We start from the raw sequence: 72089 nt of genomic DNA, 5'->3' as shown, positions 1-72089 counted from the left end.
TAAGATGTATAATGGGCACACATGTATTGGAAAATTCCCAATAGGTGTAACCATTGCAACAGTAAATATTAGGCCATAGCAATGGTACAAAAATAAACAGGCATGCCCACTCCCAAGACAGGTGCATGTCTAATGGTGCCTAATGACCTAGACACACATAAAGTTAACTTATTTTAATCTAAGATGTCACACCCGTACTGGAAAATTCCCAATATCATCAATTAAGCAGTGCAGATACACATCATCTTCTTCATGATTAGGCTCCTCATGGAGATTCTATTCCGGATGAACGTCTTCTAACACTTGAGAATCATTAATATCCTCTAGTGAAGATGATGAATTGGCAAACGATTGGAGTATTCTTAATGTGCGCTTTTGTTTCGTCCAATAACTTCTGCCAGACCTAACTGCCTTAGGACAGCCACTACTACTACAAGTCAATTATGCTACAGATAAACTGACTAAATTCAGAGGTTGACTGATCTTTACTCTGAGGCTTTTGTTCAGTGTAGGTTTAAGCAAATCAGTGGGAAAAAAAGACTTGAACCATATACTTGAAGTGAAGAATGTGGGTTAAGTATATGGGATATGGTACAGCTAAATTATGGACACATCATTTGATAGATTAAAGTTACTTGTCTTGCAAAAGTTAGGCAGTTACACATTACATTTACAATTTTACTGTATCCATATTAGCTAGCTAACTATTGAATATCACCAGAGAAAAGTTTTGAGTTAGAAGTGCACACATCTAGATGCTAGACTGTGGTAATGTTAGTCCAAAACCAGTAACCTTAAAATAGCAACCTGCACATTTTCATCTCAAGTTAGTTATGCTCCCTTTAATAGATGTTACTTAGCTAACGACTTAGATATTACAAAGTGATCTTAGTCAATTTATACTTTGTAATATGTTTATGCTAAATGTGAGCTAGCGTGGCTAACGCGCTAACCTAAGCTAACATCATAATGGCTATAAACAGAAGTTAACCTTAGGTAAGTGAAAGATTTGACCTATGGTGGCGGTTTAACTTTAAAATACATATTTTTGCATTGAAACAGCGAATTCGCTGATAAGACTTACTTTTGTAAAACGGCTACAAAGTCTACATTAAATAACTTCTAGCTCTTGCTAAATTAGTTTTGTTGGCCAGACAAACAATGTGACCATCGGTAAAATATTCAAACCATTTAGTCTAGGTAGCCTACCCGTTTACTGAGTTTTAAAAAAATCGCAAAATAATTAATGTTAACAAATGTTATGGCTGAGCCGATTGCTTACCTGTCAGTTTGTGAAGTCGACCGTTCCCTCATTAAAAACCATTCACATTTAAACACGGCTCGCGTACATCTTCACTGAGTTGCGGGATCAATCCTGGAATGTTCTCGACCGCGAGGGGCCGCTGATGGCTGATTTTGGGCCATCTCAGCCCCAAAGCTCAGTCATGTTTTCTGGGAAGGTTTATAGCTAGCTAATATTCACACATAAACGTTATTTTATGAAACCCACCAGGGACACCAATGACTTCTGCCACATTTCCTTCACTCTAAATTTTTATTTGTTTGTTTCTACTTAAAAGTCAGTCACATCATAGAGTTCTGGGATCCCCACCACAGCAATAATCAATTTCTCCTCCAGTCTTCTGGTTAAAGCTAGCGATGGACTCACGTAGAAACAACAAACATTGATTCATCAATCAACTAAACTTTACACATTCTAGCAGGACCCTACACCAACCCCTGTGATTGGTCATCGCCCAACTAGCTAGATTCTTTACATCCACTTTTTCACAAGACGACAACCTGGTTTGCTGGTTTTCTCAGGAGTCCCTAAATCATTAAACACGAATTAAAGTGTCATACTTATGTCAAAACACCCCTAAAGTTAGCTTGCTTATAGCGATTTTCCTAAATTAACTTGACAACCGTGCTTCTACACCTGCATTGCTTGCTGTTTGGGGTTTTAGGCTGGGTTTCTGTACAGCACTTTGAGATATCAGCTGATGTACGAAGGGCTAATATGATTTGATTTGATGCCCAAAAAAATATGCATATTCATTTGTCTCTACATTAACTAACATATTTGCACTATTCATTATGACGTTATAATTACTTACATTTGCTTCCATCCTAGTATCTTTGCTGAAGAATGTCTCCAGTGTTGGCAGTGGTGTAAATTAACTAAGTAAAAATACTTTGAAGTACTACTTAACACTAGAACCTTCATAGGCCAACCGCCCCTGACGTTTGATTTTATAAATACATTTAAAAAATCTACCCCTTCCCTGAAAATGTCTATTTTACACTGCTCATATGTCCGAATTTTGAAATCCCAAACAGAAAATTATTTAGAGCCTTTTTACCTATTCCTAACTTAATTCGCTAAGACAATGTGCTGTAGGACGTTGCTACTCAGGCAGGCGCTAATGCGTCTCTCTTTAGTTACTGAAAGAATGGTGTTAGGGTTGCGTAAATTCGAATCTGGTATCAGGATAAATATAACAATGAGTCACCGATTTTATACTATGTATTTTTTATTAGCTAAGTAATAAATGGCAAATGCAACTTTCGTATATACGGGCTCACTGTAATACCACGCAGGGCAGAACAGAGAACAGACAAGATATATGTAAACAGTATTCTTTATACTGTGATAGACAGTTCCAACCCTTCTGTTGGCCTATCACAGTAGAGACTGGGCGTGGTTTAAACTTGCTCAGCCTATTGCAGGCGCTCAGGCGGGTCCCCGCCTCTTGGTGCTTCTGTTGATAGATGTTGCTGTGAAGAACATCCATGCTCATGCTGATACCGTTATCTTGCTCCTGTTATCTAAAAAAAAGACCGCTTGTTCTGCAACCCCATGCTACTCTGTATTTTTCCATCATGAGAAAGACCTATGGCCCTGAAGCTTTTAACAATGTTTGAAGTCAGCTATGTTGCAAAACACATACATACATCCACACAAGCCAACAGCAGATAATATTCAATCATATATATGGTAATGGCTATAATGTAAAACACAGGATCCAACTATGGGCAATAATTGTGCACCTTACTTCACAATTTAAGTTAAATTAGGATTAACTGAATGATAAGGAGGGTGAAAAAGTTGATTTAATTTAGAAAGACAATAGTGTAATGATGAGTTTGTGTTATGCCTACGCTGACAATTTACTAATTTGACCGCATGGCATGCAAGGTTGATACTGTCACGGCTGTTGAAAGGAGAGGACCAAGGTGCAGCCTAGTGAGCGTATATTTTATTTTATTAATCAAAATGACACCGAACAAAAACAAATAGCACTACAAAAACAAACTGTGAAGTTCAAAGGCTATGTGCCCTAAACAAAGTCAACTTCCCACCAAGACAGGTGTAAAAAAAGGGCTACCTAAGTATGGTTCTCAATCAGAGACAACGATAGACAGCTGTCCCTGATTGAGAACCCTACCCAGCCAAAACATAGAAATATAAAAAACAATAGAGTATAGAATACTGTTGATGAATAGGTATATGAGAAACGTGACCAAGTCGAGACGCTGGACAAGGCGGATACGGTATAGTGAAGGCCGTTTATTCAAGAGTAATGATATCTGGCAATTACGTGCACGGCTCCGTTTCGTCAAGTTCTCATGCGAACCATTGGAAAAAAGAAAGAGAGAGGACACATATCGTACAGTTCATTTTATACATTGAAATGACGTAGGTAGATTCTGGTAGTCCTGGCTCCTGGTAGGTTGTTCGTAGATGATAGACAGTCTCCTCCAGCCTGGTGTCAGTATCCCATTGGTTCTCGACAGAGTTCTTTGTCTTTGGAGCCCATCCAGAAGGGGAGGGGCTGCGTGTGTGTAAGTGTGTGCGTTCCTGTCTTGGCAAGTCTGTGTGTCTTTTCAGTGAGTGTGTGTGTGAGAGATATCCTGAATGGCCCTACCATGTTTTACTGTGAAAATACGTTGCTATGTGTTGTCTCAGTTATAGCAATGCAATAGCAGTAAGCTGGTCATTTGCATAGGAAATAGCACTTCATTACAATACCCATCCCAACACACCTTGACTAAACCAAAATACAGACATAAACAGGATCTCTAAGGTAAGGGCGTGACAGATACCATTTTCTTTTAAATGTTACTTTGTAAAAAGAAGCTGTTACAGGAGGACTGTTTTATTTACTGTGATTCTATTACTAATCAAATGTATTGTAAGGGAAACAAAAACATGCTACATGTTGTAGGCCTTTAGAATAAAGCAAAAATATCAGTGACTCTATCCAGCGACAAACAATGCCAGCCCACTGAATGAATGACAAATGGATGGAATGGATGATAATAGTGCAAGTGTGAGGATTTATGTCTATGCTCTATAACCCACTACTATATCACGTAAGATTGAATTGTTTGAACAGCAGTTGTCTGTGTGTGTATGTGTGTGTGTCAAGAACTGAGCAACATGCTGAGACTGCTGCATGTTGCAAAACTGTAGATAACAGCCCAGCAGATGCTTTGTCCTTGTGTTTGTATGTGACAATATTGAGCACATGGTGTGACTTGCTGTATCTTACAAAGTTGTGGTTAATCAGGTATAGGGAGGGGTGTTGATGTTCAAATACAGGAGAACGAGACCAAATCATGGACGCTGGACAGAGTGGATTTCAGTTGTAGCAAAATGGCAGTTTATTGAGTCAAAAGATATCTTGTCCTACAGCTTTAGCGTGCAAGGACCTATTCACATAACTCAGTAGGGAGTCAGGTGAAAAAGGGGCCTATACAGAGGTTACAGTAGTTTTTATACATTGAATAATGTAGGTAGAGTCTTGTCGTGTCGCCTTCTGAATGGTCCCGAAGGGTTGGAGCCGGACCTGCTCTAGCCAGAGCAGGAGCCCCATTGGTGCACAGCAGAGTCTTCTGCTCTGGGCACCCGACCAGTAGAGGGGTATGAAGTGTGTTTGTTTATGCAAGAAGGTATTTGTGTGTCAGGGGATCGTGAGGTAGGGGGAACTGAGAGGGGCAGTTTTATGGCTGGGTGTGTGTGTTCGTGCGATGGAATGTCTGCGTGTGTCCTGGGGTCGTGAGATAAGAGAACTGAGAGGGGCAGTTTATGGTTGGGTATATGTGTTCGTTCCTGTTTGGGCAGGGATACGTGCAATGACTTGAGTCAGGCGGATTAGTTTGGCGCTGTATAATATATGAGCTATGTGTATGAATATATGTATATATATGACAGGGGTAGTCATCACAAGGTTTAACTGAGATAGAAAAATACTGAACAACACAATAGCAGGAACTGAGCAACTGTTATAACTAGGGGGTGATAGCAGAACAGTAAGAAGCTATACATCGATGGAGGGAGAACTCCAAGAAGCGCCAAGAGGCGGGGACCAGCCTGAGCGCCTGCGATAGGCTGAGCAAGTATAAACCACGCTCAGCCTATACTGTGATAGACATAGTTCCAACCAGTCTGTTGGCCTATCACAGTATAAGAACAGCTGTTTACGTACATCCTGTGCACCTTACTTCACAATTTAAGCCCGGCAGATGCTTTGTCCTTGTGTTCGTATGTGACAATATTGAGCACATGGTGTGACTTGCTGTATCTTACAAAGTTGTGGTTAATCAGGTACAGGGAGGGGAGGCTCATCACAAGGTTTGATTAAATTAGAAAATACTGAATAACACAATAACAGATAACGGGACCAGAGTAGTTGCAGTAACTAGGGTGTGATACCAGAACAGTGAGAATCTATACATCGACAGAGGGTGGACTCAGAGAAGCTCCAAGATGCGGGGACCAGCCTGAGCGCCTGCGATAGGCTGAGCAAGTCTAAACCACGCTCAGCCTCTACTGTGATAGACATAGTTCCAACCAGTCTGATGGCCTATCACAGTATATGAACAGCTGTTTTCTTACATCCTGTCAGTTGCCTGTTCTGCCCTGCGTGGTATTACAGTGAGCCCATATATACGAAAGTTGCATTTGCCATTTATTGCTTAGCTAATAAAAGTACATAGAGTACAATCAGTGACTCAGTGTTATAACTTGTTCTGATACCAGATTCGAATTGACTCAACCCTAACAATTTAGTGACCCGGACAGTGATCGGGTAGAAGGACTTCGCTGGAGATTGTCCGGCCGATTGGCCATTGCTGTCATCGGACAGTGTTTCTCACAAAAAGACCGGTCTACTAAAAAGGTAAGCAGATACCTATTGTAATAACTGACATTCTGCATATTGGCGTTATCCAAATTCATTTTGTGAGAACACCTGTTTGATGTAAGTTACTAAATTTAAGAAGGCTGAAGCAAAGCACTGACATGGACTGAGACCAACCTTCCTAATGTTTCCACTGCTCACATGGGTGAAATACCAGTATGGAGAATTACGCTTAACGAGGCCGACACCTCCATTCCTGAGGTTGTCAGAAGAGCCTGATTTCACGGAAGAGAAATGACAGACCACCCGGATACCGAAAACATGCTCTCCAGGGTTCTTGAAAGGCTTTGGACAACTAGCCCGGAAGACGTGGGACTGGTGGGTATGGAACCGGTTGTGATATTGGTTGACGATGACACTCCTACACGCATTCCTATTTACCGGCCTCAATACCCATTGAGTGAGGAAAAGGTGAAAGGGATTGAACCTACCATCGCTGGGTTGTTGAATAGCAAGGTACTGTTCCACACAACGTCACCCTGGAACACGCCGATCTTACCTGTCAAAAAAGGGAGCACGGGAAAGTGGAGGATGGTTCAAGATTCCAGACCTATCAACGATGTCACCGTACCTGATGTGAGGCCCTACCTGGCTCTCCAGAACATCTCACCAGCCCAAGACTGGTTCTCAGTCATTGACTGAGCCAATGCTTTCTTATGCATTCCACTCCATGAAGACTCACAACCTCTGTTTGCTTTTACCTTTCAAAATCAATGCCTTACTTACTCGAGACTGCCACAGGGGTACAGGGACTCCCCGGGAATTTTCAATTCTGTCCTTAAGGAGCACCTGGAAGATCTCCCCTTCCCTGAGGGGGTTACCCTTCTCCAATACGTTGATGACCTGTTGCTAGCGGCACCTACCACTCTGAGACCTGTCTCCAGGCAACTGTTGGATTCTGTATTTTACATTATAGCCATTAGCATATATATGATTAAATATTATCTGATGTTGGTTGTGTGAGGTGTCTGCATTTGTGCACTGGAGCATCATTATGAGATTAAACAACTGCTTGCTACTTGCCTGTTTGTGTGTGACAAGAACTGAGTAACATGGTGTGACCTGCATGTTGCAAAACTGTAGATAACAGCCCAGCAGATGCTTTGTCCTTGTGTTTGTATGTAACAATATTGAGCACATGGTGTGACTTGCTGTATCTTACAAAGTTGTGATAGGGAGGGGTGGTCATCACGAGGTTTAACTGAGATGGAAAAATACTGAACAACACAATAGCAGGAACTGAGCAACTGTTATAACTAGGGGGTGATACCAGAACAGTAAGGATCTATACATCGACGGAGGGAGGACTCCAAGAAGCGCCAAGAGGCGGGACCCGCCTGAGCGCCTACAATAGGCTGAGCAAGTTTAAACCACGCCCAGCCTCTACTGTGATAGGCCAACAGACGGGTTGGAACTATGTCTATCACAGTATAAAGAATACTGTTTACATACATCCTGTCAGTTCTCTGTTCTGCCCTGCGTGGTATTACAGTGAGCCCGTATAAACGAAAGTTGCATTTGCCATTTATTACTTAGCTAATAAAAAATACATAGTATAAAATCGGTGACTCATTGTTATATTTATCCTAATACCAGATTCGAATTTACGCAACCCTAACAGAGCAACTGAACTCCTACTCAAGCACGTGGCAGATAAAGGATATAAGGTCAAATGTGAAAAAGGGCAATGCTGCAGGAGAACTGTACAATTTCTGGGGAGGGTGCTCTCAGGACAAGGACAGGCAGAGTCATCAGCCCAGAGGACTTCTATTCTGGAGCACCCTAAACCCATCAATGTGCAACACTTGCTGTCCTTTCTGGGCCTCACTGGGTACAGCAGGACTCATGTGCCCGAATACTGCTTGAAAGTTCTCAGACAGGCTGGTAACAGGAATCTCACAGCCAAGCTCACTTGGATGCCGAAGCTGCGTTCATAGCACTAAAACAAACCCTTGCCCAAGCAGAGGCCCTATCCCTACCTGACTACACCATTCCATTTAGATTGGATGTTTCTGAACAGGATGGCTATGTCCATTCCATCCTTTATCAGAAACAAAAGGGGGAGAGAAGAGTGTTACATTACTACAGTGCACAACTGGACAACATTGAATGTGGCCAAACTGATTGTGCGAGACACATTGCTGCTCTGTCTAAAGCAATAGGGAAAACAGCTCATATCGTTATGAGACATCCTCTGGAAATCAACACAGATCATGGAGTAACAGCTTTTATTAGCTCAAAATTGTTCATTCTCTCCAGCAAAAGAAAATCAAACATCACAAAAATGATCACAGCAAAACACATTACCTATGTTACAGGTGCAACCAACATGACAGACGGGATGGGACATGGAGAACCGCACATTTGTGAGGACAGGGCAGCAAAACAAGTAAAGGTCAGGATGGACCTCGAGAATGTCCCGTTGGAAGGAACAGCAGAGACGGACGGTTGTTGTTACAAACACCAGGAGAAGGTAACATAGCATCCTATGCAGTGGTGAAGCAAGGAGGAGGGACAGGAACACACGAGGTGATAGAATCAAAGAGATTGGACCCATCTGAGGCCTCAGCCCAGCTGGCTAAACTCAGAGCTCTGGAACTGAGCAAAGGGAAAAGAGTGAACATCTACACAGATTCTGCATACGCACATGGCATTGCACATATAGATGGCCCACAATGGATGAGGAGGGACTACCTGACCAGCTCAAAGAACCCATAAAACACAAACAGGAAGTGCAACGACTAATTGAAGAGATACAGCTGCCAAGGAATGTGGCCATCATGAAATGTAAAGGGCACAGTAAAGAAGGCACCAGTGTGAGACAAGGCAACGACAGGGCAGACCAAGCGGCCAAAGAAGCTGGAGGATATACTGCACAACAGATGGTACAAAGGACAAGAGAAATACAGGAAGAACTAACAATGGATATAGTTAGGCAACTGCAAGAAGCAGTGGATGTATATGAACAGACTGTTTGGAATAGGCATGGAGCCAGAAGAGATCACCAAGGCATCTGGAGGGCACACACTGGAAAGACGGTAGCACCCACCAAGTTACTAAGGTCAATGATACGAGAAGAACACAACAAAGCGCATGGGGGTTGGAAGAGCGTGGCCAAAGCTCTGGAAATATTGTGGTGGCACCCTCATATGCAGGACATGACAAGGGAAGTTTCAGACAGCTGTGACATCTGCCAAGGCTACAACAACAAAATCTCATTGGGAGCGGTAATAGGAAGCTTTCCTGTACCTGATGCACTGTTCCAGGATGTGTGCATTGACTTCACTGACATGGGACAAAACAATCGGGTGGAAGGGAAAAGATACCTGTTGGTAATGGTGGATAGGTTCACCAGGTGGGTGGAAGCTATCCCCACAGCAAGGGAGGATGCACAGGCAGTTATCAAATGGCCTTATACCAAGGTTTGGAGTTCCTCGAATGATCCGGTCCGACAATGGTTCCCACTTCAACAATAAACACCTGAAATAGGTGGAGCAAGCCATTAGGGATTACCCATAAATTTGGGTCAGTATATCACCCTCCATCCCAGGGCCTTATGGAGAGGGCCAATCAGACTCTGAAACCAAAAATAGCTCAAATAATGGCAGGGACCAAGCTAAAATGGATAGATGCGTTACCCCTAGCTTTAATGTCTATGAGAAACTCCCCAGGGTCAGATATTCATCTTACTCCACATGAATTGATGACAGGAAGGAGAATGCCAGGTCCACCCGCTGATAACATAAGTTTGCCTGGTTTAGACATTGCTAAAGTCAGATACACAGACTACATGCAGGCGCTAACCTCTCTTGTCAAAAGACTGTCCGAACAGGTGGTGGAGGTCCGTACTCCTGCTGTTGAGACCACAGACGAGAACAGGGACATCCTGGTTGGTGACTGGGTGAGAGTGAAGGTGCACTCCAGGAAGTGGACACAACCCAGGTGGGAAGGGACCATTCCAAGTCAAGGAAGTATCAAGCCACTCCTTGAGGGTAAGAGAGGTCCATAGAGACATCTGGTACCACCAAGACACCAACCAAGCAGGACACCAGATCAAGTAGGTGAAGCTCTTGGTGAGTTACAGCCATACAATATGGAATGGCACAACCTTCTGTTGGTGACCACACTGGTAGGACTAGTAGCCCATACTACAGGAAGCATAGTTATCACTCTAGAGGAAGGAGAGTCTCAGGTGCTCACTATACAGCACCTTGTAAGATATGAACATGGAGAAATGGGGCAAGGAGGATAGGGGATATCTGTCCGATACACACCCCAGGAGGCTGTAATGTTCTGACGTCCTACGCAAGACAACGACCAATTTATCTGTGTAATGGGAAGTGGTGTCCCTATTGGGACTACATGATAACTAATGTGGGAAAGTTTTGGGAATGGAGGAGAGGTTACCCATATAGTATTGGGGATCTCTCTAAGGTGGGGAGATTCTCAATGATTTGGAAATCTCCTGGAAGGGACATTTGTAAAGGTGATGAAATCCTACTAACCATCAAAACCATTAAACTCTCTGATGCAGGTACTTACACCCTTGGACAGGACAGATCTGGGGCCGACACGATGGGCCTGTTTTTCATTTAGGTGCTGCCAAAACCACAGAGGTCCCAGATGAGCCAGGACCAGACACCCTCTTCCACCCCTCCTAACCCGAGACTGCCACCACCCACCACTGTGCCAAACCCCGTTAAGGTAATTAATGTTAGGGACTTTTCAGATAGCGATCAACTAGGTACTGAGACTGGGCCTAAACCAAACTAGTGGTTTAGCTGATGTATGATGGATATGTGGACCCAATAGAGTTCTAACACCCATTCTTAGAGGGAACTGGCAGGGCACATGTGCTCTGGCCAGTTTAATAATACCACTAACCATCATTGACGTTACTGCTGAACAGCTGCTGGGCTCCGTAACAGAGGGACCTGTGAATAATCCATTCGTGCTTGGGAGGCATAGACGTACTGCTACCTGGACAGCGGATGTGGTGGATATACACACTAACCTGTTGGGGGTACCAGTGGGGGTTCCTCATGAATTCCAAGCCCTGAGTAGAAATGATGGGTTTGGGCATCTGATGCCTATTGAATTCCAAGCCCTGAGTAGAAATGATGGGTTTGGGCATCTGATGCCTATTGTAGGGCCAGCCATAGTGGATGCACAGCAATCTGCATGGATAAATTACATTTATTACAACCAACAGCATACCTCATGTCTCGAGAGGGTCCCCGAGACGACTGCACCCCAATGTTGTTCTCCAAATAGGGGAACGGTTCAGGAGAGCCGAGGTGGACCTGTTCGCGTCACGGGTGAACGCGCAATGTCCCCTATGGTTTTCTCTACAAGCCCAGGACAAACCGCCACTAGGGATAGATGCTTTTGCAAACCAGTGGCCAGAGGTTCTCCTGTACGCATTTCCACAGGTTGAGGGCAGAACTTGAGTTAAGAAACGTAGCAGGACTAAAGGGCTGTGTTCCCATTAGGTCCGGACAATTATTTACAGACAGATTATTTCACTTATAATTCACTGTATCAAAATTCCAGTGGGTCAGAAGTTTACATACACTAAGGCACTGACTGTGCCTTTAAACAGCTTGGAAAATTCCAGAAATTATGTCATGTGTTTAGAAGCTTCTTATAGGCTAATTGACATCATTTGAGTCAATTGGAGGTGTACCTGTGGATGTATTTCAAGGCCTACCTTCAAACTCACTGCCTCTTTGCTTGACATCACGGAAAAACCAAAATAAATAAGCCAAGACCTCAGAAAAAAAATTGTAGACCTCCACAAGTCTGGTTCATCCTTGGGAGTAATTTCCAAACGCCTGAAGGTACCATGTTCATCTGTACAAACAATAGTATGCAAGTATAAACACCATGGGACCACGCAGCCGTCATACCGCTCAGGATGGAGACGCATTCTGTCTCCTAGAGATGAACATACTTTGGTGTGAAAAGTGATAATCAATCGCAGAACAACAGCAAAGGACCTTGTGAAGATGCTGAAGGAAACAGGTGCAAAAGTATCTATATCCATAGTACAACGAGGACTATATCGACATAACCTGAAAGGCCGCTAAGCAAGGAAGAAGACACTGCTCCAAACCCGCCATGACAAAGCCAGACTACGGTTTGCAACTGCACATGGGGACAAAGATCATACATTTTGGAGAAATGTCCTCTGGTCTGATGAAACAAAAATAGAATTGTTTGGCCATAATGACCATCGTTATGTTTGGAGGAAAAGGGGGAGGCTTGCAAGCCGAAGAACATCCTCCCAACCGTGAAGCACGGGGGTGGCAGCAACATGTTGTGGGGGTGCTTTGCTGCAAGGAGGGACTGGTGCACTTCACAAAATAGATGGCATCATGAGGTAGGACAATTATGTGGATATATTGGAGCAACATCTCAAGACATCAGTCAGGAAGTTAAAGCTTGGTCGCAAATGGATCTTCCAAATGGACAATGACCCCAAGCATACTTCCAATTCCAAATTTGTGGGCAGAACTGAAAAAGCGTGTGCGAGCAAGGAGGCCTACAAACCTGACTCAGTTACACCAGCTCTGTCAGGAGGAATGGGCCAAAATTCACCCAACTTATTGTGGGAAGCTTGTGGAAGGCTACCCAAAACATTTGACCCAAGTTAAACAATTTAAAGGCAATGCTACCAAATACTAATTGAGTGTATGTAAACTTCTGACCCACTTGGACTGTGATGAAAGAAATAAAAGCTGAAATAAATCATTCTCTACTATCATTCTGACAATTTACATTCTACATGGAATATTTACTAGGATTACATTTCAGGAATTGGGAAAACTGAGTTTAAATGTATTTGGCTAAGGTGTATGTAAACTTCCGACTTCAACTGTATGTACCCCACACATACAATTATCTGTAAGGTCCCTCAATCAAGCAGTGATTTTCAAACACAAATTACACCACAAACACCAGGGAGGTTTTCCAATGCACCGATTGGTAGAACGGTAAAAAAAAAAAAAAGAAGCAGACATTGAATATTACTTTGAGCGTGGTGAAGTTATTAATTACACTTTTGATGGTGTATCAATACACCTAGTCACTACAAAGATACAGGCTTCCTTCCTAACTTCACCATGAGGCCAATGGTGACTTTAAAACAGTTAAAGAGTTTGATAGGAGAAAATTGAGAATGGATCAACAACATTGTAGTTACACGGAACTAAATGTAATAGAAATTAATCGTAAATAATGTATTGTGTCATTTTGGTGTCACTTTATTGTAAATAAGAATAGAATAACATGATTAAAGATAATCATGAATGAATCGTGAATTATGATGAGTGAGTAAGTTACAGAGGTATAAATATCATACCCCCAGAAAATGCTAACCTCCCCTATTATTGATAATGGTGAGAGGTTAGCATGTCTTGGGGGTATGATCCTCTGTAACTTTCTCACTCATCATTATTCATGATTCATTCATGATAATCCAAAATCATGGTAGCATCCACATTAATGTAGAAGTGTTCGGAAAAATACTAAATTCTTATTTACAATAAAATGACTCCAAAATATTTACCATTCATTACCCTTAAATAAAAGGTGACATTCCTTACAGTCACCCCATATGAAACATTCTATCTCAAATCCAAAATGCTGGAGTATAGAGCCAAAGTAAAAGTTGTAGCTTCACTGTCAAAATAAATACGTAGGGAAGTGTACGTGAGTGAAAAAAAGTACGTCACGTCACACCCTTTTATGGTGACAGGTCACATGGGTACAGTAAGGGTGTGGCATCACTGTAAACATCTTTGACATTAAGCATCTCAATCATATCACGTGAAAGGGAAGGAGTTCCCATAGGTCGTTTGGTGACCCATTACTCTACTCAGATACTCTACTCAGAGAACCAAGGTTACATCCGTAGCCCAGCATTTTCATGTCTGTATTTATTCAAATGGTAAATACAACTGGAGAGTAACTTCAAAATATACTCATAGCATCTCTGAATCTTTATGTGGCATTCCTCCTCCAGACCTGATTGAGGGCTAAAAGGCTCCATAACATCAGCTGCCCAGCTGCTTCCCTTTGTCGCGTTTCCTATTAGGACCAGACGATAAAGCTTCCTGAGCTGAAAGAGTTACAACGGTTAACAGAATGATCTTCAATTGGATTTTGTTTGTTTGTTGATTTTGTTTTTCTTTATTGAAATTGCATGGCACGCACAAGTAATCTCCCGATATCCTGGGGACCTGGATCAATGTTGAATATTGCAGTGCATCCAGTGTGACCATGCTGATTAAGAGGTTATACACCACAGTGTATTTCACAACAGGAGGTTTTAAAACTTAACCAAATATAAGAGATGTTATACCCTCTAAATAATCAGACACTTTATCCACCACATTTATATGTGTACTACATTTAGTGTGTATACTGTATTCGTTTTTTTACATGCACTTTATACATTCGGCGAAGTAGTCGAAACAAGGGCAGATATTTATGACATACGCTACTGAAAAGGATGCTCTAAGCTAGTGTTGAAGATCAAGTCTCCCTTGAGCCGCATGATAGACAGACCAGTCATAATTTTCTGTAGGGTGGGGGGGTCTGAAGTCCGATTCCTCAAGTGATTTATTTTTTTAGACACAGCAGTGGGAATGTCGTCAGGGAAAAATATGAAGAGGGGCAAACGTGGAGGTGTTGAGGCTGGGCTGGGGATGTGAGCCTGGGCCATTGCTGCCCCTGTTGAGGCTGGGCAGGGGGTGTTGGAGCTGGGCCTGGTGCTGCCCCTGTTGAGGCAGGGCTGGGGGTGTTGAAGCTGGGCCTGGTGCTGCCCCTGTTGAGGAAGATATGAGGATGTTGAGGCTGGGCGTGGGACTACCCCTGTTGAAGCTGGGCTGAGGTTATTTAGTCTGGGCCTTTTGAGGCTGAGCTTGGTGTGTGGAGGCTGGTCCAGGTGCTGCCCCTGTTGGGGCGGTGGCCCTGTTAGGCCCTGTGTGCTGGGGCCTCCTGCTCCCATGCCCTGAAGGGTGAAAGGAACCACTTACTGTACATACAGTACACATATATAGCAACACAAGAATATAGATGGCGAGAGTACTTGAACATATAGAAGAGCAGGTAAGCACTCCGGGCTCTGGTCCTCAGCACAGTGGCTTCATTGGACATTGACACTTGGCTGTCATTACAGCAGAACCAGTTTCCACTTGCATTCAAGATGTCACTAATGTAGTGCCCTGTGGCACAAAGAAGACAGACATGAGGTCAAGGGTCAGGCTCTTGTGGGTAATGGAGTGTGTTATAACAGTTAAACAGTTCATTTGGAAGGTATTTTATCTGTTACATGTGTCAAGTTTGGAAATCAGAGATAAAGAAATACACGTGGTATTCAATTAGGCATGCCCCTCCATTCCTTTGGATTAAATTGCGTGAACTCTAAGCATATTGCTTGTCGGGGTGGCACTTTGCTCTGAAGCCTTGCTCGCATAGCCGAAGTAGCTATTGGAGGGTCTAATTATCCCCTACACCAGGGTTCCCCAACTGGCGGCCCGTGGGATGAATTTGGCCCACGGGTGATTTTATTTGGCCCCACCATGTTTTCTGACAAAAAATATATATAATTGTTAAAAGACTGTAAAACACCAGCAAATCAGTTCCAGGTGATTTTCATTTTGGAAATCTGTTCCAAACTATTCCCACGCACAATAAAGAGATATACGTGATTGTACACAAATGTAAGCAAGGTTTGGAAATAGTCAAATATAATATCTGTTTGGGCTTCTTAAGGTCAATTTGCAGTCGACAAATTATTATTATCCCCGGCCTTCACCCTGGATACTTGTTTATATGGCAGAGGCGCACGTGAACGCGCAAATTGAGGGCCGAGGAGAAGGGAGTGATTTGGGATTTAGCCTATGCCATATGTACTGTGCATCTGCATGTGTGTGTTTTAAGGTATTTACTTACCGGAGTTTGCGGAGCCTCCCAAATGAGAGACTACGCCAGTCAGCTGGTAGTAGCCAATCACTGACTTCAATGGCTGCTGCTTCTGTAAGAAAACACATGTGATCATTGGATTCTCATTTCCCCTACAGTCCACCACACTGTCTACAGTCCACTACACTACTCGTCTACTGCAGGTCTACTATATCATGTACTCCTCATAACTATCTCAGTGTTCTGTCATAACTTATATTTCACTGGTTTCACTCTCTAGCTCTCCTCACCACTGAGGCTGTCCACAGCACTTCCCCTGGTTCCTGGTCATTTGAATCTGAGGGGTCAAATATACATATAAAGAGCTGTGAAAACGTGGTCGCTTGTCTGAATTGCTCTGGTCTAAAACAGCTTCCCTACATCACTGAAGATGTCTGAGAAACATTTTAAATTTGCAGCTTCTAGCTTCTCTGTCTGCAGGACCGTTTTGGGAGAGTGTGGCTTGTGTGGTGTTGGAACAAGAAGAGTGTTGTGATGCCATGACCTACCTGAACAGCAGAGGGGGCTATCTTTGGCCTCTCCAGGTGGGTTGGAGACTTGGCTGGCGAGGGTCTGGTGGATGGACACCTGGATATTGGGGATCTGGTTGGTGAGGGCCTGTGGGCTGGCACTGTGCAGGGGTGGCACCGTGTCCCCACAGAAGGTGGAGAGCCTCAGCTCCGAAGGAAACAAAAGAGGAGCCTCCAGCTTCTCCAACCCCCCAGGTCCTCCAAACCTCTTCATATGCAGAACCAGCACATTGCCCAGAGACAGAGAGGAACAGACAATGAAACCAGTCAACAAATAACAGATGAGTGAAATGTGTTCGGTGGTGCTCATCCCTAAGTCCTACAACCTGCTCAGGAAGTAATTACTCCTAAATGCTCAGGACACAATGACCACTCATTTCATTAAATACTGCCAGTTCTATGAGAGGTTATAAAGGGGCAACTCACAGAGGTAGTGTGTGGAACTGCTCCACCTTTGAGGCGTGGAGGCCCTTGCAGCCTGCACTTGTGAATTCAACCTTTTCGCCCTGGGTTAGAAACAAAAGCATTACAAAATGAGTGATACCACTACAATAATAAGATACCGTATTCTGAGACAGTGGGCAGCTTGCCCTGGGTGTTAGTCTCTACACCCAGGGCTAAACCCTACGTGCTGACTTTGAAAGTGAGTGCTAGGCTGCTTAGCAAGGTGCGCTCAGAGCTGAAGTCCAATGAGAGGTGATTGTAGTCCTCTCTGGTGGACGACTCGCGCCCACATCTTCAGAAGCAGAACAAAGAGAAGAAAAATACATCAGGTTTCTGTTTCAGGTCTCTACAATGTTATGCCATGTGTTTTGTAATATCATTTGAAGAAAGATCATGTTACCAGTAGATACATTACAACCAATGGGAGCTCTTACCTGGTACATGTGCACACTGAGACAAGCTGGAACTCCAGCTGGGAAACAGGGCAGGTATAGTTCACCCCGAGTGTCTTCAGTATCATGCCCTCCTCCTTCAGCTGGCACAGCATATTCACAAGTAACTCGTGTGCGTCCTTTGATAAGAAAGAAAAATACCTTGATAAAATCTAATTATTGAGAGAAAATGAACCCTTGCAAAAAGAGTGCATGTTCAGAAGAGAGTAGTGCCTCAGTTACCTGTTGCGTGTCCCCCAGATACTTCAAATCATATCCCGACAAGGAGTACTTGACCTTCCACATGAGGTCTGCTTTTGAGGCCTGGTTTGCGCCACTGTCAAGTAGACCCGAACGGTGCACATCAGACAGACACCTGTAGGGGAGACAGAGAGTAAATTAGCAGCTGACTGGATGGTGTCAACCTACTGGCTTACGGCTGAAGAGGCAGATGAGTATATCCAAATATTTTTCATCTTGCGGCACCCCATCATTAGAAATGATTAATTCGATTCAATATAATTTCACCTTTGAGGACTGACAATGAAGCAAAACAACAAAAATGTGTTGTTTATTCTCCTAAGATAATTGGTTTGGATACTGCTCTCAATTCCAGAGCATTTTAAAAGCTACCAAATGTCCCATACTAATGTGGGATGTTCAGTCAATGACCTGTATGGGTAATATAGTCATTCTACAGTTTCCAAATTGGCCTACAAATATCTACATCATAATCATTGTGTCATTGTTGTTCCTCTGGGTTATGAAGATTCCCGAAAACAAAACAAAAATGGAAATAAATAAATAAATGCAGCGGAATATGAAGTGGTTACGGTTAGGGAAAGGGTTAGCAAAAATGCTTACCTAACCTGCTACGAAAATCACTTTCTATAGAAGTGGCATGAAGAGTGTGTCCCTCCTTGAAGTTATGAACACAAATAATGGGTGGGTGGGGGTGTGTCTACTTTTGTGCCATCCCTTACCTGAGCAGGTTGGAGAAGGGGGAGGAGCTCCAGAGTTGTTCCTGGCGTAGGATTTCCTTTGAGAAGGAAGGCAGGACCAGGAGGCACTGCAGGGTGGCGTTTAGGAAGCAAGTGTTGCCAATGTTAGGCAACCTGTGAAGAAGAACCAGCCATCAGTACACACATAGAGATACAATGTCCTAGAAACATTGAGTGGCCTATGTCATAAACCTTCATAACTCTAGAAAGTGCTGACAATGGCAGCCATCTTGGTCAGGGATAAGTTCTATGTCACTCTATGAGTACACAAAGAAGTGGATGTCATTTAGACCAAGATTACCATAATTCATGGGTTTATAAATATCTAATAAAACGGACATGCTTGATAGTAAGCCCCATCCCCATAGTATATCAGACATTGATCTCTAAACAATAAAGAGCTTATTTTCAATGCATCTGCATTGTGGTTGCATTTGCGGTGTGTTTTGGTTTACCCAAGAAGTTCCATGTTGACCAGGGCCCCCCGTTCTCCTCTGGCCCCCTGGGTCTCCTCTGACCTTCTGGTGGCTGAGCTTGTAAAGCTTCCAAAGCAGAGATAGTATCACTCTACACAGTATCTCTCTTAAATACTACACTGTACTATAAACACAGTCTGAGTAGTTATGAATGTATTGATGTCCATATAAATGCAGTGTACTAAGTAGACCAGGGCAATAGGTTAGTACTCTATTTATCCACTAGATGTGATTAGAAGAGCCTAAAACTGCAGTTTGAGGAAAATAACTTTCTGGGACTGTGTTATCAAGCGTCTCAGAGTAGGAGTTTGATCTAGGATCAGTATTTCCTTTTAGATCATAATAAATCAGATTATTATGGACAGAGGACCTGATCCTAGATTAGCTCTCATACTCTTGATTAACACTGGCCCTGGTCTTGTAGCTCTAAAGCCAACTCTTCAAGGGGACTCTAGGATGGCACTGTACTTTTATTTTTGTTTGAATTACCTGACTGTTGCGCCCTCTTGGCTGGTGTCTCCATGACTGTCCAGAGTGTTGGTAGGAGAGGGAGAACTAGGGCGGGACACCACTGGAGAGGATTTCACTGGGGAAGGGTGTTTGGCAGGTGACCTGGGGAGAGAGGGCTGTTTAACAGGAGAGCAAGGCTGAGAGGAACAGTTAACAGGAGAGGGAGGTGGATAGAGGGAGGAGAGTTGGTCAGAGGGTGAGGGGTCAGAGGTGGCGGACAAATTCCGTTCAGAACGGTCAGTTGGAATTGGAGAGGGGGATGAAGTGCTACTATTCTTATTTCTTGTCTTCTGCTCAACATCAATTGAATTGGCTTTCTGCCGTTTTTTCTGTTGACAAGAATATGTGTTACTGCTAAATAATTTCTCCCCGATCCCTAGCCAATGTAGAAAAAAAAATGTATGTGGGGGGGGTCATATTAATAGGAACAGGTAGGCCTAAATTAGAGGAACTTAGCTATCTATCCTCAACCTCAAATAACAAAGTATAGACAAGTTACATTGAGTGACATTTGCAAAAGCTGAACTTCATATACATTTCATGTACACTTTTTATGTATTCGTCAATCAGAATCTACTTTTACTTCATTCTTCCCACTAGGTCTAAGAGAAAAATACTACTCCAGAATTGAAGAGTTGAGCCGAAGTTGTTAATTGAGCCGAAGAGTTGTTAATTGATTAAATGACCTGATTTCATACCTTTTTGCACCAGCAGAAACAAGCCATGTCGATAACCAATTAAGACTGATACATTTCCACATTACATCATTTTTCAAATTGGCTTTAAGACCATTGTGATGTCATCGGTCAAGTATGACACCACAGTCTGGCAACCCAATCTATAATTGTTTAAAATATAGAGTTCAATTATCAAATATGTTTTATTGAAAGTAGAGTTCTGTAGTATACATACAATATTGTAGATATGCTCCATTGTTTTCTTGTTAATTTTTTTACATACAGTTTTTATATATTGTTTATTTGAACATGCCACCACAATAAATGCATTTTAAGTGCCTTCATCTTCCTTGTTTTTTGATAGCTTCCATGTTGTTTGTGGGTTGGTCATCGGTTTATTGAAATGCTAAATGCTTTTTCTCATATTCCCCAGCAGATGGACAAGGGTTGGTCAAAAGAATGTGAACAGGTTTAGCCTAAACCTCAAATAACAATCCAGATTGGTTAGGGACAGTTTTCCGTATTCAATCTTGCCCTGTGGGCAGCTCTGCCTCAAGGGAAGAATGAATGTGATTGGTTCAATTAAAGCTCAATGGTCAGTGGGCAGAGCTTAAAGTGCCCAGTGAAAGTTAATAACCAATCTGATGGAGCTTAAGAATTTTGAAAAGACTAAATGGCCAAATGTTGCACAATCCAGGTGTGGAAAGCTTCTAGATTTACTCAGAAATACTCACAGCTGTAATCGCTGCCAAATGTGCTTCAACAAAGTATCGACTTAGGGGTGTGAATACTTACAGTATGTAAATTGAATATTTAATTTAATTTTCAATACATTTGCAAACATTTCAAAAAATATGTTTTAACTTTGTCGTTATGGGGTATTTTGTATAATTAGGTGAGAGAAAAAATATATTTACTCAATTCTAAATGCAGGCTGTAACACAACAAAATGTGGAAAAAGTCTAGGGGTGTGAATACTTTCTGAAGGCACTGTATGTGAAGATGAATCCACTAATTAAGTCACTCTGGTTAGGAGCGTCTGCTAAATGACTCAAATGTAAACATAATAGAAATTAATTGTAAATAATGTATTGTGTCACTTTGGAGTCACTTATTGTAAATAAGAATAGAATACCATGATTAAAGATAGTCATGAATGAATCGTGAATAACGATGAGTGAGAAAGTTTGAGGTATAAATATCATACCCCCCCAAAAATGATAACCTCCCCGATGTAAGAATATTTTAAGATAATACACAACACAGAGGACTAGAGGTCAATAGGGAATTAACGATCAATGGAAATAGTTGTTTTTCAGTTCAACATCTGTTTAGAATCTGTGTAGGAATTTCAGTCCTGTACTCATAGCTACATGTGTCAAGTTGTCATTGGTCCAAATCGTCTATACATTGAGCCTGAAACAGTATACTTGTTATTTGCAGGAATGCAATCTGGTGAGGGTCCAAAAAGGTGACACTTTCGTTTTGTTGCGCTGAAACATGCTAAATAAATCCCTGCTAGTGTCACGCCCTGACCTTAGAGATCCTTATCATTCTCCACGTTTGGTTAGGTCAGGGTGTGACTCGGGTGGGGAAGTCTATGTTTTCTGTTTCTTTGTTTTTGGCCGAGTGTGGCCGAATCGTCCTCTCTGATTGGGGATCATACTTAGGCAGCCCTTTTTCCCACCATTAGTTTTTTTTTACTTTGTTATTTTGTTTGGTGTCATCAATAAAGATACGATGTACGCCTACCACGCTGCGCCTTGGTTTCCTTCAACAAATGAGAGCTGTTACAGCTAGGGAGAAGTGCAGGTTTGAACTAATTAAACAGCAAAGAATATGATCTACATGATCATTCTCTGTGTGTTAAATAAAAACTGTTTAATGTGAAACTACAGTAACTCAAAGCTAAAAAAATATATAAAGAAAGCAGTCCAATGTTATTTGTTACCTTGACTTTACTGCAAATGACACTCAAGTCTCAAGAAAAAAAACAATACACTAATATTACAGTTAGCCATGACAGCCTTTATAATGCAACACTTATGAGCACACACATCTAAATATTGCACTTGGGAAAAAAACATCTTAAAAACCCTTGGATGCAATGCTGGTCAAAATTACCCTTCCTAATTAATGTTATTTTTTTGCTGTATTAACCCCCCCCCCCCAAAAAAATGGCATCATCTAATATTCCAGGAAATACTTAAATAATGTGTCTTTAATGTTCTAACATCCTAGTTTTGTTTTTTAATTTCTTATTTTTTCAGCATCACTACCCCGTATGTATTTCCCAAGGAATTCACTGCATTGCGTCGTCAAATTGACCTTTCTTTTTGCTACAAAAATAAAATCCAAGTAATTAATATAATATTTATTAAATATCTTGTTTTTAATGTTCATTAATCACAGTTTTCATTTCTCCTTCTTAACTAATTCAGTAATAGGAGTTTCATTAGGAGGCTCATAAGAATGTTGCCAGATATACAACCAAAATGGTTTTACAGATGCCAATCTGAGGTATCCAATTCAGATGACACAGACCACAGTTGAAGTCAGAAGCTTACATACACCTTAGGCAAATACATTTAAACTCAGTTTTTCACAATTCCTGACATTTAATCCTAGTAAAAATTCCCTGTCTTAGGTCAGTTAGGATAACCACTTTATTATAAGAATGTGAAATGTCAGAATAATAGAGAATGATTTATTTAAGGTTTCATCACATTCCCAGTGGGTCAGAAGTTTACATACACTCAATTAGTATTTGGCAGCATTGCCTTTAAATTGTTTAACTTGGGTCAAACGTTTTGGGTAGCCTTCCACAAGCTTCCCACAATAAGTTGGCTGAATTTTGGCCCATTCCTCCTTACAGAGCTGATGTAACTGAGTCAGGTTTGTAGGCCTCCTTGCTCGCACATGCTTTTTCAGTTCTGTCCACAAATTTGGAATTGGAAGTATGCTTGGGGTCATTGTCCACTTGGAAGACCCATTTGCGGCCCAGCTTTAACTTCCTGACTGATGTCTTGAGATGTTGCTTCAATATATCCACATAATTGTCCTACCTCATGATGCCATCTATTTTGTGAAGTGCACCAGTCCCTCCTCGCAGCAAAACACCCCCACAACAGGATGCTGCCACCCCCGTGCTTCACGGTTGGGATGATGTTCTTCGGCTTGCAAGCCTCCCCCTTTTTCCTCCAAACATAATGATGGTCATTATGGCCAAACATTTCTATTTTTCTTTCATCAGACTAGAGGACATTTCTCCAAAAAGTATGATCTTTGTCCCTATGTGCAGTTGCGAACCGTAGTCTGGATTTTTTATGGCGGTTTTGGAGCAGTGTCTTCTTCCTTGCTGAGCGTCCTTTCAGGTTATGTCAATATAGGACTCATTTTACTGTGGATATAGATACTTTTGCCCATGTTTGCTCCAGCATCTTTACAAGGTATTTTGCTGTTGTTCTGGGATTGATTTGCACTTTTCGCACTAAAGTACGTTCATCTCTAGGAGACACCGCTTATCCTTCCTGAGCGGTATGACGGCTGCGTGGTCCCATGGTGTTAATACTTGCGTACTATTGTTTGTACAGATGAACGTGGTACCTTCGGGCATTTGGACATTGCTCCCAAGGATGAACCAGACTTGTGGAGGTCTACAATTTTTTCTGAGGTCTTGGCTGATTTCTTTAGATTTTCCCATGATGTCAAGCAAAGAGGCACTGAGTTTGAAGGTAGGCCTTGAAATCCATCCACAAGTACAACTCCAATCGACTCAAATTATGTCAATTAGCCTATCAGATGCTTCTAAAGCCATGACATCATTTTCGGGAATTTTCCAAGCTGTTTAAAGGCACAGTCAACTTAGTGTATGTAAACTTCTGACCCACTGGAATTGTGATACAGTGAATTAAGTGAAATAATCTGTCTGTAAACAATTGTTGAAACAATTACTTGTGTCATGTACAAAGTAGATGTCCTAACTGACTTGCCAAAAATATAGTTTGTTAACAAGAAATTTGTGGAGTGGTTGAAAAACAAGTTTTAATGACTCCAGCCTAACATGCTGACCAGACCGGACACGTCTCCTGCGTGAGCACTGAGCGTCTGAGTTGCCAAGGGCTAAAATAGAACTCCTTTCTATTTCTGTTGCAGATCACGCTGAAAGTCCTGCCTCTCCCATCTCCTCATTGGTTTATAGAAGCAGGTACCCACGTGCCATCTCCTCATTGGTTATACCCACGTGGGTGACTGAAAGACGAACTGCAAGGTACAAACTCCAGTCCAGTTGGTGGCGGAATTCACCTTAAATTGGTTGCTAACCGCCATACCAAGTCTGGAAGTTCCGCCTCCCATTAATTCATTGGATCTCACAACAAACATACGTCCCCTACTTCCTGTAAACAAAAGCCAACGTGGGTGCTTGAAAGATGGACGAGGAGAGATTTTTCATCGAAGTAGAGAAGTACTCACTTTTATATGACCAGTCTTCAAAATTCTACAAGGATCCAACTAATAAAGATGCGTTATGGAGAGAGATTGCAAAGACCATGCACATTTCAGGTAAAGTATAACAACCCAATGTTCATCCTTGGTATAAAACGAACTAGCTAGCGTTAGCTGAATGTAAATGCCATGTGTGCTGTATGCTTTTTTAAATACAGAAATGGTGGAATTGTACAATAGTTTTAAAGTGTAGAATGAATACACAAAACAAATGAAGATGTCAAAGTTGAACTTACTGTCCCATGTTGATAAACTACACACACACACACACACACTCACACAGTGCATCTAAGTAGGCCTAGTGCACCAGTCCCTCCTCGCAGCAAAACACCCCCACAACAGGATGCTGCCACCCCCGTGCTTCACGGTTGGGATGATGTTCTACAACCATTCTGTCCTGGAAGTCAATTCTGCCTTCCACAGAGGTGAAATACAGAAACTGCCTCCTGACCTGCTCTGTTGGCCTGGATGGCTATGCCTCTCATGGCTTGCCTCTCATGGCTTGCCTCATCCCTGCCCCACCCTGCTGTAGCCACATTTCCACATCACAAGGCTTTGTGAGGTTCCACATCACAAGGCTTTGTGAGGAAGTTACTTGTTTCTCATGGTCTGGGAGTCCTTTAGGTGCCTTTTGGCAAATTGCAAGTGGGCTGTCATCTGCCTTTTACTGAGGAGTGGCTTCCGTCTGGCCACTCTACCATAAAGGCCTGATTGTTGGACTGCTGCAGAGATGGTTGTCCTTCTGGAAGGTTCTCCCACCTCCACAGAAGAACTGAGGCAATGGAAAGATGTGGGTTGATGAAAGAGAACCAAGCCAGCACCACCACTCAGAGCAGCCAAGGCCAGAAGAGGAAGAGGTGCCAGCTCTGCCCAAGCGCAAATGACAGAAAAGTCAGCTGCTGGTGTTCTCAGTGCAACACATCCGTCTGCAAAGAGCAGTCACATGCTTGTGGTTTGTAACAAATGCATGGACTAAGACAGCATAAGTAAGCATCACACACACTTTGTTCCTTTTAGTGTTTACGTTTTCTAAATTCACAATTGTTAGTGTTGTCATTTATATTGATGATGAACTTTGGATTTTCAAATAAATGTTTTGAAATATTATAAAACATGCTTAAGATGGTTTTATTTTGTTGCTCACACTAAAAAGATTGAATGTGAAAAATATGCTCATATTTTCAATAGCTGTTATGCATTTTCATCATATGTTATCATTGAAATGTGTATCAAAATGTTGAAGAGTGACAAAAAACATTTAAAACAATAAAATAGTTATTGAAAAGGTCCAAATCAGCACTCAAAAGATTTATGTTCCACGAAATTGATAATATTTTAGACCCATATAAATAAAGCACATATATTACATTAACGGTTCATTTTGACCCGGTATATGCATTCTTGGGGCGCCATGTTTACTATGCATCTTACGGTTAAAGTAGAAATAGAATGAAACAAACAGGCATTCTATTTTTGATCTATTATAGTAGACACCGAGCAAGTGCACAAGGCTGCATGTGTGCAAAAATAACTTTCAGAGTAAAAAATAATAATAATAAAATCAACTTGACAGTGTTACACTGTCAAGTTCAACACAACAAAGGCCATATCTTTGAGGTACACTGCACGAAATAACATTGTACAATTTCTGCCTGTGGACATCTGCTCTACAATGTGCAGCAGAGCATGATACCCTTTGTTGGCATAATTGATCTCTTTCAGGCAGAGAGTACACCTGGCATACCTCTTTTTATCCACTGAGAGTGAAAGTGTATGGCGTTTCTTTCACCTATATTGGCATCCAGCATAAACCAGGCCCACCTCCAGCTACACTTGATCCCTGAATCCACTTGTTTAACAAGCAACGCCTCATTTTCACCTAATTCTCTCATTCTGAAAATTAACCATATACTGTCGAGGGAAAACATTAGTTCACAGACAGTAGTTAGTTCGTTAGCTAGTTAACATTTCACACAGATTGTCAGGTTCCAGTAAGCAACTAACGTGTTATAACTTGAGGAACGGCAAGGAGTCGTATAACGTTACCAATTAATACTATAGCGAATTGGTTAGGGAACTAACGTTAGCTCATTTGATGTTGTAACGTTAGCTAGCTGTCTGGCTTTATTAGCCAGCTAAGTTTCAAACAATAAACTCAATTATTGGATCAGCTAAGTTTGCTAATGTTGCTCAACATTTCTCCGGCTAACTAACGGAGTATTCGATCCAGCTACAGTACCATATAGCAATATACAATACTAACAATACTTGTTTCACCACACTTTCTCCCTCACCTCAAACTTTCCAAATGCCAGTTGTTTTTCGGTTACAGCTCATGAGGTACGCTTCTTCACCTTATCACCCCGGTCTCCGTGATCTCACCTACCTCTTCGTTATCGTTCAGCGGACGCGCTGCTGTAACTGGCGAACTGCCTTTGCACCCTACTGCTCTCTTTCTGCAACTAGAAAATAGCCCTTATGCCCTTATATCGGACGTTCTAAACACACTTCATACCGGTGTCAGTCTAGTTGTTATCGACGATATAACATTACTACCACTGTGTCGCAGTTTTTTACTAGTTGTCTTCAGGACTTGCCTTAAATTAATATTCATCATGTACATCGAATTGTTAAATCAGCCTCCTTGACTCCAGCTAGCAATAATTAAAAGGGGTTCAAGATGTATATAGGAAGCTACTTAAGTATGTAGGTGAATAACTTTACCATGTCAGTGACAGATATAACGTTAGCTAGCGACAACCATATTAGCTAGCTAATTTAACTATTAACTGTAGCTAGCTAGATAGTTACTTCGTAAAATGATACAACGTTGACAGAATCTACCTGAGAACGTGTGTATTTTCGTTAGCTTGGTTAAGTTATGCTTGCTAGCCATATTTGCTAGCTAAAAATAATTGTTATTCATGTCTTCTAAACATTATCTAACGAAGATACATTGACGGGAGATTACCGTGAGGGCTGCCCGTCACAGGTCCATGGGGAAGAGTGAAAAGCCGCACAGCATGAGAGTAGGGAAAGGTTATAGATGGCTACTAGGGACCTTTGTTAAACATCTCCTGTGGGACACTGTCATCATGGTCAAAATGTGTTGGAGACAGTGTCAACGTTTAATCTTATCAATAGATAGATATTAATGATGGGTCCCAATCCCAATTTAGAATTGCCCACAGGTTATTTGGTAAAGATCTGTTGATGCAGTGTTTGGTAATTGTGTTACTGAGACACAATGTATTCCTGTATAGTTAAATGAGCCCCTAGTTAAGAAGACCAGACACTTCTGTTTATTGTTATTTATGGGCCGCATCATTCTTGTTTCTCACTTCAGTCTTTCATCACACTTATCTTCACAGATGGTGTTAAAGCACTCCGTACCAGGGATCGTGGTCCAACGCCACTGCTCCTGTGTTGCAGGAAGTGCTGTGTGCAATCATCTGGTGGCCCTTCTTTACCAGACAGCGCACTACTCTCAACTAAACATTCCTGCTGCACCACCAGTTCACAGCTGCACAGACACCAAGAACACTTGTGAGTCTATCAATATCCATAAAAAATGCACCTGAAAAGTATTCAGCCTATGTAACAGTAAATCCTTGTTAATTATTGTGTGAAGCCAGGTCCGGTTGATGGGATAGAGTTCCGTAAACCTACTAACTGGTGTGCTGATGGAATAAGGTTTGTCAGAGGTTCCTAGAATGGAAACATTTCGAAAACATTTTCTTGTGATTTTTTTAAATCTATAAATCTGTATATTTTAATCCATTTTATTTCAACTTTTGGGCTTGTGCTGTTTCTGGAAAAGTCTGTGTCTGCTATGAGTCTGTGTCATAGTAATCTCTCCAACCTGATGTTAAGGTTTTTAAATATTTTGCAGAAGTTGGCTCTACAAAGCACTCAATGGACATATGCCTGACATGGATCTTCTCCGCATCTCAGAAACGTATGCCAATTTTCTCCACTTACTGCCCCTCTTGTGACAACAATGGAAATGTCAGCTGATGTGCCCCTGGTTGAGTCCGCCTTTGGGCCAGTGCAAGCTGGCAATGTGCTGTCCTATCAACTTCCACAGCCAAAGACCCGTGAAATTGTGAAAATTGCCGATGCCCCTTCTCCACTAATACTTCCGTTAGATGGCAACAGGCTTCAGTCTTCCCAGTGTGCTTACGTCCTTAGCCACCAGGGGCAGTTCCAGGTCAAGGCATTAGAGACAACCTACGAGATGTCACACAAAGTTGAGGTTGTTTACAAGGGAGCAGAGCAGCAGCCCGGAATGGCATCAGCTCAGGAAAATGAGAATAACATCGTCTCGTTTCCGAGAGGTTTGCCATGTCCGGGGAGAGACCTCAGCGGACCGCCTAGCTGAGCGGATGTTCAAGGGATCTGGTGTGCAGACCGTGGAGATGAAGAGGGGGCTAGCCATGGAGCCAGTGGCTGTACAGGAGTACTGCACACTGAAGAATGTTAACTTCTTTCCATGTGGCTTCGTAGTGCACCCAGATGCTCCGTGGTTAGGATCCTCTCCAGATGGCATCATATTTGATCCCAGTGTGAGACCACACTTTGCACTCTTAGAGGTCAAATGCCCAAATGTACAAAGTTATGTTGACTGCCTTTACCTGAGGATACAGAATGGAGAGCTGAAGTTGAAGAGATTTCATGCTTACTACTGGCAGGTGCAAGGTCAAATTCTTCTCACAGGTTGTAGCTGGTGTGACTTTGTCATCTGTGCACAGGAGGACATCCTAGTTGAAAGGATATATAAAGATCTACAGGTTTCAAAAAATATAAGAGAGAAGGTTGAACACTTTTATTTTTACCACTACTTGCAGAAGTGTGTCTCGCACCTGAATGGATCCCCTGCATGGGTGCCGAGTTTAGTGGTTTCATGAAAAATAAGTATTGATGTTCTTGTGAAGAAAACTGCAGTATAATATATTTGTTTAAAATAATGTATTTCAGTAAATGTTCAACAGTTCAGTAAATCAATTACACATCTCTAACATTGTATACAGTCTTGCATTCTGGCTATTCTGTGTTTACTTGATTTCTTTCCCCCACCCCTAAACTCATTGCCTAATTAAAGCCAATACAAGCTCCACACAAACTGATATTCACTACAACACAAATGATTGATACATGTCGTAGATAAACAAATTATTATTTTGCTACTACCAAATAAACACATGTACATTTACACTGGCTTGGCCCATGCTCTGACCAAAGGTCTGTTTTGATAGTTGACCAACAGGCAAACAATTGGTTGATGCTGCCTGAGATGGTCAGGGGGATGACTGTGTCAAACAGCTTGTGCTCCTTTACTCTGCAGATCATTCTTTCAACATGTACTCTCAGCCTGGCAATGGATTGGGTCTCCCTAACCTCATGCGCTGGCATCTGTGTGCGTCTTGACAGAAATGCTGGCCGGTAGACCTTGCACGGAACAATGTCATCTACGAGAAAGCCCTTATCCACCATAATGGCCATGTCAGGGGAGAGTAAGGAAATAATTCCAGACTGCTTGGAGATCTCCTTGTCACTCACAGATCCAGCACACAACGATGACATAAAAGTGACAGCTCCATGTGGTGACATTCCCAACATGCCCTTAAAGGTACAGTGTGACTTGTAGGAAGAAAACACCTCACTCTGCAGTAGGAGTGAAGATGGTGTCTGGCAGCGGAGTTCAGTGCAGTCGATCACTATCTGGGTGTCTGGATAGTCCTTGAACTCGGGTGGCAGGTGGGCTTTGATGGTTTCCCTGGGGATCCATATCCGTGCTGATCCAAGCAGACAGTAGAGGAAGTTGGCCCAAGAGATGATAATCCGTCTCACTGTCGATTGGTGGATGCTGAACCAATGGGCCAAATCCTTCTGCTTCAGACCCAGCGACAGATGAGTCATTAACAAGAAGAACTCGTCGATTGATGGCAGTGTCTGAACGTAAAGAAAAATGTTTTAGTACAATATAGTCCTTATATTCGGTCCATAACAAAAAGTAAATCATGTTTTGAAATTACAGTAAGATCAAATAATATTCTAAGTATTTAATGAAGTTGTCCCTTACCGGTTTTCTTCGAGTAACACTTGTTTCAGATGGATTGGTGCTTGTGACTTATAAACTTGGTCTCTGCTGCCCGCTCAGTCAAGTGCCAGAAGGCCATCAGGTGGGTGTAGATTGCAAATCTATCGACCTGGGAGCATTTTTGGGGGTTAACTGAAATATAATGTAAACACAATATACAGTTGAAGTCGGAAGTTTACATACACTTAGGTTGGAGTCATTGAAACTCGTTTTTCAACCACTCCACAAATGTCATGTTAACAAACTATAGTTTTGGCAAGTCGGTTAGGACATCTACTTTGTGCATGACACAATACATTTTTCCAACAATTGTTTACAGACAGATTATTTCACTTATAACTCACTGTATCACAATGGGTCAGAAGTTTACATACACTTAGTTGACTGTGCCTTTAAACAGCTTGATAAAATCCAAAAAATTATTCCATGGCTTTAGAAGCTTCTGATAGGCTAATTGACATCATTTGAGTCAATTGGAGGTGTATCTGTGGAAATATTTCAAGGCCTACCTTCAAACTCAGTGCCTCTTTGCTTGACTTCATGGGAAAATCTAAAGAAATCAGCCAAGATCTCAGAAGAAAAATTAGACCTCCATAAGTCTGGTTCATCCTTGGGAGCAATTTCCAAATGCCTGGAGGTACCACGTTCATCTGTACAAACAATAGTACGCAAATATAAACACCATGGGACCACGCAGCCGTCATACCGCTCAGGAAGGAAACGCGTTCTGTGAACGTACTTTGGTGTGAAAAGTGTAAATCAATCCCAGAACAACATTAAAGGACCTTGTGAAGATGCTGGAGGAAACAGTTACAAAAGTATCTATACACACAGTAAACCGAGTCCTATATCGACATAACCTGAAAGGCCGCTCAGCAAGGAAGATGCCACTGCTCCAAAACCGCCATAAAAAAGCCAGACTACAGTTTGCAACGCACATGGGGACAAAGATCGTACTTTTTGGAGAAATGTCCTCTAGTCTGATGAATCAAAAATAGAACTGTTTGGCCATAATGACCATCGTTATGTTTGGAGGAAAAAGAGGGAGGCTTGCAAGCCAAAGAACACCATCCCAACCGTGAAGCACGGGGGTGGCAGCATCATGTTGTGTGAGTGCTTTGATGCAGGAGGGACTGGTGCACTTCACAAAATAGATGGCATCGTGAGGAAAGGAAAATTATGTGGATATATTGAAGCAACATCTCAAGACATCAGTCAAGAAGTTAAAGCTTCGTTGCAAATGGGTCTTGATGACCCCAAGCACACTGCCAAAGTTGTGGCAAAATGGCTTAACGACAACAACGTCAAGGTATTGGAGTGGCAATCACAAAGCCCTGACCTTAATCCTATAGAACATTTGTGGGCAGAACAGAAAAAGTGTGTGCAAGCTAGGAGGCCAACAAAACTGACTCAGTTACACCAGCTCTGTCAGCAGAAACGGGCCAAATTTCACCCAACATTTTGTGGAAGGCTACCCGAAACGTTTGACCCAAGTTAAACCATTTAAAGGCAATGCAACCAAATACTAATTGAGTGTATGTAAACTTCTGACCCACTGAAAATGTGATGAAAGAAATAAAAGCTTAAATAAATAATTCTCTCTCCTATTATTCTGACATTTGACATTCTTAAAATAAATGATGATCCTAACTGACCTAAGACTGGGAATTTTTACTAGGATTAAATGTCAGGAATTGTGAAAAACTGAGTTTAAATGTATTTGGCTAAGGTGTATGTAAACTTCCGACTTCAACTGTGCATTCAATGTGCCTACTAGTTTTAAATAACAATGAACACGTTCTTAAAAGTAAGATGGACGTTGGGATAATAATAATAGTAATTCATAGTAAATAAAACAATAGTAATGCTGGATAACAATAAATCGTTACTGTACCTTGTGTAAAAACGCATATCCTCATGAGAACCAGAAAATCGCACCAAAGCCGTGTTGGGCGGTCAGTTACTGCAGCTTGGCTCGAAGCTCCTCAATTTCTCTTACGTGCTCATGATTTGCCATTAGGGCCGTGTCCAGGGCTGCGGGTTCAGGGGCTGCACAGTAATCATGTGTCTGGACCTGATCAGAGGTGGCACAGTCCCATAGGCAGCGCACCTTGTTCTTCATCCTCCTCAGTCGGAGCAGGAGGTTTCAGTCTTCTTTCCGAAACACCAGGTCTCTTTTCATTGTGCCAGTTCCATGAGAAGTACTGTAGGAACAAAACCTCTTTTTAAGACACCCCCACCCCCCTTGTTGAGGCTGGGCAGGGAGTGTTGAAGCTGGGCCTGGTGCTGCCCCTGTTGAGGAAGGTCTAAGGATGTTGAGGCTGGGCCTGGGACTACCCCTGTTGAAGCTGGGCTGAGGGTATTTAGTCTAGGTCTGGTACAACCCTTGTTGAGACTGGGCTGAGCCTTTTGAGGCTGAGCTTGGTGTGTGGAGGCTGGTCCAGGTGCTGCCTCTGTTGAGGCTGGTGCTGGTGGCCCTGTTAAGCCATGTGTGCTGGGGCCTAATGCTCTCCTGCCCTGAAGGGTGAAAGGAACCACTTACTGTACATAAAGTACACATATATAGCAAAAGAATATAGATGAAAAGAGTAAGCAGTACCTGAACATATAGAAGAGCAGGTAAGCACTCCGGGCTCTGGTCCTCAGCACAGTGGCTTCATTGGACATTGACACTTGGCTGTCGTTACAGCAGAACCAGTTTCCACTGGCATTCAAGATGTCACTAATGTAGTGCCCTGTGGAACAAAGAAGACAGACTCGAGGTCAAGGGTCAGGCTCTTGTGGGTAATGGAGTGTGTTATAACAGTTACGAAACAGTTCATTTGGAAGGTATTTTATCTGTTACAGGTGTCAAGTTTGGAAATCAGAGATAAACACATACACGTGGCATGCCTCTCCATTCCTTTGAATTAAATTGCGCAAACTCTGAACATATAGCAGTGCTTGTCGGGATGGCACTTTGCTCTGCAAGCCTGCAGCCTTGCTCGCTTGGTCTAAGAGGCTATCGGAGGGTCTAATTATCCCCTACACCAGGGTTCCCCAACTGGCGTGTGATGAATTTGGCCCACGGGTGATTTGGCCCCCCCATGTTTTCTGAGTAAAAAATTGTCATTGTTAAGACTGCAAAAGCACCAGCGAATCAGTTCCAAGTGATTTTCATTTTTGAAATCTGTTCCAAACTACTCCCACACACAATAAAGAGACATACGTGATTGTACACAAATGTAAGCAAGGTTTGAAATTAGTCAAATATGATATCTGTTTGGGCTTCTTACGGTCAATTTGCAGTCTACAAATTATTATTATCCCCGGCCTTCAACCCTCGATCATTTTCACTCACTCAGCTTTGGGATACTTGTTAAATGGCAGAGGCGTGAATGCGCAAATTGAAAGTCGAGGAGAAGGGAGTGATTTGGGATTCAGCCTATGCCATATGTACTGTGCATCTGCATGTGTGTGTTTTAAGGTATTTACTTACCGGAGTTTGCGGAGCCTCCCAAATGAGAGACTACGCCAGTCAGCTGGTAGTAGCCATTCACTGACTTCACTGGCTGCTTCTTCAGTAAGAAAACACATGTGATCATTAGATTCTCATTTCCCCTACAGTCCACCACACTGTCTACAGTTCACAACACTACTCGTCTACTACAGGAGGTCTACTAGATCATGTACTCCTCATAACTATCTCAGTGAGCTGTCATAACTTATATTTCACTGGTTTCACTCTCTAGCTCTCCTCACCACTGAGGCTGTCCACAGCACTTCCCCTGGTTCCTGGTCATTTGAATCTGAGGGGTCAAATATACATATAAAGATCTGTGAAAACGTGGTCGCTTGTCTGAATTGCTCTGGTCTAAAACAGCTTCCGTACATCACTAACGATGTCTGAGAAACATTTTAATTTGCAGCTTCTAGCTTCTCTGTCTGCAGGACCGTTTTGGGAGTGGGTGGATTGTGTGGTGTTGGAACAAGAATAGTGTTGTGATGCCATGACCTACCTGAACAGCAGAGGGCGCCATCTTTGGCCTCTCCAGGTGGGTTGGAGACTTGGCTGGCGAGGGTCTGGGGGATGGACACCTGGATATTGGGGGTCTGGTTGGTGAGGGCCTGTGGGCTGGCACTGTGCAGGGGTGGCACCGTGTCCCCACAGAAGGTGGAGAGCCTCAGCTCCGAAGGAAACAAAAGAGGAGCCTCCAGCTTCTCCAACCCCCCAGGTCCTCCAAACCTCTTCAGATGCAGAACCAGCACACTGCCCAGAGACAGAGAAGAACAGACAGACAATGAAACCAGTCAACAAATAACAGATGAGTGAAATTTGTTTGGTGGTGCTCATCCCTAAGTCCTACAACCTGCTCAGGAAGGTAATTACTCCTAAATGCTCAGGACACAATGACCACTCATTTAATTAAATACTGCCAGTTCTATGAGAGGTTATAAAGGGGCAACTCACAGAGGTATGGACTCAATGGACATATGCCTGACATGGATCTTCTCCGCATCTCAGAAACGTATGCCAATTTTCTCCACTTACTGCCCCTCTTGTGACAACAATGGAAATGTCAGCTGATGTGCCCCTGGTTGAGTCCGCCTTTGGGCCAGTGCAAGCTGGCAATGTGCTGTCCTATCAACTTCCACAGCCAAAGACCCGTGAAATTGTGAAAATTGCCGATGCCCCTTCTCCACTAATACTTCCGTTAGATGGCAACAGGCTTCAGTCTTCCCAGTGTGCTTACGTCCTTAGCCACCAGGGGCAGTTCCAGGTCAAGGCATTAGAGACAACCTACGAGATGTCACACAAAGTTGAGGTTGTTTACAAGGGAGCAGAGCAGCAGCCCGGAATGGCATCAGCTCAGGAAAATGAGAATAACATCGTCTCGTTTCCGAGAGGTTTGCCATGTCCGGGGAGAGACCTCAGCGGACCGCCTAGCTGAGCGGATGTTCAAGGGATCTGGTGTGCAGACCGTGGAGATGAAGAGGGGGCTAGCCATGGAGCCAGTGGCTGTACAGGAGTACTGCACACTGAAGAATGTTAACTTCTTTCCATGTGGCTTCGTAGTGCACCCAGATGCTCCGTGGTTAGGATCCTCTCCAGATGGCATCATATTTGATCCCAGTGTGAGACCACACTTTGCACTCTTAGAGGTCAAATGCCCAAATGTACAAAGTTATGTTGACTGCCTTTACCTGAGGATACAGAATGGAGAGCTGAAGTTGAAGAGATTTCATGCTTACTACTGGCAGGTGCAAGGTCAAATTCTTCTCACAGGTTGTAGCTGGTGTGACTTTGTCATCTGTGCACAGGAGGACATCCTAGTTGAAAGGATATATAAAGATCTACAGGTTTCAAAAAATATAAGAGAGAAGGTTGAACACTTTTATTTTTACCACTACTTGCAGAAGTGTGTCTCGCACCTGAATGGATCCCCTGCATGGGTGCCGAGTTTAGTGGTTTCATGAAAAATAAGTATTGATGTTCTTGTGAAGAAAACTGCAGTATAATATATTTGTTTAAAATAATGTATTTCAGTAAATGTTCAACAGTTCAGTAAATCAATTACACATCTCTAACATTGTATACAGTCTTGCATTCTGGCTATTCTGTGTTTACTTGATTTCTTTCCCCCACCCCTAAACTCATTGCCTAATTAAAGCCAATACAAGCTCCACACAAACTGATATTCACTACAACACAAATGATTGATACATGTCGTAGATAAACAAATTATTATTTTGCTACTACCAAATAAACACATGTACATTTACACTGGCTTGGCCCATGCTCTGACCAAAGGTCTGTTTTGATAGTTGACCAACAGGCAAACAATTGGTTGATGCTGCCTGAGATGGTCAGGGGGATGACTGTGTCAAACAGCTTGTGCTCCTTTACTCTGCAGATCATTCTTTCAACATGTACTCTCAGCCTGGCAATGGATTGGGTCTCCCTAACCTCATGCGCTGGCATCTGTGTGCGTCTTGACAGAAATGCTGGCCGGTAGACCTTGCACGGAACAATGTCATCTACGAGAAAGCCCTTATCCACCATAATGGCCATGTCAGGGGAGAGTAAGGAAATAATTCCAGACTGCTTGGAGATCTCCTTGTCACTCACAGATCCAGCACACAACGATGACATAAAAGTGACAGCTCCATGTGGTGACATTCCCAACATGCCCTTAAAGGTACAGTGTGACTTGTAGGAAGAAAACACCTCACTCTGCAGTAGGAGTGAAGATGGTGTCTGGCAGCGGAGTTCAGTGCAGTCGATCACTATCTGGGTGTCTGGATAGTCCTTGAACTCGGGTGGCAGGTGGGCTTTGATGGTTTCCCTGGGGATCCATATCCGTGCTGATCCAAGCAGACAGTAGAGGAAGTTGGCCCAAGAGATGATAATCCGTCTCACTGTCGATTGGTGGATGCTGAACCAATGGGCCAAATCCTTCTGCTTCAGACCCAGCGACAGATGAGTCATTAACAAGAAGAACTCGTCGATTGATGGCAGTGTCTGAACGTAAAGAAAAATGTTTTAGTACAATATAGTCCTTATATTCGGTCCATAACAAAAAGTAAATCATGTTTTGAAATTACAGTAAGATCAAATAATATTCTAAGTATTTAATGAAGTTGTCCCTTACCGGTTTTCTTCGAGTAACACTTGTTTCAGATGGATTGGTGCTTGTGACTTATAAACTTGGTCTCTGCTGCCCGCTCAGTCAAGTGCCAGAAGGCCATCAGGTGGGTGTAGATTGCAAATCTATCGACCTGGGAGCATTTTTGGGGGTTAACTGAAATATAATGTAAACACAATATACAGTTGAAGTCGGAAGTTTACATACACTTAGGTTGGAGTCATTGAAACTCGTTTTTCAACCACTCCACAAATGTCATGTTAACAAACTATAGTTTTGGCAAGTCGGTTAGGACATCTACTTTGTGCATGACACAATACATTTTTCCAACAATTGTTTACAGACAGATTATTTCACTTATAACTCACTGTATCACAATGGGTCAGAAGTTTACATACACTTAGTTGACTGTGCCTTTAAACAGCTTGATAAAATCCAAAAAATTATTCCATGGCTTTAGAAGCTTCTGATAGGCTAATTGACATCATTTGAGTCAATTGGAGGTGTATCTGTGGAAATATTTCAAGGCCTACCTTCAAACTCAGTGCCTCTTTGCTTGACTTCATGGGAAAATCTAAAGAAATCAGCCAAGATCTCAGAAGAAAAATTAGACCTCCATAAGTCTGGTTCATCCTTGGGAGCAATTTCCAAATGCCTGGAGGTACCACGTTCATCTGTACAAACAATAGTACGCAAATATAAACACCATGGGACCACGCAGCCGTCATACCGCTCAGGAAGGAAACGCGTTCTGTGAACGTACTTTGGTGTGAAAAGTGTAAATCAATCCCAGAACAACATTAAAGGACCTTGTGAAGATGCTGGAGGAAACAGTTACAAAAGTATCTATACACACAGTAAACCGAGTCCTATATCGACATAACCTGAAAGGCCGCTCAGCAAGGAAGATGCCACTGCTCCAAAACCGCCATAAAAAAGCCAGACTACAGTTTGCAACGCACATGGGGACAAAGATCGTACTTTTTGGAGAAATGTCCTCTAGTCTGATGAATCAAAAATAGAACTGTTTGGCCATAATGACCATCGTTATGTTTGGAGGAAAAAGAGGGAGGCTTGCAAGCCAAAGAACACCATCCCAACCGTGAAGCACGGGGGTGGCAGCATCATGTTGTGTGAGTGCTTTGATGCAGGAGGGACTGGTGCACTTCACAAAATAGATGGCATCGTGAGGAAAGGAAAATTATGTGGATATATTGAAGCAACATCTCAAGACATCAGTCAAGAAGTTAAAGCTTCGTTGCAAATGGGTCTTGATGACCCCAAGCACACTGCCAAAGTTGTGGCAAAATGGCTTAACGACAACAACGTCAAGGTATTGGAGTGGCAATCACAAAGCCCTGACCTTAATCCTATAGAACATTTGTGGGCAGAACAGAAAAAGTGTGTGCAAGCTAGGAGGCCAACAAAACTGACTCAGTTACACCAGCTCTGTCAGCAGAAACGGGCCAAATTTCACCCAACATTTTGTGGAAGGCTACCCGAAACGTTTGACCCAAGTTAAACCATTTAAAGGCAATGCAACCAAATACTAATTGAGTGTATGTAAACTTCTGACCCACTGAAAATGTGATGAAAGAAATAAAAGCTTAAATAAATAATTCTCTCTCCTATTATTCTGACATTTGACATTCTTAAAATAAATGATGATCCTAACTGACCTAAGACTGGGAATTTTTACTAGGATTAAATGTCAGGAATTGTGAAAAACTGAGTTTAAATGTATTTGGCTAAGGTGTATGTAAACTTCCGACTTCAACTGTGCATTCAATGTGCCTACTAGTTTTAAATAACAATGAACACGTTCTTAAAAGTAAGATGGACGTTGGGATAATAATAATAGTAATTCATAGTAAATAAAACAATAGTAATGCTGGATAACAATAAATCGTTACTGTACCTTGTGTAAAAACGCATATCCTCATGAGAACCAGAAAATCGCACCAAAGCCGTGTTGGGCGGTCAGTTACTGCAGCTTGGCTCGAAGCTCCTCAATTTCTCTTACGTGCTCATGATTTGCCATTAGGGCCGTGTCCAGGGCTGCGGGTTCAGGGGCTGCACAGTAATCATGTGTCTGGACCTGATCAGAGGTGGCACAGTCCCATAGGCAGCGCACCTTGTTCTTCATCCTCCTCAGTCGGAGCAGGAGGTTTCAGTCTTCTTTCCGAAACACCAGGTCTCTTTTCATTGTGCCAGTTCCATGAGAAGTACTGTAGGAACAAAACCTCTTTTTAAGACACCCCCACCCCCCTTGTTGAGGCTGGGCAGGGAGTGTTGAAGCTGGGCCTGGTGCTGCCCCTGTTGAGGAAGGTCTAAGGATGTTGAGGCTGGGCCTGGGACTACCCCTGTTGAAGCTGGGCTGAGGGTATTTAGTCTAGGTCTGGTACAACCCTTGTTGAGACTGGGCTGAGCCTTTTGAGGCTGAGCTTGGTGTGTGGAGGCTGGTCCAGGTGCTGCCTCTGTTGAGGCTGGTGCTGGTGGCCCTGTTAAGCCATGTGTGCTGGGGCCTAATGCTCTCCTGCCCTGAAGGGTGAAAGGAACCACTTACTGTACATAAAGTACACATATATAGCAAAAGAATATAGATGAAAAGAGTAAGCAGTACCTGAACATATAGAAGAGCAGGTAAGCACTCCGGGCTCTGGTCCTCAGCACAGTGGCTTCATTGGACATTGACACTTGGCTGTCGTTACAGCAGAACCAGTTTCCACTGGCATTCAAGATGTCACTAATGTAGTGCCCTGTGGAACAAAGAAGACAGACTCGAGGTCAAGGGTCAGGCTCTTGTGGGTAATGGAGTGTGTTATAACAGTTACGAAACAGTTCATTTGGAAGGTATTTTATCTGTTACAGGTGTCAAGTTTGGAAATCAGAGATAAACACATACACGTGGCATGCCTCTCCATTCCTTTGAATTAAATTGCGCAAACTCTGAACATATAGCAGTGCTTGTCGGGATGGCACTTTGCTCTGCAAGCCTGCAGCCTTGCTCGCTTGGTCTAAGAGGCTATCGGAGGGTCTAATTATCCCCTACACCAGGGTTCCCCAACTGGCGTGTGATGAATTTGGCCCACGGGTGATTTGGCCCCCCCATGTTTTCTGAGTAAAAAATTGTCATTGTTAAGACTGCAAAAGCACCAGCGAATCAGTTCCAAGTGATTTTCATTTTTGAAATCTGTTCCAAACTACTCCCACACACAATAAAGAGACATACGTGATTGTACACAAATGTAAGCAAGGTTTGAAATTAGTCAAATATGATATCTGTTTGGGCTTCTTACGGTCAATTTGCAGTCTACAAATTATTATTATCCCCGGCCTTCAACCCTCGATCATTTTCACTCACTCAGCTTTGGGATACTTGTTAAATGGCAGAGGCGTGAATGCGCAAATTGAAAGTCGAGGAGAAGGGAGTGATTTGGGATTCAGCCTATGCCATATGTACTGTGCATCTGCATGTGTGTGTTTTAAGGTATTTACTTACCGGAGTTTGCGGAGCCTCCCAAATGAGAGACTACGCCAGTCAGCTGGTAGTAGCCATTCACTGACTTCACTGGCTGCTTCTTCAGTAAGAAAACACATGTGATCATTAGATTCTCATTTCCCCTACAGTCCACCACACTGTCTACAGTTCACAACACTACTCGTCTACTACAGGAGGTCTACTAGATCATGTACTCCTCATAACTATCTCAGTGAGCTGTCATAACTTATATTTCACTGGTTTCACTCTCTAGCTCTCCTCACCACTGAGGCTGTCCACAGCACTTCCCCTGGTTCCTGGTCATTTGAATCTGAGGGGTCAAATATACATATAAAGATCTGTGAAAACGTGGTCGCTTGTCTGAATTGCTCTGGTCTAAAACAGCTTCCGTACATCACTAACGATGTCTGAGAAACATTTTAATTTGCAGCTTCTAGCTTCTCTGTCTGCAGGACCGTTTTGGGAGTGGGTGGATTGTGTGGTGTTGGAACAAGAATAGTGTTGTGATGCCATGACCTACCTGAACAGCAGAGGGCGCCATCTTTGGCCTCTCCAGGTGGGTTGGAGACTTGGCTGGCGAGGGTCTGGGGGATGGACACCTGGATATTGGGGGTCTGGTTGGTGAGGGCCTGTGGGCTGGCACTGTGCAGGGGTGGCACCGTGTCCCCACAGAAGGTGGAGAGCCTCAGCTCCGAAGGAAACAAAAGAGGAGCCTCCAGCTTCTCCAACCCCCCAGGTCCTCCAAACCTCTTCAGATGCAGAACCAGCACACTGCCCAGAGACAGAGAAGAACAGACAGACAATGAAACCAGTCAACAAATAACAGATGAGTGAAATTTGTTTGGTGGTGCTCATCCCTAAGTCCTACAACCTGCTCAGGAAGGTAATTACTCCTAAATGCTCAGGACACAATGACCACTCATTTAATTAAATACTGCCAGTTCTATGAGAGGTTATAAAGGGGCAACTCACAGAGGTAGTGTGTGGAACTGCTCCACCTTTGAGGCATGGAGGCCCTTGCAGCCCTCACATGTGAATTCAACCTTTTCTCCCTGGGTTAGAAACAAAAGCATTACAAAATGAGTGATACCACTACAATAATAAGATACCGTATTCTGAGGCAGTGGGCAGCTTGCCCTGGGTGTTAGTCTCTACACCCAGGGCTAAACCCTACGTGCTGACTTTGAAAGTGAGTGCTAGGCTGCTTAGCAAGGTGCGCTCAGAGCTGAAGTCCAATGAGAGGTGATTGTAGTCCTCTCTGGTGGACGACTCGCGCCCACAGCTTCAGAAGCAGGACAAAGAGAAGAAAAATGCATCGGGTTTCTGTTTCAGGTCTCTACAATGTTATGCCATGTGTTTTGTAATATCATTTGTAGAATGATCATGTTACCAGTAGATACATTACAACCAATGGGAGCTCTTACCTGGTACATGTGCGCACTGAGACAAGCTGGAACTCCAGCTGGGAAACAGGGCAGGTATAGTTCACCCCGAGTGTCTTCAGTATCATGCCCTCCTCCTTCAGCTGGCACAGCATATTCACAAGTAACTCGTGTGCGTCCTTTGATGAGAAAGAAAAATACCTTGATAAAATCTAATTATTGAGAGAAAATGAACCCTTGCAAAAAGAGTGCATGTTCAGAAGAGAGTAGTGCCTCAGTTACCTGTTGCGTGTCCCCCAGATACTTCAAATCATATCCCGACAAGGAGTACTTGACCTTCCACATGAGGTCTGCTTTTGAGGCCTGGTTTGCGCCACTGTCAGGTAGACCCGAACGGTGCACATCAGACAGACACCTGTAGACAGAGAGTAAATTAGCAGCTGACTGGATGGTGTCAACCTACTGGCTTACGGCTGAAGAGGCAGATGAGTATATCCAAATATTTTTTATCTTGCGGCACCCCATCATTAGAAATGATTAATTCGATTCAATATAATTTCACCTTTGAGGACTGACAATGAAGCAAAACAACAAAAATGTGTTGTTTATTCTCCTAAGATATTTGGTTTGGATACTGCTCTCATTTCCAGAGCATTTTAAAAGCTACCAAATGTCCCTTACTAATGTGGAATGTTCAGTCAATGACCTGTATGGGTAATAGTCATTCTACAGTTTCCAAATTGGCCTACAAATATCTACATCATAATCATTGTGTCATTGTTGTTCCTCTGAGTTATGAAGATTCCCGAAAACAAAACAAAAAAGGAAATAAATAAATAAATGCCACGGAATATGAAGTGGTTACGGTTAGGGAAAGGGTTAGCAAAAATGCTTTCCTAACCTGCTACGAAAATCACTTTCTATAGAAGTGGCATGAAGAGTGTGTCCCTCCTTGAATTTATGAACACAAATAATGGGTGGGTGGGGGTGTGTCTACTTTTGTGCCTTCCCTTACCTGAGCAGGTTGGAGAAGGGGGAGGAGCTCCAGAGTTGTTCCTGGCGTAGGATTTCCTTTGAGAAGGAAGGCAGGACCAGGAGGCACTGCAGGGTGGAGTTTAGGAAGCAAGTGTTGCCAATGTTAGGCAACCTGTGAAGAAGAACCAGCCATCAGTACACACATAGAGATACAATAACCTAGAAACATTGAGTGGCCTATGTCATAAACCTTCATAACTCTAGAAAGTGCTGACAATGGCAGCCATCTTGGTCAGGGATAAGTTCAGTCACTCTATGAGTATAAGAAGTGGATGTCCTTTAGACCAAGATTACCATAATTCATGGGTTTATAAATATCTAATAAAACGGACATGCTTGATAGTAAGCCCCATCCCCATAGTATATCAGACATTGATCTCTAAACAATAAAGAGCTTATTTTCAATGCATCTGCATTGTGTTGTGGTTGCATTTGCGGTGTGTTTTGGTTTACCCAAGAAGTTCCATGTTGACCAGGGCCCCCCGTTCTCCTCTGGCCCCCTGGGTCTCCTCTGACCTTCTGGTGGCTGAGCTGGCCCTGGGAAGAGTCTGGCTTCTGGCACCTGAGCCTGACCTCTGGGGCCTTGGGCTAGAGTGGTCCTGAAGAGACAGAGGTCTGAAGGAAGGAGAGAAACAGGTGTAAAGCTTCCAAAGCAGAGACAGTATCACTCTACACAGTATCTCTCTTAAATACTATACTGTACTATAAACACAGTCTGAGTAGTTATGCATGTATTGATGTCCATATAAATGCAGTGTACTAAGTAGACCAGGGCAATAGGTTAGTACTCTATTTATCCACTAGATGTGATTAGAAGAGCCTAAAACTGCAGTTTGAGGAAAATAACTTTCTGGGACTGTGTTATCAAGCGTCGCAGAGTAGGAGTTTGATCTAGGATCAGTATTTCCTTTTAGATCATAATAAATCAGATTATTATGGACAGAGAGGACCTGATCCTAGATTAGCTCTCATACTCTTGATTAACACTGGCCCTGGTCTTGTAGCTCTAAAGCCAACTCTTCAAGGGGACTCTAGGATGGCACTGTACTTATTTTATTTTTGTTTGAATTACCTGACTGTTGCGCCCTCTTGGCTGGTGTCTCCATGACTGTCCAGAGTGTTGGTAGGAGAGGGAGAACTAGGGCGGGACACCACTGGAGAGGATTTCACTGGGGAAGGGTGTTTGGCAGGTGACCTGGGGAGAGAGGGCTGTTTAACAGGAGAGCAAGGCTGAGAGGAACAGTTAACAGGAGAGGGAGGTGGATAGAGGGAGGAGAGTTGGTCAGAGGGTGAGGGGTCAGAGGTGGCGGACAAATTCCGTTCAGAACGGTCAGTTGGAATTGGAGAGGGGGATGAAGTGCTACTCTCCTTCTTATTTCTTGTCTTCTGCTCCACATCAATTGAATTGGCTTTCTGCCGTTTTTTCTGTTGACAAGAATATGTGTTAGTGCTAAATAATTTCCCCCCGATCCCTAGCCAATGTAGAAAAAAATATGTGTGTGGGGGGGTCATATAGGAACAGGTAGGCCTAAATTAGAGGAACTTAGCTATCTATCCTCAACCTCAAATAACAAAGTATAGACAAGTTACATTGAGTGACATTTGCAAAAGCTGAACTTCATATACATTTCATGTACACTTTTTATGTATTCGTCAATCAGAATCTACTTTTACTTCATTCTTCCCACTAGGTCTAAGAGAAAAATACTACTCCAGAATTGAAGTAGTTGTTAATTGATTAAATGACCTGATTTCATACCTTTTTGCACCAGCAGAAACAAGCCATGTCGATAACCAATTAAGACTGATACATTTCCACATTACATCATTTTTCTAATTGGCTTTAAGACCATTGTGATGTCATCGGTCATGTATGACACCACAGTCTGGCAACCCAATCTATAATTGTTTAAAATATAGAGTTCAATTATCAAATATACTTGATTGAAAGTAAAGTTCTGCAGTACACATACAATATTGTAGATATGCTCCATTGTTTTCTTGTTCCTTTTTTTACATACAGTTTTTATATATTGTTTATTTGAACATGCCACCACAATAAATGCATTTTAAGTGCCTTCATCTTCCTTGTTTTTTGATAGCTTCCATGTGGTTTGTGGGTTGGTCATCGGTTTATTGAAATGCTAAATGCTTTTTCTCATATTCCCCAGCAGATGGACAAGGGTTGGTCAAAAGAATGTGAACAGGTTTAGCCTAAACCTCAAATAACAATCCAGATTGGTTAGGGACAGTTTTCCGTATTCAATCTTTTGTGTGCACAATCAAATGTGCGTCAACAAAGTATCGACTTAGGGGTGTGAATACTTACAGTATGTAAATTGAATATTGAATTTAATTTTCAATACATTTGCAAACATTTCAAAAAATATGTTTTAACTTTGTCGTTATGGGGTATTTTGTATAATTAGGTGAGAGAAAAAATATATTTACTCAATTCTAAATGCAGGCTGTAACACAACAAAATGTGGAAAAAGTCTAGGGGTGTGAATACTTTCTAAAGGCACTGTATGTGAAGATGAATCCACTAATTAAGTCACTCTGGTTAGGAGCGTCTGCTAAATGACTCAAATGTAAACATAATAGAAATTAATTGTAAATAATGTATTGTGTCACTTTGGAGTCACTTATTGTAAATAAGAATAGAATACCATGATTAAAGATAGTCATGAATGAATCGTGAATAACGATGAGTGAGAAAGTTTGAGGTATAAATATCATACCCCCCCAAAAATGCTAACCTCCCCGATGTAAGAATATTTTAAGATAATACACAACACAGAGGACTAGAGGTCAATAGGGAATTAACGATCAATGGAAATAGTTGTTTTTCAGTTCAACATCTGTTTAGAATCTGTGTAGGAATTTCAGTCCTGTACTCATAGCTACATGTGTCAAGTTGTCATTGGTCCAAATCGTCTATACATTGAGCCTGAAACAGTATACTTGTTATTTGCAGGAATGCAATCTGGTGAGGGTCCAAAAAGGTGACACTTTCGTTTTGTTGCACTGAAACATGCAAAAGAAATCCCTGCTAGTGTCACGCCCTGACCTTAGAGATCCTTATTATTCTCTACGTTTGGTTAGGTCAGGGTGTGACTCGGGTGGGGAAGTCTATGTTTTCTGTTTCTTTGTTTTTGGCTGGTTCCCAATCAGAGGCAGCTGTCTATCGTTGTCTCTGATTGGGGATCATACTTAGGCAGCCCTTTTTCCCACCATTAGGTTGTGGGATCTTGTTTTCTGTTTAGTTTCTGTAGCCTGACAGAACTGTGCGCTTTTTTTGACTTTGTTATTTTGTTTGGTGTCATCAATAAAGATACAATGTATACCTACCACGCTGCGCCTTGGTTTCCTTCAACAAACGAGAGCCGTTGCAGCTAGGGAGAAGTGGAGGTTTTAACTAATTAAACAACAAAGAATATGATCTACATGATCATTCTCTGTGTGTTAAATAAAAACTGTTTAATGTGAAACTACAGTAACTAAAGCTAAAAAAATATATAAAGAAAGCAGTCCAATGTTATTTGTTACCTTGACTTTACTGCAAATGACACTCAAGTCTCAAGAAAAAAAACAATACACTAATATTACAGTTAGCCATGACAGCCTTTATAATGCAACACTTATGAGCACACACATCTAAATATTGCACTTGGGAAAAAAACATCTTAAAAACCCTTGGATGCAATGCTGGTCAAAATTACCCTTCCTAATTAATGTTCTTTTTTTGCTGTATTAACCCCCCCCCCCAAAAAAAAATGGCATCATCTAATATTCCAGGAAATACTTAAATAATGTGTCTTTAATGTTCTAACATCCTAGTTTTGTTTTTTTATTTCTTATTTTTTCAGTAAAAAGAGTTTTTGCATCACTACCCCTTATGTATTTCCCAAGGAATTCACTGCATTGCGTCGTCAAATTGACCTTTCTTTTTGCTACAAAAATAAAATCCAAGTAATTAATATAATATTTATTAAATAATAATCACAGTTTTCATTTCTCCTTCTTAACTAATTCAGTAATAGGAGTTTCATTAGGAGGCTCATAAGAATGTTGCCAGATATACAACCAAAATGGTTTTACAGATGCCAATCTGAGGTATCCAATTCAGATGACACAGACTACAGTTGAAGTCGGAAGCTTACATACAACTTAGGCAAATACATTTAAACTCAGTTTTTCACAATTCCTGACATTTAATCCTAGTAAAAATTCCCTGTCTTAGGTCAGTTAGGATCACCACTTTATTATAAGAATGTGAAATGTCAGAATAATAGAGAATGATTTATTTAAGGTTTCATCACATTCCCAGTGGGTCAGAAGTTTACATACACTCAATTAGTATTTGGCAGCATTGCCTTTAAATTGTTTAACTTGGGTCAAACGTTTTGGGTAGCCTTCCACAAGCTTCCCACAATAAGTTGGCTGAATTTTGGACCATTCCTCCTTACAGAGCTGATGTAACTGAGTCAGGTTTGTAGGCCTCCTTGCTCGCACATGCTTTTTCAGTTCTGTCCACAAATTTGGAATTGGAAGTATGCTTGGGGTCATTGTCCACTTGGAAGACCCATTTGCGGCCAAGCTTTAACTTCCTGACTGATGTCTTGAGATGTTGCTTCAATATATCCACATAATTGTCCTACCTCATGATGCCATCTATTTTGTGAAGTGCACCAGTCCCTCCTCGCAGCAAAACACCCCCACAACAGGATGCTGCCACCCCCGTGCTTCACGGTTGGGATGATGTTCTTCGGCTTGCAAGCCTCCCCCTTTTTCCTCCAAACATAACGATGGTCATTATGGCCAAACATTTCTATTTTTCTTTCATCAGACTAGAGGACATTTCTCCAAAAAGTATGATCTTTGTCCCTATGTGCAGTTGCAAACCGTAGTCTGGCTTTTTTATGGCGGTTTTGGAGCAGTGTCTTCTTCCTTGCTGAGCGTCCTTTCAGGTTATGTCAATATAGGACTCATTTTACTGTGGATATAGATACTTTTGTACATGTTTCCTCCAGCATCTTTACAAGGTATTTTGCTGTTGTTCTGGGATTGATTTGCACTTTTCGCACTAAAGTACGTTCATCTCTAGGAGACACCGCTTATCCTTCCTGAGCAGTATGACGTCTGCGTGGTCCCATGGTGTTAATACTTGCGTACTATTGTTTGTACAGATGAACGTGGTACCTTCGGGCATTTGGAAATTGCTCCAAAGGATGAACCAGACTTGTGGAGGTCTACAATTTTTTCTGAGGTCTTGGCTGATTTCTTTAGATTTTCCCATGATGTCAAGCAAAGAGGCACTGAATTTGGAGGTAGGCCTTGAAATCCATCCACAAGTACACCTCCAATTGACTCAAATGATGTCAATTAGCCTATCAGACGCTTCTAAAGCCATGACATCATTTTCGGGAATTTTCCAAGCTGTTTAAAGGCACAGTCAACTTAGTGTATGTAAACTTCTGACCCACTGGAATTGTGATACAGTGAATTAAGTGAAATAATCTGTCTGTAAACAATTGTTGAAACAATTACTTGTGTCATGTACAAAGTAGATGTCCTAACTGACTTGCCAAAAATATAGTTTGTTAACAAGAAATTTGTGGAGTGGTTGAAAAACAAGTTTTAATGACTCCAACCTAACATGCTGACCAGACCGGACACGTCTCCTGCGCGAGCACTGAGCGTCTGAGTTGCCAAGGGCTAAAATAGAACTCCTTTCTATTTCTGTTGCAGATCACGCTGAAAGTCCTGCCTCTCCCATCTCCTCATTGGTTTATAGAAGCAGGTACCCACGTGCCATCTCCTCATGGGTTATACCCACGTGGGTGAATGAAAGACGAACTGCAAGGTACAAACTCCAGTCCAGTTGGTGGCGGAATTCACCTTAAATTGGTTGCTAACCGCCATATCAAGTCTGGAAGTTCCGCCTCCCATTAATTCATTGGATCTCACAACAAACATACGTCCCCTACTTCCTGTAAACAAAAGCCAACTTGGGTGCTTGAAAGATGGAGGAGTGATTTTTCATCGAAGTAGAGAAGTACTCACTTTTAAATGACCAGTCTTCAAAATTCTACAAGGATCCAACTAATAAAGATGCGTTATGGAGAGAGATTGCAAAGACCATGCACATGTCAGGTAAAGTATAACAACCCAATGTTCATCCTTGGTATAAAACGAACTAGCTAGCGTTAGCTGAATGTAAATGCCATTTGTGCTTGTATGCTTTTTATAATACAGAAATGGTGGAATTGTACAATAGTTTTAAAGTGTAGAATGAATACACAAAACAAATGAAGATGTCAAAGTTGAACTTACTGTCCCATGTTGATAAACTACACACACACACACACACTCTCACACAGTGCATCTAAGTAGGCCTAGCTACAACCATTCTGTCCTGGAAGTCAATTCTGCCTTCCACAGAGGTTAAATATTTAGTAAACTTTTCTCTGACAGAAACTGCCTCCTGACCTGCTCTGTTGGCCTGGATGGCTATGCCTCTCATGCCTTGCCTCACACCTGCCCCACCCTGCTGTAGCCACATTTCCACATCGCAAGGCTTTGTGAGGAAGTTGTGGATGCACATTGCAACCACTAGGATATCAACCTTGCTTGGCAGTAGTTTTATTTTTTGGTAGAGGATCCTCCATCTGGCCGCAAGGATCCCGAATGCCTTCTCCACTGTCATTCTAGCTCGACAGAGACGATAGTTGAATATTTCTTTCTCACAGCTGATGTTATGCCCGGCATATGGCCTCATCAGGTAGGGCTTTAGTGGGAAGGCAGCGTCCCCCACCATTGTGTATGGTATCTTTCCTAAATCTTCACCCCCAAGCAGAAAGGCATCTTTGGGCACCTGCAGGGTTTTTGATGCCATTGCCCTTCCAAGTGGGGAGTTGGCATAGACTTCTCCGTCACTCTTTCTCCCAAAATCCCCCACTTGAATAGCTGTGAAGCGGTAATTGGCATCCACAAGGGCGAGTAACACCACAGAGAAGGTTCCCTTATAATTTAAAAAAAAAACGGCTCCCTAAGTTTGGTTGTTTGGTGATCATAATATGTTTTCCATCAACCGATCCCAAACAATTGGGAAAGTCCCATTTTTCATGAAACTCGTTGAGAAGTTTATCTCCAGGCTTCCTCAGTGGGTCGTGGCAGATGGATTGCCAGCATCTTCCTTTCTATGGCCTCACAGGTCCATAATGCACTGCGACACTGTCTCGAATCCAAGACGATAGGTGAAGGCCAGGCTGCAAATAGAGTCTCCAGATGCCAAATACCTTTTTTCAGCTCAAGAGGCAACCTCAGCCTTGAAAATGCTGATTCGCCTCAGCCACAACCTATGGAACCCGATGACGCTGAAGACGACATGGTGTCCCTGAGCCATGACCCTGTGCTTCAGATACCTGAACAACAGTCAAGACCAACCACTACAGGCACAGCTCAAGACTGTCAGCCAAGAAAAAGAAAACAGAAAGTCAACTATCAAGATGTGGATGAAGAGCTGCTTGCATTTGTCAGGAAGCCAATCCCTTCTGCTGTTACCTCAGAGGAGGAGGCATTTGTGCTCAGCCTTGTACCACAGCTGAAGAAAATAGGAAGAAACAAGGGACGTCTGAAAGTGCAATTACTGTCATTGATTGTAAACTGGGATGACCAGTATTCAACACCTCTGCTACCACCTCCACCATCACAATGGCTCTTTGATGCTCCACATGGAAGAGCTGGACTGCGGCCTATGATGTACGGCCAGCCCAGGCATCAATACTCCTACTCACCAGGATCTAGGTCTCCAACACATAACTGGGATGACCAGCAGGCAACACCACTGCCCGCAAGTACTCCGCACGGAAGAGGTGGACTGCAGCCAATCATGTACGATGAGCCCAGGGATCAATACTCACCAGTATTCTGGTGTCTCCAACATATAGCTGGGATGACAGTACATTCAGTACATTCTCTCAAGAGAGCTAGGACAGAGACTCCCAGTCACATCAATAATCATCTCCGAAAAGGCAGAACCCAGCCCTGCCCATACTTAGGCCCATGTTCTGTTTTAGTGTTTTAAAAAGGGAAACATTTATGTATGCACTATTTGCACTTTGTTGTTGCAGTTATATATGCATTGCACCTTGCATTTAACTTTTTTTTTATTGTTTTTTTTGCTATTCATATTGTTATTGGGAGGGATATGCCGTATTTGTTTACATGTTTTGATGTGACCGTTAATGTCACCTACAATATGTTCACCATGCCTTGATGTGACTGTTAATGTCACCTACATGTTCACCATGCCTTGATGTGACTGTTAATGTCACCTACATGTTCACCATGCCTTGATATGACTGTTAATGTCACCTACAACAGATGCACCATGCCTTGATGTGACTGATTATGTCACCTACAACAGGTGCACCACGCCTTGATGAGACTGTTTGTCACCTTGAATAATAATAAATAAAAGACTAAACAAAGAACAGTCTGTCTTACTTACCTTGAGTATAATGAAGACACTATAACTGGTAATCTGCTTCCTAGATGTAGATCCTGTCCTGGCATCACTATTGTACAATATGCAATCATGTACTTACCCATGTTATCACTCCTCAATCGCAGTGAAATCAGAAGAATCCAAATACATTTCAACAGGGTCACTGGAAAATGCAGGCAAGAAAAGGAGCTAAAAACAGCATTACACCCCCAAAATAATATAGTTGGTTCAGAGTTTGCTTTGATATTTTAACCTGTGTTTTGTGATTGCGTGTGGTGTGGGGGGACAAAATCAATTTGCGCACGCACTTGCGCGGCCGGTTTGGTTCCGTGTAAGTGTATGGAAACTTCCGACTTCAACTGTATGTGCCTGTGGGTCAAGTTGGAGTTGCACCTGGTAGTCCAGCTGTCCTAGATGATTCTACAGATGTGGAGGACTGAGTAAAAAAGGGTCTTACTGGACTGAACCCCCCCAATAAAGGCAGGACCAAAAGCCATAACATCCTGAGGAACTGCCCAGGGCCTGCTCCAGGGTCAACAGTTATGTCACCAAAAGTTGCCTGAGAACTGTTCATTAGTTACAACAGCATTGAGCAGGTCCTAAAGAGTACACATTTAGAAGGACAAATAATAGTAACAGCAAAAGGGACAGAGTGGCAAGAGGTCAACAAAAGAGGTACTAAAGGCCTTTATTGGCATGGAAAACGGTGGGATGTCTCCACAGGAGCTATTTGTGGATCCAATGTATAAGGCCACCATGTCGGTCGGAAGATATGAGGATATCTGTCGCTACCTGAGGCTTGATGACAAGAGGAACAGAGTGTTCAGAGAGGCAAAGAACCACCTGGCAGCCTTCCGGTATGTGTGGGACCTTTTCCTAGAAAACTGTAGAGGAAGGTTCATCCCCAGCGACTGAGCCACAATGGATGAGGAGCTTTCCTCCAGACGTGACACGTGACATTCCATCCAAAGAGTTCGATCTTGGTTTCATCAGACCAGAGACTTGTTTCTCATGGTCTGGGAGTCCTTTAGGTACCTTTTGGCAAATTGCAAGTGGGCTGTCATCTGCCTTTTACTGAGGAGTGGCTTCCATCTGGCCACTCTACCTACCATACCTGATTGTTGGACTGCTGCAGAGATGGTTGTCCTTCTGGAAGGTTCTCCCATCTCCACAGAAGAACTGAGGCAATGGAAGAATGTGGGTTGATGAAAGAGAACCAAGCCACCACCACCACTCAGAGCAGCCAAGGCCAGAAGAGGAAGAGGTGCCAGCTCTGCCCAAGCGCAAAAGATAGAAAAGTCAGCTGCTGGTGTTCTCAGTGCAACACATCCATCTGCAAAGAGCAGTCACACGCTTGTGGTTTGTAACAAATGCATGGACTAAGACAGCATAAGTAAGCATCACACACACTTTTTTGCTTTTAGTGTTCACGTTTTCTAAATTCACAATTGTTAGTGTTGTCGTTTATATTGATGATGAACTTTGGATTTTCAAATAAATGTTTTGAAATATTATAAAACATGCTTAAGATGGTTTTATATTTTTGCTCACACTAAAAAGGTTGAATGTGAAAAATATAATAATGCTCATATTTTCAATAGCTGTTATGCATTTTCATCATATGTTATCATTGAAATGTGTATCAAAATGTTGAAGAGTGACAAAAAACATTTAAAACAATAAAATAGTTATTGAAAAGGTCCAAATCAGCACTCAAAAGATTTATGTTCCACAAAATGGATAATATTTTAGACCCATCTAAATAAATCACATATATTACATTAACGGTTCATTTTGACCCGGTATATGCATTCTTGGGGCGCCATGTTTACTATGCATCTTACGGTTAAAGTAGAAATAGAATGAAACAAACAGGCATTCTATTTTTGATCTATTATAGTAGACACCGAGCAAGTGCACAAGGCTGCATGTGTGCAAAAATAACTTTCAGAGTAAAAAATAATAATAATAAAATCACACAAAAGTGTAACTGTCAAGTTCAACACAACAAAAGCCATATCTTTGGGCTACACTGCACGTAATAACATTGTACAATTTCTGCCTGTGGACATCTGTTCTACAATGTGCAGCAGAGCATGATACCCTTTGTTGGCATAATTGATCTCTTTCAGGCAGAGAGTACACCTGGCATACCTCTTTTTATCCACTGTGAGGGAAAGTGTGTGGCGTTTCTTTCACCTCTATTGGCATCCAGTTTAAGCCAGGCCCACCTCCAGCTACACTTGATCCCTGAATCCACTTGTTTAACAAGCAACGCCTCATTTTCACCTAATTCTTTCATTCTGAAAATTAACCATCTACTGTCGAGGGAAAACATTCGTTCGCAGATAGTAGTTAGTTCGTTAGGTAGTTAACATTTCACACAGATTGTCAGGTTCCAGTAAGCAACTAACGTGTTATAACTTGAGGAACGGCAAGGAGTCGTATAACGTTACCAATTAATACTATAGCGAATTGGTTAGGGAACTAACGTTAGCTCATCTGATGTTGTAACGTTAGCTAGCTGTCTGGCTTTATTAGCCAGCTAAGTTTCAAACAATAAACTCAATTATTTGATCAGCTAAGTTTGCTAATGTTGCTCAACATTTTTCTGGCTAGCTAACGGAGAATTCGATCCAGCTACAGTACCATATAGCAAGATACAATACTAACAATACTTGTTTCACCACACTTTCTCCTCACCTCAAACTTTCCAAATGCCAGTTGTTTTTCGGTTACAGCTCATGAGGTACGCTTCTTCACCTTATCACCCCGGTCTCCGTGATCTCACCTACCTCTTCGTTGTCGTTCAGCGGACGCGCTGCTGTAACTGGCGAACTGCCTTTGCACCCTACTGCTCTCTTTCTGCAACTAGAAAATAGCCCTTATGCCCTTATATCGGACGTTCTGAACACACTTCATACCGGCGACAGTCTAGTTGTTATCGACGATATAACATTACTACCACTGTGTCGCAGTTTTTTACTAGTTGTCTTCAGGACTTGCCTCAAATTAATATTCATCATGTACATCGAATTGTTAAATCAGCCTCCTAGACTCCAGCTAGCAATAATTAAAAGGGGTTCAAGATGTATATAGGAAGCTACTTAGATAAGTATGGAGGTGAATAACGTTACCAAGTCAGTGACAGATATAACATTAGCTAGCGACAATCATATTAGCTAGCTAATTTAACTATTAACTGTAGCTAGCTAGATAGTTACTTCGTAAAATGATGTAACGTTGACAGAATCTACCTGAGAACGTGTGTATTTTCGTTAGCTTGGTTAAGTTGTGCTTGCTAGCTATATTTGCTAGCTAAAAATAATTGTTATTCATGTCTTCTAAACATTATCTAACGAAGACACATTGACAGGGGAGATTACCGTGAGGGCTGCCCGTCACAGGTCCATGGGGAAGAGTGAAAAGCCGCACAGCATGAGAGTAGGGAAAGGTTATAGATGGCTACTAGGGACCTTGTTAAACATCTCCTGTGGGACACTGTCATCATGGTCAAAATGTGTTGGAGACAGTGTCAACGTTTAATCTTATCAATAGATAGATATTAATGATGGGTCCCAATCCCAATTTAGAATTGCCCACAGGTTATTTGGTAAAGATCTGTTGATGCAGTGTTTGGTAATTGTGTTACTGAGACACAATGTATTCCTGTATAGTTAAATGAGCCCCTAGTTAAGAAGACCATACACTACTGTATATTGTTATTTATGGGCCACATCATTATTGTTTCTCACTTCAGTCTTTAATCACACTTATCTTCACAGATGGTGTTAAAGCACTCCGTACCAGGGATCGTGGTCCAACGCCACTGCTCCTGTGTTGCAGGAAGTGCTGTGTGCAATCATCTGGTGGCCCTTCTTTACCAGACAGCGCACTACTCTCAACTAAACATTCCTGCTGCACCACCAGTTCACAGCTGCACAGACACCAAGAACACTTGTGAGTCTATCAATATCCATAAAAAATGCACCTGAAAAGTATTCAGCCTATGTAACAGTAAATCCTTGTTAATTAGGGTGTGAAGCCAGGTCCGGTTGATGGGATAGAGTTCCGTAAACCTACTAACTCGTGTGCTAATGGAATAAGGTAAGTCGGAGGTTCGTAGAATGGAAACATTTCGAAAACATTTTCTTGTGATTTTTTAAAATCTATAAATCTGTATATTTTAATCCATTTTATTTCAACTTTTGGGCTTGTGCTGTTTCTGGAAAAGTCTGTGTCTACTATGAGTCTGTGTCATAGTAATCTCTCCAACCTGATGTTAAGGTTTTAAAATGTTTTGCAGTAGTTGTCTCTACAAAGCACCCCATGGATATATGCCTGACATGGACCTTCTCCGCGTCTCAGAAACGTATGCCAACTTTTCTCCACTTACTGCCCCTCTTGTGACAACAATGGAAATGTCAGCTGATGTGCCCCTGGTTGAGTCCGCCTTTGGGCCAGTGCAAGCTGGCAGTGTGCTGTCCTATCAACTTCCACAGCCAAAGACCCGTGAAATTGTGAAAATTGCCGATGCCCCTTCTCCACTAATACTTCCGTTAGATGGCAACAGGCTTCAGTCTTCCCAGTGTGCTTACGTCCTTAGCCATCAGGGGCAGTTCCAGGTCAAGGCATTAGAGACAACGTACAAGATGTCACACAAAGTCAAGGTTGCTACAAGGGAGCAGAGCAGCAGCCCGGAATGGCATCAGCTCAGGAAAATGAGAATAACATCATCTCGTTTCCGAGAGGTTTGCCATGTCCGGGGAGAGACCTCAGCGGACCGCCTAGCTGAGCGGATGTTCAAGGGATCTGGTGTGCAGACCGTGGAGATGAAGAGGGGGCTAGCCATGGAGCCAGTGGCTGTACAGGAGTACTGCACACTGAAGAATGTTATCTTCTTTCCATGTGGCTTCGTAGTGCACCCAGATGCTCCATGGTTAGGATCCTCTCCAGATGGCATCATATTTGATCCCAGTGTGAGACCACACTTTGCACTCTTAGAGGTCAAGTGCCCAAATGTACAAAGCTATGTTGACTGCCTTTACCTGAGGATACAGAATGGAGAGCTGAAGTTGAAGAGATTTCATGCTTACTACTGGCAGGTGCAAGGTCAAATTCTTCTCACAGGTTGTAGCTGGTGTGACTTTGTCATCTGTACACAGGAGGACATCCTAGTTGAAAGGATATCTAAAGATCTACAGGTTTCAAAAAATATAAGAGAGAAGGTTGAACACTTTTATTTTTACCACTACTTGCAGAAGTGTCTCTCGCACCTGAATGGATCCCCTGCATGGGTGCCAAGTTTAGTGGTTTCATGAAAAATAAGTATTGATGTTCTTGTGAAGAAAACTGCAGTATAATATATTTGTTTAAAATAATGTATTTCAGCAAATGTTCAACAGTTCAGTAAATCAATTACACATCTCTAACATCGTATACAGTCTTGCATTCTGGCTATTCTGTGTTTACTTGATTTCTTTCCCCCACCCCTAAACTCATTGCCTAATTAAAGCCAATACAAGCTCCACACAAACTGATATTCACTACAACACAAATTATTGATACATGTCGTAGATAAATAAATCATTATTTTGCTACTACCAAATAAACACATGTACAGTAAGGAAATAATTCCAGACTGCTTGAAGATCTCCTTGTCAATCACAGATCCAGCACACAACGATGACATAAAAGTGACAGCTCCATGTGGTGACATTCCCAACATGCCCTTAAAGGTACCGTGTGACTTGTAGGAAGTGTTAAGGGAATTTTTATCAATAATGACTAATTATGTATACATTTCAATCAGGACTGACTAATCAGAATACTATTATGTTACTGTATATGTACTAATCAGAATACTACTATGTTACTGTATATGTATGAATTTTCTTTCTAATCCTAGTACTGAATATAATGTGTGTAAATATAATCAAGAATTAGAATAATGACTGTGTTCCTTGGTAGAAATGAATGAACTATATCGCCAGACTGGCTAGAATGCTTATCTACACAGGCTGACCTTGGCTCTAGACGATGTGGGAAGGCTTGAGAACTATACAGCCTTTGTACCAGTGTCGAGAAGAGACGGAACAGTTTAGAAAAACGCTGACGTCATTTTCAGTTTATAACCTGTGATAAAATGTATAATGGGCAGTACTCACGAGAATAAACGCAGCTGGTTGATTTCAAAGACTGGTGTCTGTCCATTTTATACAAGTAAGGGTCTTACAAACTCTTATGAATTGACAGAGTGATTCATTTTAATTGGGTATTAAAACCGAGGAATTTAATTCCTGCAACAGGAAGAAAACACCTCACTCTGCCGTAGTAGTGAAGATGTTGTCTGGCAGCGGAGTTCAGTGCAGTCGATCACTACCTGGGTGTCTGGATAGGCCTTGATCTTTCCCTGGGATCCATATCCGTGCTGATCCAAGCAGACAGTAGAGGAAGTTGGCCCAAGAGATGATAATCCGGCTCCCTGTCGATTGGTGGATGCTGAACCAATGGGCCAAATCTTTCTGCTTCAGACCCAGTGACAGATGAGTCATAAACAAGAAGAACTCGTCGATTGATGGCAGTGTCTGAAGGGAAAGAAAAATGTTTCAGTAGAATATAGTCCTTATATTCGGTCCATAACAAAAAGTAAATCATGTTTTGAAATTACAGTAAGATCAAATAATATTCTAAGTATTTAATGAAGTTGTCCCTTTCCGGTTTTCTTCGAGTAACACTTGTTTCAGATGGATTGGTGCTTGTGACTTATAAACTTGGTCTCTGCTGCCCGCTCAGTCAAGTGCCAGAAGGCCATCAGGTGAGTGTAGATTGCAAATCTAAAGACAGGCCCATCTTCTCTAAGCATCAAGTAGCACTAGACATGACCAAGCTGCTATTGTAGCCTGTTTTACTTGTTACTGCAATTCTACTGTAATTCATAGCAGCTATCATCACAGCAGTGAATTTGTTTTAAATGTTCCATTATTTAACCTGGGAAGTGGACTAAGAACCAAATCTTATTTGCAGCAACGACCTGGAAGCATTTTTGGGGGTTAACTGAAATCTAATGTAAAGACAATATACAGTTGAAGTCGGAAGTTTATATACACTTCGGTTGGAGTCATTGAAACTCGTTTTTCAACCACTCCACAAATGTCTTGTTAACAAACTATAGTTTTGGCAAGTCAGTTAGGACATTTACTTTGTGCATGACACAATACATTTTTCCAACAATTGTTTACAGACAGATTATTTCACTTATAACTCACTGTATCACAATTACAGTGGGTCAGAAGCTTACATACACTAAGTTGACTGTGCCTTTAAACAGCTTGATAAAATCCAGAAAATTATTCCATGGCTTTAGAAACTTCTGATAGGCTAATTGACATAATTTGAGTCAATTGGAGGTGTATCTGTGGAAATATTTCAAACTCAAACTCAAGCCTCTTTGCTTGACTTCATGGGAAATTCAAAAGAAATCAGCCAAGATCTCAGAAAAAAAATTGTAGACCTCCATAAGTCTGGTTCATCCTTGGGAGCAATTTCCAAATGCCTGAAGGTACCACGTTCACCTGTACAAACAATAGTACGCAAGTATAAACACCATGGGACCACACAGCTGTCATACCGCTCAGGAAGGAAATGCGTTCTCTGAACGTACTTTGGTGTGAAAAGTGTAAATCAATACCAGAACAACATTAAAGGACCTTGTGAAGATGCTGGAGGAAACAGTTACAAAAGTATCTATACACACAGTAAACCGAGTCCTATATCGACATAACCTGAAAGGCCGTTCAGCAAGGAAGATGCCACTGCTCCAAAACCGCCATAAAAAAGCCAGACTACAGTTTGCAACGCACATGGGGACAAAGATCGTACTTTTTGGAGAAATGTCCTCTGGTCTGATGAATCAAAAATAGAACTGTTTGGCTATAATGACCATCGTTATGTTTGGAGGGAAAAGGGGGAGGCTTGCAAGGCAAAGAACACCATCCCAACCGTGAAGCACGGGGGTGGCAGCATCATGTCGTGGGTGTGCTTTGCTGCAGGTGGGACTGGTGCACTTCACAAAATAGATGGCATCATGAGGGAGGAAGATTAGGTCGACATATTGAAGTAACATCTCAAGACATCAGTCAGGAAGTTAAAGCTTGGTTGCAAATGGGTCTTCCAAATGGACAATGACCCCAAGCATACTTCCAAAGTTGTGGCAAAATGGCTTAAGGACAACAAAGTCAAGGTATTGGAGTGGCCATCACGAAGCCCTGACCTCAATCCTATAGAAGATTTGTGGGCAACACTGAATAAGTGTTTGCGAGTAAGGAGGACTACAAACCTGACTCAGTTACACCAGCTCTGTCAGGAGGAATGGGCTAAAATTCACCCAACTTATTGTGGGAAGCTTGTGGAAGGCTACCCGGAATGTTTGATTATTATTCTGACATTTCACATTCTTAAAATAAACTGGGTATCCTAACTGACTTAAGACTGATTTTTTACTATGATTAAATGTCAGGAATGGTGAAAAAACGGAGTTTAAATGTATTTGTCTAAGTTGTATGTAAACTTCCGACTACAACTATATCAATCACATCTTTGCTAATGCTGTAGAACTTTGTTCTAAGCTATATCTGTACCCATTGGATGCAGTGATCACAGTATAGTGGCTATATCCAGGAAACTAACTTTTGTAAAGTTAGTGTGGGAGAGGTGGGACAATTATTGTTAACGATCAATAATGACAAACCTCCTGGTATTGACAATTTAGATGGAAAGCTACTGAGGATGGTGGCTGACACTATAGCCACTCCTATCTGTCATATTTTTAATATGAGCCTCGAGGAAAGTCTTTGTCCTCGTGCCTGGAGGGAAACCAAAGTAATTCCGCTACCCAAGAGTGGTAAACAGGCCTTTACTGGTTCTAACAGCAGACCTATAAGCTTTCTGCCAGCTCTTAGCAAACTGTTGTAAAAAACTGTGTTTGATCAAATACAATGTTATTTCTCTGTAAACAAATTAACAGACTTCCAGCATGCTTATAGAGAAGGGCACTCAACATGCACTGCACTGACACAAATGACTGATGATTGGTTGAAAGAAATTGCTAATAAGACGATTGTGGGAGCTGTACTGTTATATTTCAGTGCAGCCTTTGATATTATTGACCATAACCTGTTGTTTAGAACTTAAGTGCTATGGCTTTTCAACCTCTGCCATATCGTGAAATCAGAGCTATCTATCTAATAGAACTCAACAGGTTTTCTTTAATGGAAGCGTCTCTAATGTCAAACATGTAAAGTGTGGTGTACCGCAGGGCAGCTCTCTAGGCCCTCTACTCTTTTCTATTTTTACCAATGACCTGCCACTGGCATCAAACAAACCATGTATGCTGATGATTCAACCATATATGCATCAGCAACCACAGCTAATGAAGTCACTGAAACCCTTAACAAAGAGTTGCAGTCTGTTTTGGAATGGGTGGCCAGTAATAAACTGGTCCTGAACATCTTTAAAACTAAGAGCATTGTATTTGATACAAATCATTTCTTAAGTGCTAGACCTCAGCTGAAACTGGTAATGAATGGTGTGGCGGTTAGATTGTAAACTGCCATGGTCAAAACATATAGATTCCATGGTTGCAAAGATGGGGAGAGAGAATAAAGAGATGCTCTGCTTTTTTGACACCACACTCCAAAAAGCAAGTTCTGCAGGCTCTAGTTTAGTCTAATCTTCATTATTGTCCAGTCGTGTGGTTGAGTGCTGCAAAGAAAGACCTAGTTAAGCTGCAGCTGGCCCAGAACAGAGCAGCACATTTTGCTCTTAATTGTAATCAGAGGGTTGATATAAATAATATGTATGCCAGTCTCTCTTGGCTAAGAGTTGAGGAGAGACTGACTGCATCACTTCTTCTTTTTATAAGAAACATGTTTTGAAAATCCCAAATTGTTTGCATAGTCAACTTACACACAGCTCTGACACACACACACTTATCCCACCAGACATGCCACCAGGGGTCTTTTCATAGTCCCCAAATCCAGAACAAATTCAAGAAAACGTACAGTATTACATAGAGACCTTATTGCATGGAACTTCCTTCCATCTAATACTGCTCAGATAAACAGCAAACCTGGTTTAAAAAAAAGATATAGCAACACCTCGTGGCACAACGCCTCTTGACCTAGATAGTTTGTGTGTATGCATTGATATGTAGGCTGTGTGCCTTTAAAAAAAATGTATGTAGTTCTGTCCTTGAGCTGTTCATGTCTAATGATGTCATTCTGTATTATGTTTCATGTTTTGTGTGGACCCCAGGAAGAGTTTTTGCTTTTGCAACAGCTAATGGGGATCCTAATAAAATACCAAATAATCACCCACCATAATAATAGATTATTTCTTTACTTGTGAGCTCAATAGATTATTATATATGTTTTCAAAAAAAGAGTGTGGATCATCATTATTTGGCCCACATAGATTAGTTAGCCAGATCTGTTTTTGGTCCAATAGCATATTTAAAATAATCAATATATTCCTTGCGGATCTGTTTGCACAGTTTGCACAATTGGATCAAAAATTTGTATTAATTAGTTTAATCACCCCTTTGAGTATCTTTGACAATGACAAAAATATATTTCTCCTTCACAGTCCTTTTTCCACCCAACCTCATCTATATTTGTAGAATGAGTTTCCTGTAAACAATAGATATTATATTCTTTGTCTTTTAGCCATGTAAAAATGTATATATTTTTATGATCTGCTAAGCCATTACAATTATTAAATCCTTTTTAATTCAATAAATTCATTAAGTAAACTGAAATTCCAAATCACATGGAAACCACATTTGATACCATTCCATTTACGCCATTCTAGCCATTATAATGAGCCGTCCTCCCCTCAGCAGCCTCCACTGATGTATATGTTGGGTTTCTTTAATGTCCTCGAGTATGGTCAGTTCTCTTGAGATCATTGTTGATCTCTCATTATTATTGGTAGGGGTTGGTCTCTTCTTAATATTGGTAGGGGCACTTCATGTCCAAATCACCCTAAAGTATCTAAAATCATTGTCTAGCTCAATGTAGTTACATGTAGATGATCTGGACATGAAGCGCAAAAAATGCTAACATCGGTACCATTGACTTGCAGTTAGCATTTGGACACAGTGGCCAGATAAACAAAACCAATGCATGGATTGCTGTCATATCTTGTCCAAAGACTGCCTACAGTGTAAGAAAACTTTTAAGGCGTTCACATGTCATAATCATTTGAAAGATAACTAGAGTTATCTTAAAACTTGCCATTTTAAAGGTGCAATATGCAGAAATCCCCCCGCTATTTCCTGGTAGCTGAAATATTAATATTTATAATTATAATAATAATGAATTACCCCCCTCTCTCCAACCAGAGTTTTATGACTTAACAACCGGATTACAAATACCTGGCAGAAACGCTCCCTTCTGTTCTGTAGTATGGAGAAGTCAAAAATCCTTTATGTGTAAAGAGAGACTCTGCCCAAAATTTTAACATCAAAAGGTTGGACATTGAAACAATATTTCTAATGTAAATAATGTTCAAAATGGTTGGTGGGGCTCCAAACAATAATCATGTCAAATAAGTTGTTGTTTTGTGATATCATTAAAGATGGTATAACTAAATAACAGTAACTCTACAAATGTATACGTCCCAGTTATCAGATTTACATCGTAATGTTGTGGATCTTATATGATTAAATTTGAAATTATTTGTGAGAAGATGAAATGTGATTTTTTCATATAGACTTTTGCCAAGTCAGTAACCACGCCCACATGAGCACAGACATTATGCCAAAAGAATGGAACGCCCCTTTTGTGCTTAAAGTGCTTAAAGAATTTACATTAGACCAGACAGCGTGGAGCAGTGGCTATACGGCTGACAAATGGTTTGTCAGCCCGTTTGCTACAGGCGTGTAAAAAGGTTTAAAACGACTAGACCAGTATACGTGCAGCGCGAGCTGAATACGTGACAAACGGTCTAAAACTACAAGATCCTCTGAAACTCAACAGAGAAGAAGTAGACTAAACATGTCCCGCCTGCAGCTCTGCATGTAACGTAGTCTAGGAAACTCGACCGAAGATGAGAAAAGAAGAACATTTCCCTATCAAACGACCATCGTCTGATGTATCCAGTCGACCATCATCTGATGTATCCAGTCTAACGAACCCTTGCAGAACAAAGTAAGATACTACAACTACTAAGGACATGGTGACCTCTGGTGGACAACCAGAGACTTACACAACGAGAGACTTTCTGTCTAACTATTCGTCACAGACGGATCGGGCGATTTCAACAGAGAGAGATGATAAAGACATACAAGCGTAAATATTTCTAAATCTGAATGAGCGGTTGTTGGGGTGCTAAATAACCATGTTCACGATGAGAATATTATTATTCAACTGTATGTACGATAGTTGAATTTCTTTGTCTCTCCTTCTCCCGCTCTTTCATTCCCCACCCCTTTCATTGTGTAACCAGCCGTCATATCAGGTTAGTCCACTAGGGACTTTTCATTGCATAATGTTAGTAATCAATTCAACCTATACTGTGTGTGTTTCTGTATTTCTGTATGATTATTTCATTAGTTAGTAAATAAATAATTAAGCCAATTTGTGTAAGCTGAGTAATCATGTAGAATAGGGTTTGTGCAGATTTATAGAATATTATGAATTTCAGAATGAGACTGATATGAGGTAAAAAATACATTAATAAGTGACTGTTATCTATAGATATGAATATATCTTATAAGAGTTTAATTCTGGAGATAGTAACTCGTTAAATTTGTTTTCCCTTGGTGCGCCAAGTTACAGAGTTAATTGTTACACGATTCATTTAATCAATTAAACATAGTTAATTGATTTGATAAGATAACAGTCATCGCATTAATGGTAGTCATGTCACAATATCAGGCATATAATACTCCAAATGGTCAAAATGTCCACTTGTCACATATGATCATAGGAAGTCAGGTTCTGAAGACAAAAGTCAGTGAAACATGTCCAGATGGCCTATATAATGACTATAAATGTCAATATGTTAAGTCCTGGGCATGCTGTTACATTGCTGAAATGCAATGTAACAGCAATGTAAATGCCCAATTGTCTGGCTTGTTGAACTCTGTACGTGGTTTCTCTTTCGCTCGTTGGTGTTGAATTCAGCCTGCTCATTTGGTGATGGTAAATCACTGCATAAATTTATTGGAAATGGACAGTGTCCTTTGGCCACATGATATATTGCCAGTGCAAATAGTTGCAGTATTAAATGTTGGCACTGGCCATATATCATATGGACACTGTTCATTGACAATATATTAAAATGGGCATTTACGAACACGAATTGGACATACAGTTAAAGGGATTAAACTAATAAAGTACTGGGACACTACTGTATATGATATATTGCAACTTCATACTTCCCTTTTAGGATATGAAAGGCACCTCGTACTCATTATATCGATAGCCAAGATGGTGCCGACAGAGATGGTCGCCTCGCTTCAGGTCCTTAGGAAACTATGCAGTTATTTGTTTTTTCATGTATTATTTTATTATTTATTTATTTATTGTTAGCAAAGAAAATCTCAAGTGTTATTACATACAGCCGGGAAGAACTATTGGATATAAAAGCGACATCAAATTCCCAACATTACGACCAGGAATATAACTTTCCCGAAGCGGATCCTTTGTTCGGAACTCCACCTTTGACATGGGTTCTTATCCCAGAGGCCGATCCAAAACAAAGCGGTCGCAGCAGGAGAGGCAGACGGAGCGGCCTACTGGTCAGATTTAGAAGGCGGGCACACCATCCCCCGCTTCCGAGCATATTATTCGCCAATGTCCAATCTCTGGACAAGAAGGTGGACGAAATTAGAGCATTGAGTTGCCTTCCAGAGAGACATCAGAGATTGTAACATTCTTTGTTTCACGGAAACATGGCTCACTCAGGAAAGGTTGTCAGAGTCGGTACAGCCGGTTTCTTCACCCATCGCACCGACAGAAACAAACAACTATCTGGTAAGAAGAAGGGTGGGGGTGTATGCCTTTATGATTAACAACTCATGATGTGATCATAACAGCATACAGGAACTCAAGTCCTTTTGTTCACCTGACCTAGAATTCCTTACAATCAAATGCTGACCGCATTATCTACCAAGAGAATTCTCTAAGATTATAGTCTCAGCCCCCAGTGGCGCAGTGGTCAAGGGCGCTGTACTGCAGCGCCAGCTGTGCCATCAGAGACTCTGGGTTCGTGCCCAGGCTCTGTCGTAACCGGCCGCGACCGGGAGGTCCGTGGGGCAACGCACAATTGGCCTAGCATCATCCGGGTTAGGGAGGGATTGGTCGGTAGGGATGTCCTTGTCTCATCACGCACCAGCGACTCCTGTGGCGGGCCGGGCGCAGTGCACGCTAACCAAGGTTGCCAGGTGCACGGTGTTTCCTCCGACACATTGGTGCGGCTGGCTTCCGGGTTGGATGCGCGCTGTGTTAAGAAGAGGTGCGGCTTGGTTGGGTTGTGTATCGGAGGACGCATGACTTTCAACCTTCGTCTCTCCCGAGGCCGTACGGGACTTGTAGCGATGAGACAAGGTAGTAGCTACTAACAATTGGATACCACGAAATTGGAGAGAAAAAGGGATTAAATTTTTTTTTAAAGCATATCAGTCTAGAGACAAAGTAGAGTTGCGGCTCAACGGCTCAAACAAGAGACGTATGTGGCAGGGTCTACAGTCAAACACGGATTACAAAAAGAAAAACAGCCCCGTCCTGGACATCAAAGTCTTGCTTACAAATTAAACAACTTCTTAGCTCGCTTTGAGGACAATATGGTGCCACTGACACGCCCCGCTACCAAAGCTTGTGGGCTCTCCTTCACCGTGGCCAACGTGAGTAAAACATTTAAACCTATTAACCCTCGCAAGGCTGCCGGCCCAGACGGCATCCCCACGAATATGTCCGTAAACATAGCCCTGTCCTCAGAGCATGCGCTGACCAGCTGGTTGGTCTGTTTACGGACATATTCATTCAATCCTTGTCCCAGTCTGCTGTGCCCACATGCTTCAAGATGGCCACCATTGTTCCTGTTCCCAAGCAAGCTAAGGTAACTGAACTAAATGACTATCGCCCAGTAGCCCTCACTTCACTTGTCATCATGGAGTGCTTTGAGCGACTAGCCAAGGATCATATCACCTCCACCCTACTTGATACCCTAGACCCACTCCAATTTGCTTACCGCCACAATAGGTCCTTAGACGACACAATCGCCATCACACTTCCCTATCCCACCTGGACAAGAGGAATGTAAGAATGCTGTTCATTGACTACAGCTCAGCATTTAACACTATAGTACCCTCCAAACTAGTCATTAAGATCCCTGGGTCTGGACCCCGCCCTGTAAATACTGGGTCCTGGACTTTCTGGACTTTCTGACGGGCCTCCTCCAGGTGGTGATGGTAGGAAACATCTCCACCTCGCTGATCCTCAACACTGGGGCCCCACAAGGGTGCGTTTTCAGCCCTCTCCTGTACTCCCTGTTCACCCATTACTGCGTGGCCATTCACGCCTCCAACTCAATCATCAAGTTTGCAGACAACACTACAGTGGTAGGCTTGATTACCAACAACGACGAGACGGCCTACAGGGAGGAGGTGAGGCCCCTTGGAGTGTGGTGTCAAAAATATCCTCTCACTCAACGTCAACAAAACAAAGGAGATGATTGTGGACTTCAAGAAACAGCAGAGGGTGCATCCCCCCATTCACATCAATGGGGCAATAATGGAGAAAGTGGAAAGTTTCAAGTTCCTCGGCGTACAAATCACAGACAGCGTGGTGAAGAAGGCGCAACAAGAAAGAAATTTGGCTTCTCACCTAAAACACTTACTAACGTTTACAGAGCATCCTGAGCATCCTGTCGGGCTGTATCACCTGGTACGGCAGCTGCTCCACCCACAACTGCAAGGCTTTCCAGAGGGTAGTGCGGTCTGCACAACGCATCACTGGGGGCAAACTACCTGCCCGCCAGGACACCTACACCACCCGATGTCACAGGAAGGCCAAAAAGATAATCAAGGACAACAACCACCCGAGTCACTGCCTGTTCACCCCGCTATCATCCATTAGGCAAGGTCAGTACAGGTGCATCAAAACTGGGACCAAGAGACCGAAAAACAGCTTCTATCTCAAGGCCATCCGACTGTTAAACAGCCAGCATCACTAACATAGAGTGGCTGCTGCCAACATACAGACTCAAATCTCTTGCCAGTTTAATACATGTAATAAATAGATTTAATAAAGGTATCACTCATCACTTTAAATAACGGCACTTCAATAATGTCAACATATCCTACATTACGCATCTCATATGTATATACTGTATTCTATACCATCTACTGCATCTTGCCTATGCCGCACGGCCATCGCGCATCCATATGTACATATTCTTATTCATCCCTTTACATTTGTGTGTATAAGGTAGTTGTTGTGAATTTGTTAGATTACTTGTTAGATTTTACTACACTGTCGGAACTATAAGCACAAGCATTTCACTACACTCTCATTAACATCTGCTAACCATGTGTATGTGACCAATAAAATGTGATTTGATTTGATATCTGGAGGGGTACCAGTGGCCCTGAACACGTGGCAAAAGGAATTTGTAAATAGCATGCATGGAAGCAGAGTTAGGGCATAACATGTAAACCAATGTTATCCTAAGGGAGAAACTCTGTGTGAAAAGCTGTCATCAAGTCAAAGGGTGGCTATATGAAGAATCTCAAATATAAAATATATTTTGATTTGTTTAACACTTTTTTGGTCACTACATGATTCCATATGTGTTATTTCATAGTTTTTGTAGAAATGTAGAAAATAGTACAAATAAAGAAAAACCCTTGAATGAGTAGGTGTTCTAAAACCATTGACCGGTAGTGTATGTCATTAAGTAAAAAAATTGTTGTAGCAAACGCAGATTACTCCTTCAACCTAATTTGAACCAATTTGCAATTGTGATATCGACTCAGTCAAATCCCTTTCATTTTTTTCCAACTATTACATGAAAAACATCCAATCTTTGTATTATATTCTTAACACTACAGCCAACAGTAGTTCAATTTTTTTACTGATGCATAAATGTCAAATGGCATTTGGATTGTCAATGTTTTTTTACTTTCCTTTTTGCATTTATGAATTGTTCAAACTAAATTTTTCATTCTCCATGTTATTGATTTTTTTTCTATTAATTTACAGTTAATAAGTTTAAACAACAATCTTTACATGAACAATTTAAAAAAAATACATTCTGTGAGTTAAAGATGAAATAGTTGTACCTCTGTGTTTATTCTGTAGTCTAGGTTCAATCTTCATGTAGGTTCAATCGAATAGGGACAAATGTGTCATTTATTTCTATTTCATTGATATTCATTAGTGTGACTTTTTTTTAGCAAGACCACACAGCGTGTAGGCTATATTCCTTCTCATTTAAATCCATAGGACATTCTATCTCTTGGTCACTATTCACATGTAGGCACAAGTAAGACCTCGACCAGTAAACATCAGTAATACATAGTAGTAAAGATGACCTACCAGTTACATGCAGATCCACACTTGTTTCTCATGTATAATATACTTTTCTGTGATTGTACATAGGTCATGTTTAATGCCTATTTCACAATAGTTTCTGTCTCCTTCATGTAGATGAAAAGAATAGAAAAGTATTGCCAAGTGTCAAGCAGAAAACCACTTCACATAAACTTTGACATTAGATTAAGATCAGCCCAGTGTTTCCCAACCCTGGTCCTTGAGTACCCACAACAGGACTTGTTGTGTGGGTCGCTATGTCAACTTCCTGGTCTAACAATAGATGTTGTGGTTGGAAACAACATCCTGTACCTCACAATGGCGAAGAAAACAGTGTCTTTGAGAAGACCTATGTGTAAGAGATATGTGGACTAATAACAACAAGATAACACATGTAAAATAAACTGTCTGTAAAATGTAACTCAGCAAAAAAAGAAACGTCCTCTCACTGTCAACTGCGTTTATTTTCAGCAAACTTAACATGTGTAAATATTTGTATGAACATAACAAGATTCAACAACTGAGACATAAACTGAATAAGTTCCACAGACAGAATAATGTGTCCCTGAACAAACGCGGGGTCAAAATCAAAAGTAAGAGTCAGAATCTGGTGTACTGCATTAAGTACTGCAATGTATCTCCTCCTCATGGACTGCACCAGATTTCCCAGTTCTTGCTGTGAGATGTTACCCCAATCTTCCACCAAGGCACCTGCAAGTTCCTGGACATTTCTGGGGGGAATGCCCTAGCCCTCACCCTCCGATCCAACAGGTCCCAGACGTGCTCATTGGGATTGAGATCTGGGCTCTTCGCTGGTCATGGCAGAACACTGACATCCCTGTCTTGCAGGAAATCACTCACAGAACGAGCAGTATGGCTGGTGGCATTTTCATGCTGGAGATTCATGTCAGGATGAGCCTGCAGGAAGGGTACCAAATTAGGGAGGAGGATGTCTTCCCTGTAACGCACAGCATTGAGATTGCCTGCAATGACAACAAGCTCAGTCCGATGATGCTGTGACACACCGCCCCAGACCATGACAGACCCTCGACCTCCAAATCGATCCCGCTCCAGAGTACAGGCCTCGGTGTAACGCTCATTCCTTCGACGATAAACGCGAATCCGACCATCGCCCCTTGTGAGACAAAACCGCAACTCGTCAGTGAAGAGCACTTTTAGCCAGTCCTGTCTGGTCCAGCGACGGTGGGTTTGTACCCAATTGGTGATGTTGTTTCAGGTGATGTCTGGTGAGGACCTGCCTTACAACAGGCCTACAAGCCCTCAGTCCAGTCTCTCTCAGCCTATTTGCGGATAGTCTGAGCACTGATGGAGGGATTGTGTGTTCCTGGTGTAACTCGGGCAGTTGTTGTTGCCATCCTGTACATGTCCCGCAGGTGTGATGTTCGGATGTACCGATCCTGTGCAGGTGTTGTTACACGTGGTCTGCCACTGCGAGGACGATCAGCTGTCCGTCCTGTCTCCCTGTAGAGCTGTCTTAGGCGTCTCACAGTACGGACATTGCAATTTATTAGTCCTTCTTGCAGCATGCCTAAGGCACGTTCACGCAGATGAGCAGGGACCCTGGGCATCTTTCTTTTGGTGTTTTTCAGTCAGTAGAAAGGCCTCTTTAGTGTCCTAAGTTTTCATAACTGTGACCTTAATTGCCTACCATTTGTAAGCTGTTAGTATCTTAACGACCGTTCCACAGGTGCATGTTCATTAATTGTTTATGGTTCATTGACAAGCATGGGAAACAGTGTTTAAACCCTTTACAATGAAGATCTGTGAAGTTATTTGGATTTTTACGAATTATCTTTGAAAGACAGGGTCCTGAAAAAGGGACATTACTTTTTTGTAAGTTTATAAGGAATTTGAAAGGATTTTTACTTTTACTTCTGATACTTAAATATATTTGAGCAATTACATTTACATTTGATACTTAAGTATATTTAAAACCAAATACTTTTAGACTTTTAATCAAGTAGGATTTTACTTGGTGACTTTCACTTTTACTTTAATCATTTTCTATTAAGGTATCTTTACTTTCACTGAAATATAATTGGGTACTTTTTCCACCACTGATCTGTGCCACAAAATGAGTGACAACAAGTTACAAAACCTGGACAGATCATTGCAAGTCATCAGTCTCAAGTCAAAGTCTAGAAACAGCAGGGGTTCAAACTGTAGAAACCAGTTCCTATATTTGAATACTAAAATAGGAATTTTTCAAACAAAACTATGCTACATTTTTATCTCTGGGACCCTCAGGATGACACATCGGAGCAAGATTAATGTATAAAACTAGTTGCTATGATAAAGGTTTTTTGTTGTTGTGCACTCTCCTCAAACAATAGCATGTTATTTTTTCCCTGTAATAGCTACTGTAAATTGGACAGTGCAGTTAAATTAATAATAAGTGAAGCTTTCTACACATATAAGACATGTCTATGTTCTGGAAAGTTGGATTTTATGTACAACGTCATTCTAGTCACATTAGCGCACGTTAGCAACAACCGTCCCGGTATAGGGACACCGATCCCGTAGAGGTTTTTGACCAGCATGGCTACCACAGCATTCTGCAGTGA

The 72089-nt window shown here is 42.0% G+C and overlaps 2 protein-coding genes across 10 annotated transcripts; both read right to left on the bottom strand.

The window, feature by feature from the left end:
- Window positions 1-16690: 16690 nt before the first annotated feature.
- LOC116374403 (ubiquitin carboxyl-terminal hydrolase 37-like) lies at window positions 16691-19833 on the bottom strand. Its single transcript, XM_031826779.1, has 7 exons — window positions 19547-19833; window positions 19037-19123; window positions 18564-18695; window positions 17824-17956; window positions 17584-17720; window positions 17132-17441; window positions 16691-16913 (listed from the first exon to the last, which is right to left on the bottom strand). The coding sequence occupies exons 2-6, from the start codon at window positions 19048-19050 to the stop codon at window positions 17330-17332; spliced, it is 528 nt and encodes a 175-aa protein (XP_031682639.1). The 5' UTR covers window positions 19051-19123; window positions 19547-19833; the 3' UTR covers window positions 16691-16913; window positions 17132-17329.
- A 9870-nt stretch (window positions 19834-29703) lies between these two features.
- Window positions 29704-69742, bottom strand: LOC109876200 (ubiquitin carboxyl-terminal hydrolase 37). 9 transcript variants are annotated; one of them, XM_031826757.1, is made up of 22 exons: window positions 69255-69359; window positions 58290-58494; window positions 44468-44590; window positions 43849-44010; window positions 43376-43507; window positions 42643-42775; window positions 42403-42539; window positions 42161-42260; window positions 41951-42030; window positions 41499-41749; window positions 41242-41288; window positions 40979-41057; window positions 40100-40235; window positions 39395-40017; window positions 38010-38150; window positions 37483-37632; window positions 34849-37352; window positions 34329-34407; window positions 33450-33585; window positions 32745-33367; window positions 30833-30982; window positions 29704-30702 (listed from the first exon to the last, which is right to left on the bottom strand). In XM_031826757.1, the coding sequence occupies exons 1-14, from the start codon at window positions 69289-69291 to the stop codon at window positions 40002-40004; spliced, it is 1638 nt and encodes a 545-aa protein (XP_031682617.1). In that variant the 5' UTR covers window positions 69292-69359; the 3' UTR covers window positions 29704-30702; window positions 30833-30982; window positions 32745-33367; window positions 33450-33585; window positions 34329-34407; window positions 34849-37352; window positions 37483-37632; window positions 38010-38150; window positions 39395-40001. The 9 variants fall into 9 exon arrangements, 8 of the variants coding, with proteins under 8 accessions (XP_031682617.1, XP_031682605.1, XP_031682613.1 ...); XM_031826745.1 differs by lacking the exon at window positions 38010-38150; XM_031826753.1 differs by lacking the exon at window positions 38010-38150 and having other exon boundaries at window positions 30833-30959.
- Window positions 69743-72089: the final 2347 nt, after the last annotated feature.

The sequence above is a fragment of the Oncorhynchus kisutch genome, linkage group LG1 (genome assembly GCF_002021735.2).
Source record: "Oncorhynchus kisutch isolate 150728-3 linkage group LG1, Okis_V2, whole genome shotgun sequence".
NCBI lineage: Eukaryota > Metazoa > Chordata > Actinopteri > Salmoniformes > Salmonidae > Oncorhynchus > Oncorhynchus kisutch.
This window is presented reverse-complemented; position numbering and strand designations above follow the sequence as displayed.

Bases quoted from the DNA above. Each gene is read 5' to 3' on its own strand.
- LOC116374403 (XM_031826779.1), bottom strand. The intron at 17,721-17,823 runs GTAACTGAGGCA...TTCTTATCAAAG, and splicing joins ATCTGGGGGACACGCAACAG to GACGCACACGAGTTACTTGT. The intron at 17,442-17,583 runs GTAAGAGCTCCC...CTGCTTCTGAAG, and splicing joins TCAGTGTGCACATGTACCAG to ATGTGGGCGCGAGTCGTCCA.
- LOC109876200 (XM_031826757.1), bottom strand. From the start codon at position 69,291: ATGAAGATTGAACCTAGACTACAGAATAAACACAGAG. The intron at 44,591-58,289 runs GTAGTGATCGAC...CTCTCTCCCCAG, and splicing joins AGGCCTATCCAGACACCCAG to GTCACCTGCCAAACACCCTT. The intron at 40,236-40,978 runs GTAAGTAAATAC...TTTGTTCCACAG, and splicing joins GGGAGGCTCCGCAAACTCCG to GGCACTACATTAGTGACATC.